Raw genomic sequence first — 72089 nt, 5'->3', positions numbered from 1 at the left:
CTCTTAATGTTTTTTCACTCACACAGTCATGTAAAATATTTATTAAATGCATTTGAATTTTTTTTTTTGCTCTTTAACTCATTTTGAAGAAAATTGTGCTAGTTAATGGCTATGACAAAAAATTAAGAAAATATCTTAACTATTATGTAAGCTCTATATTTGGTAAAACATACATTTCTTCTGATTCTCCTATAAGACAAAATAAGATAACATTTTTATTATACCCAGTCAGGACTAAGACCACTTTAAAATAACTAAACCAGGTTTCTACTGAAACGACTATAATTGATACACATATGTATCTTTCCATTCAACAAATTTTTGTTCCTTTATCAGGTACAATGAGGAATACCCCAGAAGAGATATATGATGTATAGACTGCAAAAGACTTAAAAGCTACTCACACATACACATAACACACATGTATGTGTACATGAGTGTGCAAATGTGAAAATGGTAGGATAAATTCAAATGTTTGCATTTATGTATGTATTAAGGTCTTGGTGTTCACAGTAAATAGAGCAATACACACTAATATATCAAATTCAATAAAGAGTTAGTTCAGAATAGTATAAAAGGTCATTTCTAGGTTTTCACTATGAGATAGGGAAGAAGGAAGCCTTTCTGGAAATCTTGTCTCAAGAAAAAGTATTATTCTTTGAATAGTAATTTTTTAACAGAAAAACTTGATGATTTATTTTAATCAAAAGTAATGCAATAAAACCCAACATTCCACTCTATGCTTTGCTTCATGGTAATGCCCCAGAACAATTGTTTATTTATCATAATAATTGCATTTGTGTTAAAATTTCACAGAAGGTTTTTGGCCTCTAGTGAATTGTTATTGTTCAGTGGCTCAGTTGTGTCTGACTCTTTGCAGCCTCATGGACTGCAGCACGCCAGGCTTCCCTGGCCTTCACCATCTCCTGGAGCATGCTCAAACGCATGTCCATTGAGCCAGTGATACCATTAACTGATTTCACACAGTTATGAAATTCTAGTGAATTAACTGTATGAAACCCTAGGCCTTTACTGTCAGTCCCCAAAATAAACATGTCTTTCTCTCAATAGGATAAAAGGAAATATAAATAAAGCTAGATAGCAAGTTTGTTTTTCTGAATTGCTGGAGAATGATGTTTATGCTTAGTCACTGAAAGTGAAAAGTGAAGTAGCTCAGTCGTGTCCGACTCTTTTGAGACCCCATGGACTGTAACCTACCAGGGTCCTCTGTCCATGGGATTTTCCAAGCAATAGTACTGGAGTGGATTGCCATTTCCTTCTCCAGGGGATCTTCCTGACCCAGGGATTGAACCCAGGTCTCCCGCATTGTAGACAGACACTTTACCATCTGAGCCACCAGGGAAGTCCGCTAAGTCTGGTCTGATTCATGAGATGTTTATGCTTAGGTCAAGTTGAAGCATTTTATGAGAGGAAGAGTGTAGGAGAGAGGAAAGGACACTGAGTAATCGTGAACAAAAGAAACAGTATGAGTTGGCTTTTGTGGATGAGGATACATGGATGGAGTCAAAGAGGGAAAAGATAAAGATGTGTTAAATTTATTCCTGTTCCTTTTCTTCCAAACTGTGTTCTCAACCACCACCCCGCTCCACCCCACTGCTTCACTCTGACAACTAGGATAGAAGCTGAGTTTTCATTGTTAATATCTCAAGGAAGTTTGTTTGGCGTGTAAACAAACATTCCTGGCACATGGGGCTATAGATCAAAAGACAATTCATGATTTGGAAAGCACCTTAGCTAGAGTAGTCTTCAGGAAGCAGGTGGATGTTAAAAGCAGATCAAAAGACAGACTGCAGAGCAAACTAATAAGTAACTGCAGAAGGCAAAATAAGTTAAATGCTATGATGTTTCCTCTAATCAGAACCTGCAGAGGCAGCATCTAATCTCCATGTCTTGTGACTACAATATACAGTTCTAAATTGAATAATTCACAAACACTAACATTAACCCATAATGTATGCCCTCCTTCTCCATTAGTGGGCTGTACATCTGGCTGTATTACAAGAAGCCAATATAGCTGTCCGTGTCATAAGATTACTGATAGCCTTGTCTTGTTTACAGATGGACCATCGATCAGATTCAACCTTTAGGTCCACAGAGTGACTCATATTAGTAAATACCATTTGCCAACACAATGTTTAACAAGGTAAATATACACTTTAAAAGTAAAGGGAAAGTGAGCTAAAAGGCTGACCATTTTAAGAAGGCTTATGAGAAATTTATGTTCCATCAGTATATGAATGTTCTTTGTTGTGTATTTTAGTAACTTCAACATCTGAACTATCAAGAATATCTTGAATTACCTCATGAATCTCAAGCTTTAAATTTTTGTTTACCATATCTTATCTTTAATAATATATTAAAAATATTAATAAGAATCAAACACCCAATAACCAGTGCTTCTAACTTGTGTTGATAAATGACAGGAAAGATAAAGAAAGCATGATGTATAAGTTGGCGTGTTCAGTCTTTTTACTGTTGCTGATAATTATAGTATCTGTCCAATTTAATTGTTTGCTTGCTTATTTTGTTTTGATTTTAAAACAAATTTTTCCATGTCTCACTGTGTTTTAAAATGTTAAGGTTTGTTAATTTCAGACAAATGCAAAAAAACTTAACAAAAAATCAATGTAAAGCTTTTCTCTGTCCACATATATTTGCATTTTTAGTGATATACTTTTTGTATATCACTAATTTGTATGTTACTAATTACTACACTACAAATCTAATTTGATTCTTTGGATTATTCTTTGGATTCTTTTGGATTATTTCAGTCAACATTTGCTATTTTCAATCATAAGGAAAGAAAAGTTTTGAGAGCCTCTGTTACTGTTTTTCATTTGCTAAGTCATGTCTGACTATTTGTGACCCCGTGTACTGCAGCAAACCAGGCTTCCCTGTTCTTCACCATCTTCCAGAGTTTGCTCAAACTCATGTCCATTGAGTCAACGAGGCCATCCAACTATCTCATCCTTTGTCACGCCCTTCTTCTCCTGCTGTCAATCCTTCCCAGCATCAGTCTTTCCAAAAAGTCAGTTATTTGCATCATGTGGTCAAAGTATTGGAGCTTCAGCTTCAGAATCAGTCCTTCCAATGAATATTCTGGGTTGATTTCCTAGAGGACTGACTGATTTAATCTCCTTGCTCTCCAAAGGACTCTCAAGAGTCTTCTCCAGGACCACAATACGAAAGCATCAGTTCTTCAATGATCAGCCTTCTTTATGGTACAACTCTCACATCCTTACATCACTACTGGAAAAACTATACCTTTGACCATACAAACTCTAAATTTTGACATGAAGATGTACACACACACACACACATACACACATACATACACACACACACACTTGTGAAAATATTCTCTCAATAGGATAAAAGAAAACATGAATGAAGCTAGATATCAAGTTTGTTATTTTGAATTGCTGGAGAGTGATGTTAATGCTAAGGTCAACATGAAGCATTTTATGAGAGGAAGAGTGTAAGAGAGAGGAAAATACATTAAGTAATTGAGAATGAAGGATGTGATAGGAGTTGGCTTTTGTGGATAAAGATACAGGGATGGAGTCAAAGGGGAAAAAGATAAATGTGCTACAGATAAAAATGTATGTGTTTGATGAACATAGATGCCGAAATTCAGAACAATATATTAGTAAACAGAATTCCACAATGTAAAAAGGGTCATGAACTACAATCGAGTTGAATTTATTCCAAGGTCACAAGGATAATCTAACATTTGCAAGTCAATTAATGTGAAATACCACATGAACAAAAGGAAAAGGGTAGAAATCACAGAGTTTTCAATAGTCTCAGAAAAAGCCTTTGACAAAATTCAACATCCATCCATGTTAAAAACTTCAGTAAAAGTGTATATGGAAAAAACATATCTCAACATAATAAATCTCATTTATAACAAATCTAGAACCAACACTAATACTTCGTGATGAAAAGCTGAAAGCCTTCCACTAAATTTAGGAAAAAGACAACAATGCTTACTCTTGTCACTTCCATTTAACATAGTACTGGAAGTCTTAGCCACAGCAATCAGACAAAAAAAAAGGCACCCAAATTAGAAGGGAAGAGGTAAAACTGTCACTATTTGGAGATGACATGATAGTTTATATAGAAAACTCTAACATCTCCAGGCCAAAACTATTAGAATTAATAAATGAATTCAATAAAGTTGCTGTATACAAGAATAACAGACAGAAACTTATTTATACACTGTAATAATTAATTATCAAAATGAGAAAGTGAAAAAAAATCATTTAAAATCACATTGAAAAGACTACAATACCTAGGAATAAACTTAACCAAAGAAGTGAAAAAGTTATGCTATGAAAACTATAATACACTGATGTAGGAAACTGAAGATGATGCAAAGAAATGGGATCCAAAGTAATCATGCTATGCAAAGAAATCTATAGATTTAATACAATCCCTATCAGAATATCCATGACATATTCCACAAAACTAGAACCATTAATCCACAAAGACTCTGAATTCCAAAAGCAATCTTGACCATCTCCCCAAAAAACAAAGCTGGTAGTATCACTCTCCCAGACTTCAAACTGTACTACAAAACTACAGTAATCAAAACAGCATGATCCTGATGCAAAATCAGACGCATAGATAAGGGAACAGAATACAGAACCCAAAAATAAACCCATGAATCTATGGAAAATTAGTTTGCAGCAAAGGAGACAAGAATATATAATGGAGAACTGAGAGCCTCTTTAACAAACGGTGCCAGGAAAACTGGACAGCTACATATTAATCAATGAAATTAGAACATTTCCTTATACCATATACAAATAAAATTAAAATGTATCAAAAACCTGTTTGACCTGAGGTCATAAAAATCTTTAGACAAGTTTATAGATGGATCACTCTTGGACATAAACCATAGCTTTTATAAAATTTTTCTCCTAGGACAAAAGATATGAAAACAGAAGTAAGAAAATGAGGCCTATGTAAACTTCCAAGTTTAATTTTACACAGCTAAGGAAGCCATCAGCAAAATGAAAAACATACGGAATGGGAGACAATATTTGTAAATGATGTAATAGATTCATGTCCAAAACATATGGATAGCTCATACTACTATATGATACTAATACCAAAAAATAAACATCCCATTAAAGACCTCAATGTGAGACCAGACACCACAAAACTCCTAGAAGAAAACACAGGCAGAACATACTGTGACATAAATTGCAGCAATATCTTTTTTGATCTATCTCCCAGAATAATGGGAATAATACCAAAATAAACAAATAGGACCTACTTAAACCCGAAAGCCTTCACATAGCAAAGGAAACAAACAAAATGAAAAGACAACCCACAGATTGGGAGAATATATTTGCAAATGACGTGACTGACAAGGGATTAGTTTCCAAAATTCACAAGTAGCTCATGATGTTTAACAGCATCAAACAAACAACACACTCAAAAAATGGGCAGATGGACTCAACAGACATTCTCCAAAGAAGCCATACAGATGGCCAATAGGCACATGGAAAGATGTTCGACAACACTAATTATTATACAAATGAAAATCAAAATTACAATGAGGTAGCACCTCACACTAGCCAGAATGACTATCAACAAAAAATCCACAAAAAATAAATGCTGGACAGGGTGCGGTGAGAAGGGAACCTTCCTACACTGTTGATGGGAGTGTCAATTGGTATAGCGACTATGAGAACAGCATAAGGGTTCCTTACAAAACACCAAATAGAGCTACCTTCTGACCCTGTGGTCCCACTCCTGGGCATATCATCTGGAGAAAAACATGATCCAAAAGACACATGCACCCCAGTCTTCACTGAAGCTCTATTTATAACAGTGAAGACTTGAAAGCAAACTAAATGTCCATTAACAGAGGGACTCAGAGGTAGAGCGTCTGCCTGCAGTGCAGGAGACCTGGGCTCGATCCCTGCGTCAGGAAGATCCCCTGGAGAAGGCAATGGCACCCCACTCCAGTACTCTTGCCTGGAAAAACCCATGGACTGAGAAGCCTGGTAGACTGCAGTCCATGGGATCACAAAGAGTCAGACGTGACTGAGCAACTTCACTTTCACTTTTCAACAGAGGGATAGACAAAGACGTGTGGTACCTATATTCAAGGAAAGATTATTCAGCCATTAAAACGAGTGACATAATGTCATTTGCAGCAACATGGATGAACCTAGAGAGTCTCACACTGAAGGAAATAAGCCACACAAAGGGGAGAAATATTGTATGACATCTCTCACAGGTGGCATCTACAAAGAAATGTTCAGTTCAGTTCAGTTCACTCACTCAGTTATGTCTGACTCTTTGCGACCCCATGAATCGCAGCACGCCAGGCCTCCCTGTCCATCACCAACTCCCGGAGTTCACTCAGACTCACGTCCATCGAGTCAGTGATGCCAGCCACCCATCTCATCCTCTGTCGTCCCCTTTTCCGCCTGCCCCAATCCCTCCCAGCATCAGTCTTTTCCACTGAGTCAGCTCTTTGCACGAGGTGGCCAAAGTACTGGAGTTTCAGCATTAGCATCATTCCTTCCAAAGAACACTCAGGACTGATCTCCTTTAGAATGGGCTGGTTGGATCTCCTTGCAGTCCAAGGGACTCTCAAGAGTCTTCTCCAACACCACAGTTCAAAAGCATCAATTCTTCAGTGCTCAGCCTTCTTCACAGTCCAACTCTTACATCCATGCATGACCACAGGGAAAACCATAGCCTTGACTAGACAAACCTTTTTTGGCAAAGTAATGTCTCTGCTTTTCAATATGCTATCTAGGTTGGTCATAACTTTCCTTCCAAGGAGTAAGCATCTTTTAATTTCATGGCTGCAATCACCATCTGCAGTGATTTTGGAGCCCCAAAAAATAAAGTCTGACACTGTTTCCACTGTTTCCCCATCTATTTCCCATGAAGTGATGGGACCAGATGCCATGATCTTCATTACAAAGAAATGTTACAAATTTACAAAAACAGATTCACAGACTTTGTGAATGAGCTTATAGTTGCTGGTGGGAAGGATGGGGAAGAGGGATAGTTAGGGAGTTTGGGATGGACATGTACACACTGCTGTATTTGAAATGGATAACTGACAGGGACCTGCTGTATAGTACATGGAACTCTGCTCAATGTTTTGTGGCAGTCTGGGTGGGAGGAGTCTGAGGAGAATGGATACATGTATATGTATGGGTAGGTCTCTTTGCTGTTCGTCTGAAACTATCACAACCTTGTTTGTTAATCAGCTATACCTCAATACAAAACAAAAAGTTAAAAAATAAATATCCCAATCAAAAATGGCATAAGACCACATATCAAAATGATATATGCACACTAATGTTCATAGCTACATTATTTGTAATAGCCTATGTATTGAAGCAATTCAATGGTCCATTAACATATAAATAAACAAAGAAGTGGTTTATATATGCAGTGGAATATGAGTCAGCCATAAAGAAAGAATGAAATTCTGAATTTGGAATAGTGTGGATGGATCTAGAGAGTATTATGCTTAGTGAAATAAATCAGAGAAAGAAACTAAATCTAAAAATGTGTAGAGTCCAACAAATAATATGTTTTTGTTGTTTAGTCACTCAGTAATGTTCTACTCTCTGTGGCCCCCATTAACTGCAGCATGCCAGGTTTCTCTGCCCTTCATTGTCTCCCAGAGTTTGCTCAAATCCATGTCCTTTGAGTCAGTGATGCCATTCAACCGTCTCACCCTCTGCTGATCCCTTCCATCCTGCCTTCAATCTTTCCCAGCATCAGGGTCTTTTCCAATGAGTCAGCATTTTCACATCAGAAGGCCAAAATATTGGAGTTTCAACATCAGTCCTTCCAATGAATATTCAGGGTTGATTTCCTTTAGGATTGACTGGCTTGATCTCCTTGTTGTTCAAAGGACTCTCAAGAAGTCTTTTGCAGCACCAAAGCTCAAAAGCATAGTTTAGTCAGCACTCAGCCTTCTTTCTAGTCCAACTCTCACATCCATACATGACTACTGGAAAAACTATAGCTTTGACTATAGGCACTTTTGTCGGCAAAGCGATGTTTCAACTTTTTAATATGCTGCTTGTGTTTGTCATAGCTTTTATTCAGGAGCACGCATCTTTTAATTTCATGGTTGCAGTCACTGCCCACAGTGATTTTTGAGCCCAGGAAAATAAATTCTGTCACTATTTCTACTTTTTACCCATCTATATGCCATGAAGTGATGGGACTGGATGCCATGATCTTAGGTTTTTGAACGTTGAGTTTTAGCCAGTTTTTTCACTCTCCTATTTCACTTTCAACGAGAGGCTCTTTAGTTCCTCCTTGCTTTCCATCACTATGGTGGTGTCATCTGTATATCTGAGATTGTTGATATTTCTCCTGGAAATCTTGATTCCAGTTTGTGATTCATCCATCTGGCATTTCATACAATTTACTCTGCATAGAAGTTAAATAGGCAGAGTGAGAATATATAGTCTTGACCTATTCCTTTCCCAATTTTGAAGCAGTCCATTGTTCCACGACAGGTTCTAACTATCGCTTCTTGACCTGCATACAGGCTTCTCAGAAGGCAGGTAATCTGGTATTCCCATCTCTTTACAAATTTTCCACAGTCTGTTGTGATTCACAGAGTCAAAGGCTTTAGCATAGTCAATGAAGCAGAAGTAAATGTTTTCTCTGGAATTCTATCGCTTTTTCTATGATCTAATGACTGTTGGCAATCTGATCTCTGGTTCTTCTTAATTTAAATGAATATATTTGCAAAGTATAAAAAGACTCACAGATATAGGAAGCAAAACAGTGTTTACCAAAGGAGAAATGGAATGAAGTACAGGCAAATTAGTGCTATGAGAGTAAGAGCTATAAACTACTATGTATAAGTTATATAAGCAACAGAGATACATTGATACATTGCATAACACAGGGAATTGTAGCCAATATCATGCAATAATTTTTATTGAATGGAAAGAATATAGTTTATTATAAACTCTTAACTAAGAAAGTCTGTAAACTATAATACTATAATGAAAAACTACAAATTTTATATGGAAACTTGCATAATTAAGGATTTTGGCTGTAAATACAAGGTTCAGAGATACTGATACTGATACTTTACAGAATAGTTATCTAAATAAAAAGATTTGCAAAGTTTTTTGTTTTAGTGTATTCTATCTATTTTTAATTATAATTATGGTGTATTACAATAGCAAGTTATTATTTATTTTCTTACAGAATAAAAAAAAAGGCATGACATAACTAAGATAAAAGCTCTGCACCTGATTCATTTACAGTTAAGAAAATCAGTGCATATGGTGCACTTAATTTGAAAAATATTAAGCATTAAGTTTTGATAAATTAATATCTGTTTGATTAATTCACAGAGAAAGGACAGATATTTGAGGCAACAAGAACAATATACTTGTTATAACTGCTAACGGAGTATAATCTATAAAATACTGAATCACTATGCTGTATACCTAAAGCTAATACAATACTGCAAATCAACTATACTAAAAATAATTTTTGAATAAGAAAGAAAATTTATTATTTTAATCTTAAGAATTCTGAATAAAAACCACATTATTTAAGAATAAACATGGTACTCCTTCTGTCCGCTTAAATATTTCCTCCTTTAAGGCAGGGGTCTGCAACCTCCCAGGCTGGACTAGCATCTCTTGTCAGATTAGCAGCAGCATTACATTAGAAATGAAGCGCACACTCGATGTAATGCGCTTAAATCATCCTGAAACCACCCCTCCCACCCCAACCTGTGGAAAAATTGCCTTCCATCAAATTCATCCCTGGTGCCAAAATGTTTGGCGATTGCTGGTTTAAGACCTGTATCCTACAAAAGAAAGTACTTGAGATTATACTAGCAATTACAATCTAGCTTTTACTACTGTTTTGTTCTGGAATAGGTAAATGTACCTCCTATCTTCCCTTAAGATGAGTAAAATAATTATTTTGGATAGTAAGAGCTTGATGTGAAAGAGAAAGTAGAGTCGCTCAGTCGTGTCCGACTCTTTGCGACCCGTGGACTGTAGCTCACCAAGCTCCTCCGTCCATGGGATTCTCCAGGCAAGAATACTGGAGTGGGTTGCCATTTCCTTCTCCAGGGGATCTTCCCGACCCAGGGATCAAACCCAGGTCTTCGACATTGCAGGCAGACGCTTTAACCTCTGCACCACCAGGGAAGCCTGATAGCCATTGCCTTTACCTTATTCCAAAACATATTTGAACATGTATAACATGTCAGGCACTGTATCAGGCACTGCATTTACAGTGATAAAAAATAACCAACATTGTCCTTATTCCTTCATATTTAGACACTAGATTCATGACTTTACATTAAACATTCTGAAACAAAACAGAAGTTAACAAAATAAATACTGTGATTTTCCTACATTGTAATCTATTAATAGATTTCTCCATTCATAGCAACTGAAATATTTATAGTTATCACTGTGGTTCTGAGTTCTACTACAAAGAATTATTCCATTTCTTGTAAAACCTTACACTGAAAACAGGAAATGATAAAATGTATCATCAGTTCCTCACGTAAAGCTGGATTTTAATGTATCCTGCTGCTGCTGCTAAGTTGCTTCAGTCGTGTCCGACTCTGCGTGACCCCATAGACGGCAGCCCACCAGGCTCCGCCATCCCTGGGATTCTCCAGGCAAGAACACTGGAGTGGGTTGCCATTTCCTTCTCCAATGCATGAAAGTGAAAAGTGGAAGTGAAGCTGCTCAGTCGTGTCCAACTCTGTGCAACCCCATAGACGGCAGCCCACCAGGCTCCGCCATCCCTGGGATTCTCCAGGCAGGAACACTGGAATGAGTTGCCATTTCCTTCTCCAACTCATGAAAGTGAAAAGTGAAAGGGAAGTCGCTCAGTTTTGTCCGACCCTTAGCGACTGCATGGACTGCAGCCCACCAGGCTCCTCCGTCCATGGGATTTTCCAGGCAAGAGTACTGGAGTGGGGTGCCATTGCCTTCTCTGTTAATGCATCCTATGTTCCTTTTAATCATATAATTAGGAAGTAGGTTTTTCTTAAAAAAAAATACATAAGTTATACAGTCCAGTGACATTTTGCTTGTAATCTAATCTGTTCTAGATTTAAAAAAGCAAACATACATCATACAATGATAAAACCACTCACTCCTTATGCAGATTTATTTTGTGTATTAAACAGGAGAGAAAACAGTCACTTGTAGATATAAGAAGAGTGCTAGAAAGGGCTAATTTTACATACATTGCCAGGAAATTTCTACTTACCAAAACTGAGTTCCTACAAGGGCTAAACATATTAGGAGCTATGGTTTTAGAGCCAGCTGCATAGACTTAAATCCTCTTGAAAATGTTCTGGTGGTAACAAGAGTTCTTCTACAATTTGTTTATACAGGATAAGAAGTATCTCCTCATATTTAAAATATGTAAGACTGATTACTTTTTTTTTTTTTTTTTTTAAGGAGGCTATCAAAGTTATTGGAGTAGGAAATGACGACCCAGTCCAGAATCTTAGCCTGGAAAACTCTATGGACAGAGGAGCCTGGTGGGGGAGCTACAGTCCATAGAGTCTCCACATCCATGGGGACTGAGTTACTGAGCACACAGACACCAAAGTTCAACATTTTCACTTATTCAGTTTAGACAGACATGAAGAATTTTGAAAGAGTACCAAGGAAGAAATGTCTATATAAAAATAAGAAAACTAGGTCCTTATGGTCTTTTGTTATACATTTGGTTAAAACATTAGGAAAACCACTTGAGATAAAGGTGAAATTCACTGTTTTGGCCAGTACAATATTGTAAAGTAAAAAACAATAATAATAAATTCTTAAAAATTAGGAAAACCATTAAAATAAATGTAAAGTCTTTATGAAATTATAAATGTCTCCTCACAGTGCTTCAAGCGCGTAATCTCCCAAGGAGTGAGAAAAGCGCAAAGGACTTCATAACCATTTTTTTCAAATTCTCCTTATTTGCTAAGATGTTTGCAAATTTTAATACAAACACATAAACAATGCAATATCACAATATATTCTTTACAACTTTCCTTCTTTATACTCTACTGATTGAATATTTTCGGTGGGAATGTATATTCCTAGTGGGTTATAAGAATTAGACATATACTTTTGCTATTTTTATAAAAACATCAATATAGTTCAAATTTTAAGTTATTTAATAGTTTTTTTTAAGAACTATCAGGATCATTCTATTTTTTCTGCACTTTTAAAAATAATTCTAATCAACATAAGGACAGAGATGTTTATATAACACAAAGAAGAAGGAGGAGGAGAAGGAAGTAGAAGACAGAAAAGAAGAGAGAAAAAGAAAACAAACACGTGTAGGTGAACTTAGCAAAAGAGCTGCCAAACCTGGATAAGAAAACTATAAAACACTTGAAGAGAGAGGTGAAAAAAATGGAAATGGATTCCAAGGTCTTGTAAGGGAAGAGCAAACAACTTAAAGATGTAACAATGGCAATCTCAGTAAAGATGCCATTGATTGGGTTTGTCCTTTTTTTTAGCTGGACAAGATAATAAACTATCACATTTGAAAAAGCAAAAGTGAAAAGCAAGACTAGCCAGGACAACACTAATGAAATAAGAAGAAGGTAGAGGGAAGTGAGGGCTCAGCTCTGCCATTCAAGGAGTCTGTTATATAAATTATCAGATAAGTTGTCATTAAGAATAGAAAACCTGAAATTTAAAAAATATATTGAAAATTCAGTAATTTGATACATAAGGGTATCATCTTAAGTTGGAAAACATGCTTCATTTTTAATAGAAAGATTGGGGAGGACTAGTCATGAAAAATGAAAGTAGTTATACAAAGCATCACATAAGACATAGTCAAATGTATAAGAAATTTAAACATAAAAAAAGGAAATATACAAGTAGTAGTATTTGAGTAAATAACTATGCTTCAGAACTGACAAAACTTTAACTATGATTACAAATCAGAAAATGATTACAAATGTATGATTACAAATCATTACAAGAAAGTAAATGCTGACAAATTTAACTTCTGACAATATGAAGAATAAGACAAAATCAAACCACTATATACGACAAATCAAACCACCATGAATAAAATGTTTAAACGACTAATTGGGAAAACAACATTCCTGATTTATATTCCCATTTAATACATACATGTCTTCTAAAAATAGAAACTAAGTGAGCCAACAATTCTATTGGAGAATTGGCTAGAGATTTGAAGATAATGGCTCCAAAAGAAAAACAAATAGCTTATAATCATATGAAAACACGTTTAATTTCCTTATAAAATATGAAAAATTAACTATTAATACATTAAAATACCAAGTCTTTGCTATCAGAATGGTAGAATCCAAGAGTTTGATAGCACTCCATTGCCAAGATTATGAAATGTTAAACTGTACAACCCTATAGAAAGAAATCTGCCTGCCAACATTTAGCAAAATCCCATACATATTTTACCCTTTAAGTCAGCAATGATACTTCTAGTAATTTTTACAAAGGTATATTTTGTAAAATATTCACTAAACATTTTTATAATGGCAACATTCTGGAAACATAGACATCTAAATGTCTGCCAGCAGGAAACTGGTTAAATGAGATATAATCTACATAATGGAAATTATTCAGACATAAAAGGAATGAGGAACACTTTATGCAAAGTAGATCACAAGAATACTAAGTGAGAAAGCAGGATGAAGAAAAAAGGTGTATACTATGCCAGTATTTTTATAATATTTTATGCTAACATGAACCTCAGAAAGGGACAATATATAATAGATGTATATACATATTTGCTTTCATTAGGGTAACAGTGGAAAACTGAAGCATGATCAATAAAATTATCATAAGGTTTAGCAGGATATGGATAACAAAGACACTGGAATTTGAAAATTTACTATGACTTTGGTCTCATCTCAATATTTTATACAATTATAAAATAAGATTGCATTTAAAAGCTATCTCTAACAATAGCTAAATGAAGTAAACGACCTTAGCTGTGTCTCAGTGGTAGGTTTACAACACAGAAAACAACTATTCCAAATGGCTTTCAGAGCAGATATTCGTTTGTAAGTTCCCATTGGTATATATCCTAGATGCAACACACAGCATCAATAATGGGGAGACAGAGACAGAGAAACTTAAACTGTTTTCGGTAATCATATTATTGGTGGCCCACTTTCCTCTCTTGAAATTAAAACAGGGTTTGTAATAGAATCATGCTTTTGGTTTATTACATCAAGTGACAAATCCTGGGGCTGCTACATTTTTGTGTCAAAAACAAAGTCACACAAAATGTCCAAGTGAAGTTCATGCTCACAGCAGACAGAAAGCAAATGGAGCAGGACTCCGAAACGCCAAGAACACTGGTATGTCACCAGAAGTTCTAAGTATTCTGTTTGATCACTTCAATTTCACATCCTTAAGCTTCATACCTTAATGTTCCTAAAGTCTGTTTTTACTCATTTTAACATGATGAAATTTACCTTATCTACGTCAATAAATTGTACGAAAATAAATGAGAAAATGCCTCAAAGTTCTTGGAAAATGGTTTGCTTTTAACACATATGATGCCTGTAGTAATGAAATGGATAACAAAGCCAAAAGTGGATAACAGAATGAATGCACGTATCCATATATGTATATGAATTATTCTGTGGCAATTAATTGTTTTCTCAGATGAGAAAGCTAATGTGATATTCTTTCTGGAAACATTTTTTTGGATTTGAACCACAAGATTTAGACCCCATGTAAGTTAAAATACAAAATAGTATTATACAATACTATGACTAATAGAACAATAAATCTGCAGTGCCTCAAGACTCATCCTGATAAACCAGAGATTATATCCTGCGTACAGAATTTTAATAGATTAGTAATTATTTTAAGGGCTAGTCCCTGAATCAGGGCCTCTCTCTCAGCAGGTGTTTACCACTCTCATCTCTGCTAAAGCACTTTTTTATGGACTGTGCTTTGAATATCAAACAGATCATATATAGTTTTATTTCAAATTGGTTTGTTTCAATGTGTGTGTATATATATATATATACACATATATAATTACATGTGCCTGTCTTATTAAGCTACATGTGACTACAACTTTTAAGTTGTCATCTTCTAAGGAGGGTTTTATTTTCTCCTCTTATAAAACTTTCAATATCTAAGCTTTAAAGATTTTTGTTGTGATCTTAAAAAAGTTATCTGTGTGTGTGTGTATATATATATGTATATATACACATATATATATTTCTCTTTACCAAGTACCTTTCTATTGATTTCCATTTAAATATCAGAGTACCATGCTCAGAGCATGGTGAAATATTTTGGATAGTTTTTATTTACATCTTATTCTAAGTGATTCTAATAAGGAGTCAAGCAAGGAATCCCATAGCTAAATTATTGATTCTTAGCACTATGACTCTTGGACTGCAAGGAGAGCCAACCAGTCCATCCTAAAGGAGATCAGTCCTGGGCGTTCATTGGAAGACTGATGCTAAAGCTGAAACCCCAATACTTTGGCCACCTGATGCAAAGAGTTGACTCATTGGAAAAGACCCTGATGCTGGGAGGGATTGGGGGCAGAAGGGGAAGGGGACAACAGAGGATGAGATGGCTGGGTGGCATCACTGACTCGATGGATGTGAGTCTGAGTGAACTCCGGGAGTTGGTGATGGACAGGGTGGCCTGGTGTCCTGTGATTCATGGGGTCACAAAGAGTCGGACATGACTGAGTGACTGAACTGAACTGAACCCTAAGACAGTATAAAATTTTGGCTTGTATCTTTAAGAAAATTTATTTTTTCTATAATGATGAACTACCAGCATTATTTACTTATATCTAAAAAGTAAAATAATTTTCCTTCCATGTGAATTCATACTATATATTTCTGACAGTTTAAATCTTTTCTCAGATATTTATTAATACAACCCATTGTAGCTTTTAAAATAGTATTCATAAAATAACTTTATTTCTTTAAAATTTATAACTTATTGGTGTCAAAAAGTTACATATGTGCATTAGACCATATTATTAAATTGAATACATCTATAGTATTCCTTTTCTTAATAAATTTGCATCATACTTTTTGTGATGTCAAATATACTCATTGAAGTATATCATGTAAAATGAAGATTTACATTTAGAGTTTGATAAGGAATGTATCAGATTAATTTAAAAGTGTGGGGATGATCTTGGATATGAAAATACAAAATGTTATTACCTTAACCAATGAAGTGAAGTGTTAGTCACTCAGCTGTGTCTGACTCTTTATAACCCCATGGACTGTAGCCCACCAACTCTTTTATTCATGGATTTCCCCAATCAAGAATACTGGAGTGGGTTGGCATTCCCTTCTCCAGGGGATCTTCCCAACCCAGAGATCAGACCCCAGTCTCCTGCATTTGCATTGCAGGCAGACTTTTTAGTGACTGAGCCCCCAGAGAAGCACATTAACCCATAATGTGTTAATAAGTAGTAGTTATTGTTACTGTTATAATTTAATCCGTTCTCCTGATAGCAACCCTGGTATCACACAAAGGAACTAGACTTGCAGCTAGAAAAGAACTAGAGTGCATCCTTCCCTTTACTAACTCTGATTTGAGACACATGACAATGTCTCTGAGCCTGATATCTGACATACGAAAAAAGGGACCACAAGAAAATTATGAAATTGAGCATTCCTCACAAACCTCATATAAAGTAACAGTATAAAGGAGACAATATAAATTGATTAATACACATATTCATGTATATACCTGAGTAATCACTGGGCCTCAGTGACATGCAACTCATATGAAGAAGATTAGTTGGCAATGGACAGGGAAGCCTGGCGTGCTGCAGTCCATGGGGTCACAAAGTGTCGGACACGACTGAGTGAGTGAACTGGACTGAAACATGTCTTATGTCAAATAAGTAAGACAAAAGACTCACTCACTGGATTTATGTTACTAACATCATGCAAAGCAGCTGGTCTGATGGAACAATGGAATGACCTATTGAAAATTCAATAGCTGTGCCAGCTAGGAGACAACGCTACAAAGCTGAGGTCTCCTACCTGTTCTACATGCTTTCAACCACTGATCAGTATACAGCGCTCTTTCATCTACAGCCAGAACGTAGGTCCAGGTAACGCCTAAGGGGTATAAAGAGGAATTCTGCTTCTCGTTATTAAACCTAATGTCCTCTGTAAAGCATTCTGACTTCTGTTTTCTTCACTTAGGGCTCTACTGTTTCAGAGAAACACTTCTTCCAGGAAATGTAGCAACGGTTATATGGAAAATCAACACTACCCCTTTGCTGTTCCCAGTGATAAAGGTAATAGAAATCTACAGAAATCTAGAGGAAGAGCACTAAGAGCTGAGATCCCAAATAATCTTATTTAATAGATGAAGGCTACAGATATAATTAAGGTTATTTATCAGCTGACTCCGAGATGGGGAGAGTTATCCCAGATTATCTAGTTGGGCCCAATGTAACCAGGAGGGTTCTTGTAAGTGGAAGAATGAGGCTAAAGAGCCAGAGTCAAAGACAAAGACGCTGCGCTGCTAGAATCGCAGGAGGAGGAAGCGGTCTTGAGTCAAGGAAAGCAGGTGGTCTCTAGGAGCTGAAAAACGCAAGGAAATTGATTATTTTCTACACCTTCTACAGAAGGAGCCCAATCCTTCTGACATTTGCTTTTAGCCAGTGAGATCCATTTCAGATTTCTGACCTCCAAAGAGGTAAGATAATGATTTTTTTTAATGTTTTAAGTCACTAAATTTTTGATAACTTGTCAGCAGCAACAAAATCTAATAAATGCATAAAATTATTGCTTTTCAGCCAATGGCTGATAAGCAAATTAATGCAGTTCAAGCTATAGATGACAACTGATTTTCAAAAATCCATTAAGAGACAGTTACTTGTGCATCTGTTCCCATTTTATCTTTATGAATTTAACTTGCCTCTCATTTTTTATGTAACCACAATTGTAATATCGGGCAACTGTGTGATTTACTGATGCTTGATATTTGACAGTCGGTCAAAAATGTAGACCTAAGTAAGTATTTCCAAGGTAAGGTGAATGATACAGGGGAAGGCTGATTTTCTCAAAACATTGATCCCCACTCCTATTATTTTCAGTGATATGAGGTCTTATGGTATTAAGTAGAAGATTTTAAATAGTACTTAAAATTGCAATCAGAGTGAAATCTTGCCTTTTTCCCCCTGAAAACCTTATTATGTCCACCAAAGAGCTAGGATCAGGGATGTATAGTCTTAGCTCCCATAATGTCTTATTAGACATCATAACATCAAAGGAATTTTATAAATGCCTAGAGACTTTTCTAAATTTTCTAAATGCGAAGAGAATCTTCTAAAAGCCTCCTAGCCAGGCTGGTTTCTGATTTCTTTCAAAGTATTCCCATGATCTCCAAGGGCCACAGACTCTGAAATGTATATCCAGAAGCATAGAGCTACATTTTAAGAAGGCTTTGATGTGTTTATGTGTAGTCAATACTCAGGTCATTTAAATCAACCTTTACTTGCACAAAGTCAGGAGGACTTTTGGACTGCAGTTATAATATTTCTGCATTGCTATTTTAATTAACCAGCTTATACTATGAAAAAAATTTTTTTAATATTTTTTAATTACAAGGGTATGTGGCTTTTGCATTTTTCTAAATTTTCAAATAGATACATCTAAAGAAAAACTAAGACTTCCAAGACATATATATATATATATATGTGGAAAGAAAAACAGCAGAAGGGAAGAATATTTCAAGTATTTTGAGCATAATTCTGGCCATTTCTGCTATGGGACTTTAATTTCTTTAAGTGTGTAAACACAGTTTTCCTGTTAGCTCTTAAACACAAGAATATGGGAACAATACTCCTCCTCCTTCCAAAAACAAAAACAAAAAACAATCGTATGAACTCATCACAATACACTACTCAAAATGTTCTTAGTACTCAGTATCTCAAGAGGAAGGGGTTTGTATGAGTTAAAATAGCTTGTTTGTAAAGTACGTGCGCATGCGGTCCCTCAGCTGTGTGTGACACTTGGTGACTCCATGGACTGTAGCCCACCAGGTTCCTCTGTCCATGGGACTCCCCAGGCAAGAATACTGCAGTGGGTTACTGTATCCTCCTCCATGGGATCTTCTGACCAAGGGATCAAACCCACATATCTGATGTCTCCTACACTGGGCAGGAAGATTCTTTACCATTGCACCACCTGAGAAGGCTCATTTAGAAGTACATTGGTATTAAAAACTCTAAATAGTGTAGGCCATGAAAACACCTGATCATTAATTAGGTCAATTAACTGATTTTATGAAAGAATTATATTCTACTAAAAGAAAAGCTACATAATGTTTATTCTTGATTAGAAATAACTCCTTGATATTCCTTGATATATTTAACTCCAAGTAATAATCATCAGATATGCAGATGACACCACCCTTATGGCAGAAAGTGAAGAGGAACTAAAAAGCCTCTGATGAAAGTGAAAGTGGAGAGTGAAAAAGTTGGCTTAAAGCTCAACATTCAGAAAACGAAGATCATGGCATCTGGTCCCATCACTTCATGGCAAATAGATGGGGAAACAGTGGAAACAGTGTCAGACTTTATTTTTGGGGGGCTCCAAAATCACTACAGATGGTGACTGTAGCCATGAAATTAAACGACACTTACTCCTTGGAAGAAAAGTTATGACCAACCTAGATAGCATATTCAAAAGCAGAAACATTACTTTGCCAACAAAGTTCTGTCTAGTCAAGGCTATGGTTTTTCCAGTAGTCATGTATGGAAGTGAGAGTTGGACTGTGAAGAAGGCTGAGGGCTGAAGAATTGATGCTTTTGAACTGTGGTGTTGAAGAAGACTCTTGAGAGTCCCTTGGACTTCAAGGAGATCCAAACAGTCCATTCTGAAGGAGATCAGCCCTGGGTGTTCTTTGGAAGGAATGATGCTAAAGCTGAAACTCCAGTACTTTGGCCATCTCATGCGAAGAGTTGACTCATTGGAAAAGACTCTGATGCTGGGAGGTATTGGGGGCAGGAGGTAAAGGGGACGACCGAGGGTGAGAGGGCTGGATGGCATCACTGACTCGATGGACATGAGTCTGGGTGAACTCCGGGAGTTGGTGATGGACAAGGAGGCCTGGCGTGCTGCGATTCATGGGGTTGCAAAGAGTTGGACACGACTGAGCGACTGAACTGAACTGAACTAAATAATAATCAAATTATCAAATTAATCAAATTATCAAATAATCATTGTGGCAAACTTTAGATTTCCATCTGTTTTCTACCACACTGGCCAATCAAAAAATAAACTACATTTTCTTATTACTTTCATTTGCCACCTATGATCGGCATATTTTTGAACTTAAATGATTCATCTGTACTTTTTATATTATACTGATCCATGTATTCTTTAAGAAGCTCTATAATATTTAATATTGTCAGTTAACCCTTTAATGCTGCTTCTGCTGCAAAATCACTTCAGTCATGTCCGACTCTGTGACCCCATAGATGGCAGCCCACCAGGCTTCCCCATCCCTGGGATTCTCCAGGGAAGAACACTGGAGTGGGTTGCCATTTCCTTAATACTCATGTCTTATTTGACATTTAGAATTTAAGCAATTTGAAGGTTTCGTATACACCGAGTATCAAATAGACACTGGCAAATTCTGTTGCCCTGTTCATATCCTCTACACACTCAACGTCTTTACAGTTAAGGCAGTCCCGGTAGAATGTCTCAGCTGTCTTAGGGAGGGAATTTTTGGGATTTCTTTTCTTTCTGTAAGAGGGCACTTACTTTCAATCAGAACAATTTTAAAGTGTCAGAGGGATAGTGCCCTTAGAAGTAGTGCTTAGATAATGAATGATGAGAGTGAGTGGCTGACTACAGTAGTTTGTTTTACCCTAATTGATAGAGATGCATTTTCAACATCCCAGAGCTCCCCAGCTGGTTAAACTCTAACTGTCCCCTGCATTGCTTTCTTTCTCTGATCATTCTTCACCACTGCCTTACTGATGTTTCCTGGAATGGCTTATCAGAGAAAATATTTTACTCAAATTCTATCTTAAGGTCTGCTTCTGGGTAGCCTAGACTAAGACATTATTTACTGAAAAATCAAAGAAAAAATAAATGAGGGAAAAATGAGATAAAGTGTTGTACTATAGAGACATTGGAAAACTTGCTGTGCATAGTCATCTTTGGAAGCCCCACTGGGATAGGAAAACAAAAATGTCTAGAGAAGTTGCAAAAAGTAACAAAAGAAAAAATGAAAACCTTCAACAACAGGCATTATATTTCTATAGCTCAAGGATAGGTTAAACTAGAGCTAGGTGATCTTTTTATAATAAAAGACATTGCTACAGATTTTTACAAAGTGGAAAAATAATAAATCCATTTCTAGTGATCAAAGAGTCATATGTAATTCTAAACTCAATATGAAGTAACTTGGCCATTCCCTTGCAAATTATTGAAGATGGGAAGAAAATACACTGTGGTTGATCCCCAGAGACAGTGCCATGCCACCCCATACCTTTCACTAGCACTGCGACATAAGCCCACATGTTTTGTAGCTTTCCAAGATGACTGGAGAGGATAGCGTTGAAACATGTATATTGCCGTGTGTGAAACAGATCACCAGTCCAAGTTCAATGCATGAAGCAGGGCACTCAATGCCAGTGCACTGGAACAACCCAGAGGATTCGGATGGGGAGGGATGGGGAGGGAGGAGGGAGGGGGGAACATGTACACCCATGGCTGAGGATTGGGATGGGGAGGGAGGAGGGGGGGGATTCAGGAGGGGGACCCATGTACACCCATGGCTGATTCATGTTGATGCATGGCGAAAACCACCTCAGTATTGTAAAGTAATTGGCCTCCAATTAAAATAAATAAATTATTTTTTTAAAGGGAGAAACTAAAAAAAAAGAAATAACATTTTTGTTGTCCCATTTTGTTTGAAACACTGGGAATATTGACTACATATTCCCTCGAATCCCTTCAGAAAAAATTAGCTTGTATTTGATAACAAAATATGGCTATAACTCAAACTATTGCTCTTAAGGAATGAGAGCATCTTATGATGCAAGAGATAAAGAAATGGTTTTATGATGAGCAATAAAGGCCTCATCTGCTTAGTATCTTATGGGGATATTCACTGCTTCACTGCTAAGTATTAAAATAAGGCAGTCACTAAACTATACTTTGAACAAATGTTATTATTGCTATGTAGTCTTCAATGTCAATATACAAATATTTAAAAATAATTATTATTAGACAAAGCAAAATTAATTACATGTCTAAAGCCATGCTGCAATGAACTCAGATTTGCTGAAAGGCATTTCAAAGCACTAAAAGTGATTCATGGAGGAAATATGAGCTTGGAAGCAAAGACAGAGATTTAATTGAAGGTAAACAGCTACCAGGGAAAGTGTGTAGGATAAGCAGAAGCACTGCAGTGGGGAATCTTGAATAGATGGAATCAACCAGAACTTAAAGATAGGAAGAATTAACCTGGCTTTCTTCCCCTTTTACTAGAAAAATACACCTGGATTTTCACACTCTGTATATGCTATGGAGTAAAATTTGAGAAGCGGTAGAAATAATTAACTGTTATCAAGAACCATGCCATTCAAAGTATCATGCTGGACCATAATTCCTTAAAGTTATAAAATATTTGGAAATAGACTTCATAATCTGAATATTAGATCTCATGAAGCTAACTTTTCTATAAGTAAATTCATTTGTCCTAGGTAACCCTGCCAAACTACAGCAGAGTCAGGATTCCAAATCAGAATCATACAATAACACAAACCAAATATTTCCACTAATTTAACTTGTCATCTAGTGGAATGACCACTTGTCATTCACTGGTCAAGATATTACAGACAAATTTATTTGAGTAACTAGTCAGTGAAAATGTCCATGTCTATGGAGAGATACAAGGAAATAGGAAAGTCATAGTCCACATCATGAAATATCTTGTATATTTGTATATCAAATAACAACTTGATAAACACTTTAGCATTTTTCAGATTCTTCAAAATTAACCAAATTATTCATATTTTCTTTTCTTACAGACGAAATATCAGGCAAAAATTACCTCTCCTTGTCTTGTGGTCCATGTGACTCTGAAGCCCTCTTTTTTTTTACACTTTCATTAGTTGACTTTTGAAATAAGCATGAATCTGTTTTAAAAAGTAGAGAGAAAACTAAAAAGAAAGGGCTATGCTAAGAACATATTATGAAAGAAAATCACATAACATATAAAAATATTAAGATGGAAAGCTGGTACAATGTGGTATTTGCTCAATAAATTACTTTAACAGGTTTCAGAAATACTATTTGAAAGATCTGGAGGCCTTTATTGTAGCTTCATCTTACTCTGTTTAATTACTGTCTAGCTCAGTAATATTGATTCAGTTCTGTAACTGCAGTAGAGAAACCCCTGATTTAGTAAAGGAAAAAGCATGGTGGCCTACTTAAATGTCTTTGAGAAATTAGCAAATAGCAACACTTTCTTTAAAAAAAATGAACAGGATGAATTAGAATTTCAACACAGTTCATTACAATTAAAACTTCAAAATATATCTACAGCAAAAGTATAGCTACAGGATCATACAACAGGATCAAAATGTAAGAACCACATTTACTACCAATCAGCCTACATAATAAGTGTATATTTAGTTAAAATAAATCCTCTGTCCATGGGATTTCCCAGGCAAGAATACTAGAGTGGTTGCCATTCCCTTCTCCAGAGGATTTTCCTGATCCAGGGATTGAGCCGTGGTCTCCCACATTTCAGGTGGATTCTTTACTGCCTGAACCACCAGGGAGACCTATAAATGTATATTTACTTAAAAATAAAGCGGACACATACAATACATATAGCTATGTATCATATATACTTTCATGATCTAGAAATTTAATATATAGGAATAAAACTATTAATAATGTTTCAACAATTTTTCACAACTGAATGCTTCTCACTTTTTATTTTGAATGTGGACATATAAAAGCATACTAAAGATGTCAAGTAGAATTTTCACATAGATATGACATAAGTTTTATCTTTTTCTTAATGACTGTTAAAATAGATTTAAACATGCATCTATCTTTATGGAATAAAAACATTTAATTCAAGCACATTAACGCTAAAGTTAAATGAATTTCTTCCTGACATTTTCATATGGTCTTCTAATAAATTCCCCAAAATGATATAAATTCATTTTGTGTATTTTCTTTTATTCTCCCTGGGAATATAATTATGAGTAAGAGACAGCTGCATAATCAGCACTGCTGTTTTCCTATCCATGAGGAGATTTACCCTTGCTCTTGTTATTGGCTATAAAGTACTTGTACTATTACATGTTTTAAACAGTACTTAACAGTGTTTCTATTATTTTTATTATTGCCAAGAATAAAATCGGCATTCTTTAAAATAATTATTCAATCAGAAGGGATAAACTGGCATATTATAGAGTCTGATATACTACAGCAGGTCATTAAATCAAAAAGGCTAATATCTTCATCTTAGGCTAATATAATACACTAGAGAAGGGCTGTGCCACTCTGAGTTATATACAATGGACATTAATTAAGCACTTTGCCTGATTTAGTGGTATCACTTACTTTTCTGTTAGCTGCATAGAAAGTTTCTAAGAGAGAGCAAGAGGATGGCCTTAGCCAATATTAGACATCCTCATCTCCAAGAAAACAGAGGGATTCATCTTCTTTAAGTCTCCATTATGCTTTCTCTTTCATTTAAAAGTCACTTCAGTGTTTCTATTAAAAAAAAAAAAATGAGGCTTCTGGTCTCAGGAAATGTGAGAAGCTGAAAAGAGCATCTTTCCCACTGGAAAAACTTCAGATTCATGGTTTCCACTTGAAACCACCAGAAATCTGAAGTCATGGGGTAACCAAGGAACCTGAAATCTGGAGAGAGACGGGAGACTGCAGGGAGAAGTCAGTTCCAACCATTCGCTTCCTGGAGACAAATGATGCCAGATGCCATATAAACTGATGGAGTCCAGAGAATGGATACAGTCTCCCCTCCAAAACCACCAAAAAGTGGGAAAAGTTCATGATGCTAAAGTAAGCAAGATACTGTATACCAGGCAACAAAATGATCCCTGAAAGATGAGGAAATGGTGTAACAATACAATTTAGACTCAGTGTATGGACTTGGCCTACAATGCAGGAGAACCTAGTTTGATCCCTGGGTTGGGACGATCCCCTGGAGAAGGGAAAGGGTACCCACTCCAGTATTCTGGCCTGGAGAATTCCACGGACTGTATAGTGTTTCTATTGATTTTATTATTGTGAAGAATAAAATTGGCATTCATTAAAATAATTATTCAGTTAGAAGGAATAAAGGGAGGGTCACAAAGAGCTGGACATGGGGTCACGAAAGAGTTAGACACGACTGGACGACTTTCACTTTCATTTTTATGAAGTTTCCAGATGCAGTGCAGGCAAGGGAACCCAGCTGGAATCCAGCAGATGCCCTGAGTTGAACTGGGAATCCAAGGAAAGTAAGGGAGCCAGAGTTCTTGGCCCAGACTGTTAGACAGAGCAGAGCCATACAGAGAATGAGCCTGAGAAGTCTGCAGAGAGGCCCACTTATGTATTTATTAATAAGTGCTGATCAGGGCATGCCTATGAAGAAACCACTAGGGTCTGGAGAAAAAATCTTCCAGAAGGATGAGAGGTAACAGTATCCAGTGTTCACAGAGGGGCTTGGACAGTGCCTGATCCACCAGCTAGACTCAAAAATTTCAAAAGCCATGGACTGTATCATCAGTAGGTGCTGCTGCTGCTGCTGCTAAGTCGCTTCAGTCATGTCCGACTCTGTGCGACTCCACAGACAGCAGCCCACCAGGCTCTCCCATCCCTGGGATTCTCCAGGCAAGAACACTGGAGTGGGTTGCCATTTCCTTCTCTAATGCAGGAAAGTGAAAAGTGAAGGTGAAGTTGCTCAGTCATGTCCGACTCCTAGCCCCTAAATGATGCTAAATTAATGCATCAATAGACTGTATCTATTAGATACTGTATCAATTGATGCTAAAATGAATGCAAAGGACGCATTTGATGAGAAAAAGTATATCTATCATCTAATCTTAAAATATCTCCCCTTTAATACAAAGGGAAACAATAATAAAGTACAGTTCGAAAAACCTGCCCACATGACCTTAAGCAAGTGATCAAAATTAACACTACCATAAAAGGACAAATCAAAATTATGTGTCTCCAGATATTATTTGCTGAGGAAACATTGCTTTTCTGATATCCTTGTGAAAAAAAGGTCAAATAATGAAATACCAGAGAAACACTAGATGAGATATTCTTCAGAATAACTACCCTGTTCTCTAAACAAATCCTTGGTATGTACAATTGATAGTTCTACTGTTCTTATGCATGAAATGTTTTTTTTTTTAATAGGAAAAATGCGCTGAAATATTTAAATCTTATGTTGAACACTTACTCTGAAATGGGTCATAACATACGCACAAACACACACAGGGAGGAAATGATATACAAGATGTTGTAAAATATTAACATTTAGGGAAGCTGGTTTGCTTTAGTTGCTAAGTCACGTCCTACTCTTTTGCGACATTATGGACTGTAGCCCACCAGGCTCCTCTGTTTACAGGATTCTGCAGGCAAGAATACTGGAGTGGGTTGCCATTTCCTTCTCCAGGGGATCTTCCTAACATAGGAACTGAACTCTCATCTCTTTTGCCTCCTGCATTGGCAGGCAGATTCTTTACCACTAAGTCAGCAAGAAAGCATATCCTGACATTCAAAGTTAGATTTTCTAGCACTTCTAGCATTTTCCCATTGTTTTCCCAGTGTTGGGAAGTTTTAACTTACATTGAGATTATAGCGGCAGAAAGAAATATCTATTAAGGTGAAAATATTCACCATGCACTGTCATCCAGTAACCAGCTCCTATGCCATTCTCCTCGTGTATACATCTTCAGCACTAATGACCTACTAGGCAGACACTATTTTACCAAGAGTGTTATATGTCAGGGTCCTTGAACTTTTGCCTTTAGGAATCTTTCCTTTGGAGCATTTCCAAGGTTTACTCCAGGCTTTGGGTTTCATCAGCTCTCTGCCCAAATGCCATGTTCTTAGGGAGGTTTTCACTGACCACTCTGTGTAAAATATCGTCTTTTTTGAATCACTCTCCATAAATCAGTCTTATTTCCCTTTGTAGAAAGTGAAGCACATTATATGTTTACCCATTATCCCTTCACGAACCCACAGGGTACAGGACAGGTAGAAGCAAATGAATCAAATGTTCGAAATTAATTTCAAATCCAATACCTCTGTTACTCACTTCAAGGCACATTTTTATAACAATTAACTGAATGTTGTGCCAACAGTTATTCAGGCATTGGTTTTATTATTTCCCAAAGCTAATAATGAAATACAATGAAGCTAATATATTTTTCCTGGTTTTATGCCTATATCTGGCTTTTTACGTGAAGATGATGTTCTGAGCCATGAGACTATGGCAAACACTCAGACTTCTGGGAAGAAGGCAATGGTGAGCAAGAAAGAAACGAATTTGTGGGCCACAGACTAGGACTCAGAGCCACACACAGAGTTATGCTCAGGAGACTCTTGGTCTGCTTATTTCAGGTGACGCTTGGGATCTGGGTGTGTCTCTGACTCCTAAAGGAGTCATGTCAAACCTCCAGTTTTAAGAATATATTCACTTTATCATTTATAAATAATATAAAAGAAAAAATTCAGTAAGTGCATTAAATTGAGCTTTTAAAAGATATGCACACATGCTAATGTTAATTTTGGAAAAAATTATTTTAACTGTGCCAAAAGAGAAATCCTTCAAAAGTACAAGCAAACACATACACACACACACACACACACACACACACACAAATACTGATTTGGGAAGAAAACTTTTAACTAAAAAAAAAAATTCTGTAACTGTTTACAAAGTAAAATATATTTGGAAAGTGAAAATATTTGCCACACAGTTTAGGCAGGTATACAATATATTAGGAACTAAAACTTAGACCATCCCAAGGATCTTATATTATAAAATGTAAGTTGTTCCTGGCTGGTTTTGCAGTTGAAATTCTGCCTTGCACACTTCCGCCAAATTTCAAATTCATCTTAGAATGTCTCATTTGTTTCTCTGGAGTACTTGGAAATCTATTTGAATCAAATGGGAAATTAAAATAAGATAAAACTTTTAGTGATTTGGCCCTCTTTCTCTCCTCCTCTCTCAAAGACTTCACTGGCCTGCTCTCTCATTTTGCCTGCATACAATCCATTCGGTTCAGCTCTATTTAATTTGTTGATGGAATTGGAATCTGCTTTGTTCTGTTTCTATTGAATTAAAACAGGAAGAAAAATGGACTCTGTTCACAAGCTCTGGGCTTTGCTTAGAATAGGACCACCTCAGTGGGAGCTCTGCCATACCTGGTTGCTTTGTCTCAGCCCTGCTGGATTGTGAATTGGCTTGGCAATGTGTTTCTGCTTATCCAGCTTGTTTTGCTTGGTTGTTTTATGAATAAGCATCTGATTCTCTATTTCTTTGCTACATTGAAAATCCCTCCACCACTTTTGGTTTTGGCAGCCAGCAGAGTGAAAGAGCATACTGAAAGCAAAGTCTGGGAGCAAATTTGATGGCTTTAGGGAATAGAGAGTGAGGCATTTATTTCAAATGATTCATGCCTACTTTGAACTCCTAAGTAAGTGGGGAAAAATTAATGTTTGTTTTGTCAGACAATATGGTTTATGAGTTTGTCTATATTTCAATGTCTGGGAAATGTGCACATCAGTCTACTCAAGTTATTACTCTCAGTATAGGAATATGAATTGCAAAAGTATAAACCCATTAACTTATGGCAGAAAGTGAAAAAGAACTAAAGAGCCTCTTGATGAAAGTGAAAGAGGAGAGTGAAAAAGTTGGCTTAAAACTCAACATTCAGAAAACTAAGATCATGGCATACAGTCCCATCACGTCATGGCAAATAGATGGAAAAACAGTGGAAACAGTGACAGACTTTATTTTGTTGGGCTCCAAAATCACTGTAGATGGTGACTGCAGTCATGAAATTAAAAGACGCTTACTCCTTGGAAGAAAAGTTATGACCAACCTAGACAGCATATAAAAAAGCAGAGACATCACTTTGTCAGCAAAGGTCCATCTAGTCAAAGCTATGGTTTTTCTAGTAGTCTTGAATGGATGTGAGAGTTGGACTATAAAGAAACCTGAGTGCCGAAGAATTGATGCTTTTGAACTGTGGTGTTGGAGAAGACTCTTGAGAGTCCCTTAGACTGCAAGTGGATCCAATCAGTCCATCCTAAAGGAAATCAGTCCTGAATATTCATTGGAAGGACTGATGCTGAAGCTGAAACTCCAATACTTTCGCCACCTGATGTGAAGAGCTGACTCATTTTAAAAGACCCTGCTGCTAGGAAATATTGAAGGTGGGAGGAGAAGGGAACAACTGAGGATGAGATGGTTGGATGGCATCACCGACTCTGTGGACATGAGCTTGAGTAAACTCCAGGAATTGGTGATGGACAGGGAGGCCTGGCATGCTGCAGTCCATGGGGTCACAAAGAGTTGGACATGACTGAGCAACTGAACTGAACTGAAACCCATTAACTAATGCCTTGATTATTTTACCCATCTTAAAGGGCAGTCTGCTGCAACATGAACAGAGAGATTTTTTTTTTTAATTTTATTTTTACTTTATTTTACTTTACAATACTGTATTGGTTTTGCCATACATTGACATGAATCCACCATGGGTGTATACAAGCTCCCAATCCTGAATCCCCCTCCCACCTCCCACCCCATATCATCTCTCTGGATCATCCCCATGCACCAGCCCCAAGCATGCTGTATCCTGTATCGAACATAGACTGGCACTTCGTTTCTTACATGATACTATGTATGTTTCAATGCCATTCTCCCAAATCATCCCACCCTCTCCCTCTCCCTCAGAGTCCAAAAGTCTGTTCTATACATCTGTGTCTCTTTTGCTGTCTTGCATACAGGGTCATCATTACCCTCTTTCTAAATTCCGTGTATATGTGTCAGTATACTGTATTGGCGTTTTTCTTTCTGGCTTACTCCACTCTGTATAATCGGCTCCAGTTTCATCCATCTCATTAGAACTGATTCAAATGTATTCTTTTTAATGGTTGAGTAATAATCCATTGCGTATATGTACCACAGTTTTCTTATCCATTCATCTGTTGATGGATATCTAGGTTGTTTCCATGTCTTGGCTATTATAAATAGTGCTGCGATGAACATTGGGGTACATGTGTCTCTTTCAATTCTGGTTTCCTCAGTGTGTATGCCCAGCAGTGGGACTGCTGGGTCATAAGGCAGCTCTGTTTGCAATTTTTTAAGGAATCTCCACACTGTTCTCCATAGTGGCTGTACTAGTTTGCATTCCCACCAACAGTGTAAGAGGGTTCCCTTTTCTCCGCATCCTCTCCAGCATTTATTGCTTGTAGACTTTTGGATTGCAGCCATTTTGACTGGTGTGAAATGGTACCTCATTGTGGTCTTGATTTGCATTTCTCTGATAATGAGTGATGTTGAGCATCTTTTCATGTGTTTGTTAGCCATCCGTATGTCTTCTTTGGAGAAATGTCTATTTAGTTCTTTGGTCCATTTTTTGATCGGGTCGTTTATTTTTCTGGAGTTGAGCTGCATAAGTTGCTTGTATATTTTTGAGATTAGTTGTTTGTCAGTTGCTTCATTTGCTATTGTCTTCTCCCATTCAGAAGGCTGTCTTTTCACCTTGCTTATAGTTTTCTTTGTTGTGCAGAAGCTTTTAAGTTTTTTTTTTTTTTAAGTACCAGTACTATTGGGCCATATCCTTTCTTTTATGACACTTAAGACTAGAACATGTAGCCGTACTATTCTTGAATTCTTCATGTGTGAGATGAGCAACCAATTGAGTACCTGCTTAGGACAAATACACATTTTTCTCAAAAGTTTTTGATCTTTTTAACTATATTCTTTCAGCTTCTTACATTTATTTTCTAAATATCTCTACCCCATGTCCTTTCTAACTCCATACCTAATAAACCAAGGCACCTTGTGTTTTTAGATCTTTTCCAAGACCCCCATTTGTCAAAAATAACAAAAGAACAGTCTCATTAGCTTAAGGTTTCAAAGGCACTAAAGTTATTTTAGTAAGAAGAAAACATTACCTGAAAGCTTAGGAATATATTTTTACATGTCAGGATTCCCCTTTTTATGTTGAGCAGATTTCTGACATCCTAAGAAATCTAAAAGAAAACAGCTATTAATCTGATCTGTAGCAACTTGAGAGGTTTTATAAATTTGGGGCAAGTGGTCACATACAGAAGACTGAAAAATGTCCCACCACACACAATGTTCAAAAGTATGTATCGCTGTTCCTGGCTTATACCTTTTTCCAAAGAACTTATATACAATACTTAAAAACCTTAGTTCATTTCTGGCTTTCTTCCAAGCAATACCAGAAGTAGCCAATCAGGATAAACTGGATAAATCAGTCTGAAAATACACAAATCTTATTTTGGGAGCTCTGTTCCTAATCTTATTGTGAATGTTTGACATTATCACATCCCTCCTCCCTGGCAAGACTAACCTTTTTGAAATGTCATAGAACTTGTACCATTCTGATATCCAGAGGAGTAGCTTAGCATGGAACCTCTGCATTCAACCTAGGAGGAATGGTCAAAAGCCCGATGAAGTAGTAAGAGAACACACATTATTAAGCCATGATTCTTTCCAAACATACATGAAAGGAAAGCACCTATAACTTTATCTTAAGGGGAAATGGCAGAAAGGAAATGAAGCTGTGGTACCCAGAATACTAAAACGACCCTGGTGACCCTTGCTTTTATAATCTCTCCCCCTTAAGTGGTGGTGAAATTTACAACTATAAACAGGTATCACTTATTATATGGCAAAAGAGATTTTACAGAAGTAATTAAGGGAAGGGTACTTATTTCTCAACTTTAGGCCAATCAAAAGAGAGATGGTCTAAATAGGACTAACCTAATCCCTTGAGCCCTTTAAATCTGAATACAGAGGTTGCTGCTGCTGCTGCTGCTAAGTCGCTTCAGTCCTGTCCGACTCTGTGTGACCCCATGGACTGCAGCCTACCAGGCTCCTCCATCCATGGGATTGTCCAGGCAAGAGTACTGGAGTGGGGTGCCATTGCCTTCTCTGATACAGAGGTTAAGAGACAAAGAAAATCTAAACTCTAAAACAATCAGTAACTCTTCGAAATCTGTGTTGGGATTTACTGTCTCAAATGTGCTGTCTACTGACCTCTCACTCATTGTCCAGAATATTTCTCACTTAAAACCAATCTTTTCTTCTATTTGGAATAGTTACATTTTCTTCTCTAAGGATAAATACAATATCTTATAGTTCAGTGACCTGTTTTAAGAAACTAGCTCCATAACTATTGCTGTTAAAGGTGTTACAATCTTTTTTTCAACTCCAGTGTTCTCCTGGAGGGCTTTTTACAATGGCTTCTGATTAGACAAAAGAAAGTTCAGATAATCCAGCTCTATAGTAAGCAATTTCAGTATAGGATTAGTCAGTAATCCAATTGTTCCTTGATCTTCAGCCTTGAAGCAAATCCAATGGTATAAATGATACAGAATCTGATTAAGTTGGTGAATTAGAAACAGGATGGATTAGAGTGAGACACATATATATCAGACATATTCTATAAAAATTCAGGTGCCATTGAATCTCTAAGGGAGCTGGGTGCTGGGTATTGTCAGAGTGTCACCCTTTAAAGTACAAAACACATTTTTGCATTGATTGTTGGATCTGCTTGGATTTCAGAGTCAGTATATTCTACATGCCCACTATTTACTCTGACTCATTTATCAGGGAACCCACCATGTTGCTAGGTATGAAAGGGGCCCAGGATGAGGGAAGGCTTTGAAGTAACTCCAGGCTGTTCCACAAAAATATCAGAACACTCAGGTTAGACATGACTGAGCAACTGAACTGAACAGAACTGACAGGTCTTAGGAACCAGTAGATCTAATCGTGCTTAAAATGGTTGTGGTAAATAAATGTGTTTGCAATTTCTGAAAGAAAACAGTTTCAGAGATCCCTAGGGTTTCAGATAAATGTCATACCTTCAGCTACTAGCCAGTACCTTACAGCTAATCAGCCCTGGTAGAAAATTAATGCTTGACTGAGTGGTGCCTAAATGATGTGAACTGAACTGCCTGTCACAATTATTTGATGTCACCTGACATACCAAGATATACTACTGTGCGTATTTAGGAAAAAAATAATTTTATAAAATGGAAACATTTGAAAAAACATTAGATTCAAACTTGTGTAGAGGGCACTAGGAAGTTGCATGAGCCTGAGACTCCTGCACAAGCAAACACATCCTGCTTCCTAGGCTCCCTGGTTAGCTGACTTCACTGTTTCCTGGCTGTGGGAGACAGGGGCAGGAACCCAGAAGGCAGAAGTAGGGAGAAGTCGCTGTCTCCCCTTCCTCTCTGCTTCCAATGCCATCTCAATTACAGCCCTTCCTCTAGCTAGACAGGCTGGTGCATTGCTGGTCTCCAGCAGGTGATTCTAAATCCAAGCTTAGCCACACTTCTGCAGCCCTCTGTTCCTGCACCAGCTTCCTGCTGGGTCCTCCCATTTTCTGGTATGACTTACAGTCCCTTGCTCGGCTTCTCAGTAGTCCTATTACCCGTCTAATCAATACCTTCTATGAAATTCCTTCCATTTAAATATTTGCAGTGATTTCTGTTTTCTTGGTTGAGCCCTGAATATAGCATAGATAAAACTGAATTACAAATTACATAATATTCTACTTAAGTTACATGACTATTCATCATGGGTTACCAATTATGTTGCCAATAAAATGGATGATAGCATCGTTAGATGGCTGAGTGGATCAGAGGAACGTCTGAGATGCCTCCTGTTTAAGAGAATCACACAGAGATTAGAATGTCACTTGGGAGGCCAAAAGTGAGTGTATAAATGTTTTTTAGTATTTTAGTCTGAAAATTATCTCTGTATGATCTATATTCTCTTCTGTGTTATACCATATGTCTTTCTTTTTATCTAACATAGTTTATTATCCCTAGAACAGTGTTCTGTTTCAGTTACTCTGGATTCAAACATTAACAACTACATTTCAATGCATACGTTTAAAAAGAATAGACAGTTTTAAATAATATCTGTATCTCCTCAAAACATATTAAATTATGATTCAAGGCAAATTTTATTTTAATTGTAATAAAAACCAATAGGCTCTCTATCTGGCTAAGAATGAAGCTGATGTTAATCCCAGGAGTCAAATGTAGGATAAACTTCACTTTCTAATTTGGTAGTTCTTTATTGTCATCTAAACCATTTCTTTGTTTGACTATTCAGATTTTAGTGAATTCCCTTCATCTTCATTTGTACGAATTAAAAAAAAATGAAGAACCTATTGCAAAATATGCACATGCAAAAATATCCAATATCATTGTTTTGTTTTTTTTTTTTCTGGTTCATTACACTTTTTATTTTTTTATTTTTATTTATTTATTTATTTATTATTTATTTTTATTTTTTAAATTTTAAAATCTTTAATTCTTACATGTGTTCCCAAACATGAACCCCCCTCCCACCTCCCTCCCCACAGCATCTCTCTGGGTCATCCCCATGCACCAGCCCCAAGCATGCTGCACTCTGCGTCAGACATAGACTGGCGATTCAATTCTTACATGATAGTATACATGTTAGAATGCCATTCTCCCAAATCATCCCACCCTCTCCCTCTCCCTCTGAGTCCAAAAGTCTGTTATACACATCTGTGTCCTTTTTCCTGTCTTGCATACAGGGTCGTCATTGCCATCTTCCTAAATTCCATATATATGTGTCAGTATACTGTATTGGTGTTTTTCTTTCTGGCTTACTTCACTCTGTATAATTGGCTCCAGTTTCATCCATCTCATCAGAACTGATTCAAATGAATTCTTTTTAACGGCTGAGTAATACTCCATTGTGTATATGCACCACAGCTTTCTTATCCATTCATCTGCTGATGGACATCTAGGTTGTTTCCATGTCCTGGCTATTATAAACAGTGCTGCGATGAACATTGGGGTACATGTGTCTCTTTCAATTCTGGTTTCCTCGGTGTGTATGCCCAGCAGTGGGATTGCTGGGTTATAAGGTAGTCAACCACTTGTAAAAGAATGAAACTAGATCACTTTCTAACATCATACACAAAAATTAACTCAAAATGGATTAAAGATCTAAATGTAAGATCAGAAACTATGAAACTCCTAGAGGAGAACATAGGCAAAACACTCTCAGACATAAATCACAGCAGGATCCTCTATGATCCACCTCCCAGAATTCTGGAAATAAAAGCAAAAATAAACAAATGGGATCCAATATCATTGTTTAAACTTCTCTCTCTCAGGGACACACATAAATTCATCTAGGCTAGAATTTTGCCATTACTGCTGTCAGAAATTAGCAGTGACTTTTGGATCAGAACAGATGGTTGGTTGGTAGGAAAGTTTCCATGTTTCCATTTTACTGAGATTTTTTAACAAGAACCCTTGTCCAAAAATATATTTAATTCAACTAAAAATCATTTAGACAATTTGAATGAAACTGCACCAGAACATTTGAAAATATAATAAGAAAAGTCAGCTCCAGAGAGCTTGGACTAAGCAATGGAAGAGTACAATCTGATAAGCTTGATAAGTTTTTTTTTTTAATAATCCATTTTCATTCTTACTTTCCTTTATTCAAAATGTCACCCTTTACAGTTCAGTTGGCATTTGGAATGAAAAGAAATCACTTTTTCTCCAAGTGTGCACCGGGTTGATTATTTCTTTGAATGAACTATCACTTTATCTAAGCAACAGTAACATCTTAAATACCCTTTTTTCCCCATTGACCTACATCTCTGTTCCAGATTATTAAGTGTAAAACCAGAAATTCAATCATTTTTTATCCTTGATAACATGGTCTTATCTAATATTTGCCTTGTGAATATAATTTGAAAGGGAGAATTTCATTAACATTTAAGCTCAGTGAACACATAAGGAAAATGCAATTTGTTTTTGATAAATATTCTAATATGAGTAAATGTCCTATCTTACTTTCTCTGCAGATTTCTATCTATGGGAACATATATTACTGCTTATGTTACAAATTAACAACATGATACAGGTTTTAGTTATTCTAAATGCAACATTTCTTCTTAGTAGTTGCTAATGCGGTTAAATGAGTTTAAATTCCCTTCATACCTTATGGCTAGTTAGATAAATAAAATGTTTTAGGATTTTCCAAAAGTTTTGAGGATATAGTGACCACTTTTTAAATTAGGCCAAAATGGTAAACCTATATTATAAAGCAGAGTCAAGAGATCTATTTAAACAAATATCTAAGTATTTTTATATAATCAATAAAAATTAAACTTTGAAATATCTTTAAAATTTTCTCAGCTCTAAAAGCATATAATAGATCTGTCCTTGTTACAGACACAGACACATCCACATCAATGATTTAAAAATGAAAACATAGGGTCCATTTCACTAATCACAAGTGTGCCAGAATGTCTCCATCAGCCCCTAAAAAAAGACTGTACCTGAAATATAATTAGAAAATTCCCCTTCATGGAAAAAAAATAGAATCTGTTATTATTAAATATTTACAATAAAACCCAGTGAAACAAGCAAGCAACGGAGAGGGAAAAGATGAAAGAGGATGAAAAGGGTCACATAATTGAAAAGATGTCAAACTCAATATTAATCATCGAAATATAAACTAAAATAATAAAGTATGATTATTCTCTCTCAGATATCCTATTAACCGCAAACCTGGGTTCCTGCCACTTGCTTTTAACTGTCTATTAAAGCCACACTTCTATTCATTAATTCTCTCATATATTATTTGATAAGCAAAGTTCATAATATAAAACCAAAGCCACAACCTGAAAATAACCCATATCTAACATCTATCTGAATATTTGGTGCCCTGAGTTCCCACATCATACAAAGAAACCCATGTCAGGAATCCTGTGGTCAGCTCACCCTCATTTATTTCAAAATACATTTCTTAAGTTTAAGGATGTTATTGCTTTTAACTTTATAAAAAGGGCAGAATCCTTCATGTAACAGTTTTTTTTTGTTGTTTTTTGCTTCATAGTGTGTCACTAAGACACTCATCTATGCTATCTACATGAATGTATTTTGTGAATCTCTTGTAAGTGTGACAAATACTACAGTTTATTCTTTCACTCCCCAGTGTTATATTTTGGCTATTTCAAGAAAAAAATAAATGTTCTATCTAACCAAATAGCAAGAGTCTAAGTTGCCTAAAAGTACTCAGGTTGCAAAAACAAATTTATTTTGGTATAAATATAAATTCTCTTGACGAAATTGAAAGAGGAGAGTGGAAAAGTTGGCTCAAAGCTTCAGAAAACTAAGATCATAGCATCTGGTCCCAACACTTCATGGCAAATGGATGCAGAAACAGTGGAAACAGTGGCAGAATTTGTTTTCTTGGGCTCCAGAAACACTGCAGATGGTGATTTCAGCCATGAAATTAAAAGACTCTTACTCCTTGGAAGGAAAGTTATGACCAACCTAGACAGCATATTAAAAAGCAGAGACATTCCTTTATTGACAAAGGTCCATCTAGTCAAGGCTATGGTTTTTCCAGCAGTCATGTATGGATGTGAGAGTTGGACCATAAAGAAGGCTAAGCACTGAAGAATTGATGCTTTTGAACTGTGGTGTTGGAGAAGACTCTTGAGAGTCCCTTGGACTGCAAGGAGATCCAACCAGTTCCTTCTAAAGGAAATCAGTCCTGAATATTCATTGGAAGGACTGATGCTGAAGCTGAAACTCCAGTACTTTGGCCACCTGATGCAAAGATCTGACTCATTTGAAAAGACCCTGATGCTGGGAAAGATTGAGGACAGGAGGAGAAGGGGACGACTGAGGATGAGATGGTTATGGCATCACTGACTCGATGGACATTAGTTAGAATCAACTCCAGGAGTTGATGATGGACAGGGAGGCCTGGCATGTTGTAGTCCATGGGGTCTCAAAGAGTCGGATAAGACTGAGTGACTGAACGGAACTGGTGCCTCAGTGGTAAAGAATCTGCCAACCAATGCAGAAGATACAAGGTTTGATTCCTATCAGGAAGATCTTCTGAGAAGGAAATGGCAACCCACTCCAGTCTTCTTGCCTGGGAAATCTCATGGACAGAAGAGCCTGGCAGGTTACAGTCCATGGGGTCGCAAAGGAGTTGGACATGACTTAGTGACTAAACAACAACATATTAATGAGAAAATCCTGCTCATATGTATGTTAAGATATAATATGTATGTATTAAAATATGCAAAAAGATAAAACTCTAAAGTATTGCACAATTCTGACACCTTTTGTTATATAATTTTAAAAATAGAGCTTGTTTTTTCATATGTGCCATATATTTATTCCACTGTTTTGTATTTTTGTTTTCCTAATCCTACAAATTATAAGCACTATTTGTCTGTGAATTTACAAACACAAAATAGCTATTTAAGTTAATGAATAATACACTGCAAGGAAATAGCACCTAAAATCCTACTACTCAGAGTAGAAAATGCACAATTAGGTATCATTCTTTAGAATACAACTGCACACACAAACACGCCGAATTCCACATATACTTCATTCTATAACATACACTATTTTGTATTTCAGCTATCTTTCTGTTATTCAGCTTATTGAAGTTATTTGTAATGCTTTTTTTTAAATTTAAACTAAATAAGTTTTGGCCTGATGACTATGACTAGCTCAATTTATTCTTAGGAAATGACAGAACAAGTGTGCATGACATGTACCGCAGGCATTGTTATTGCTCCGAGGTTTCTAATACACTTGAAATCAACCAACATAGACAACCGCTTAAGAAAATTAGAATACGAGGCATCTATAGGAAATCAACCCTGAATATCCATCAGAAGGACTGATGCTGAAGCTGAAGCTCCAGTACTATGGCCCCCTGAGGCGAAGAGCTGACTCATTGGAAAAGACCCTGATGATGGGAAAGATTGAGAGCTGGAGGAGAAAGGGGAGACAGATGATGAGAATCCACCTGCCAGTGCAGAAGACATGGGTTTAATCCCTGGTCCCAGAATATTCCGCATGCTGCTGTGCAGCTAAGCCTGTGCACCACAACTTCTGAAACCCACATGCTCTGGAGCCCATGCTCTAACCAGAGTGGCCAGTGCAATGAGAAGCCTGTGCACGCTAAAGAAGAGTAGCCCCTGCTCTCCACAACTAGGGAAAGCCCTTTTGCAGCAACAAAGATCCAGAGCAGTCAAAAAAAAAAAAAAAATTAATCCCACTCACGGCATCCTCTGTGTTTAACAGAACTGGACAGGTTTAAAGCGATAGGCTAAGTTACCCTTCACTGAATTTCAGTAGAATTCCATGAATAAACTACCCTCAAGCATTTGGACTAGCTTGAAATCGAGGAGCAAAGAACATCTATGATAAACCAGGCATATAAGAGCGAGAGCTGACCTAATCCTCGAAATAGGCTTTTAATATAGTTATTGTGATTTCCATTTCTGACATACTAAATTTTATGCTCCAAGATTTTAAACAACTGCTCCCTGGTCACATACTTTGCAAGTATCAGAGCCAGGATCTTAAAATATATTATTGTGTGTGTGTACGTAAGTATCTCTGTGTGTCTCTATAATAAGACTCCCTTCAGGTAAAATATTAGAATGACGTGAATATTTTTAAAGTAATCTAGTTTCTATATCACAAATGTACATGACCTATTACCTGAATAGGTATCAATCACCAATTCATATTATGGAATAAGAAGGATGTGAGTGAGTAGTACTTCCTACAGAAGACACCCCCGTGTAATCAACTTCTCATATTTCAACTCCAAAAAACAATCATATGCCCCTCAACTTTTACATAAAAGTCTCCTTCAGAAAAAATTCAATTAAGAAAACAAACTACAGGAACTCTCTTATAATAAGTGATACATGGAAAAATCAAGCATATCCCAAACTGCTGACCATGTCTAGGTTTGGGTGAGTTTCTTCACTGGTAACATATTCTAGCTCTTTGTACTGGACAGGTCAGTTTGTGCTCAATTGAGACTTAATAGGATGTATCGCTTCAGTGACTTCTACAAGGAACACCTGTGTGCTGAATCTCACTGCAGATTCTAATTTATAGCATGGTAGCATGGTAGCATGGTACAGTAACTCTTTGGTAGGACCCAGAAATCTAAATTTGAACAATCATACACATACTTTTGATAATAAGGAAACTAGGGAAACAAAATCCATGTAAGACAAGGAAACTAAAATATGTATTAAGTGCTAGGAACTGTCTTAATCATATATAAATTAACCCTCATACAAATACTGTAAGTTAGGTGACTCCATTTTGAAAGGGGAGAAACTGAATTTTAGAGTGATTAAATATCTTGCCCATACTAAATAAACAGGAAATCATTTTGCATATAAAGTATATGCTTTTTTTCCCTTAACTTCATTATTGTGCCTCCTTCAGGTTGGGGACCAAATTTAAGCATCTGTCAATCACTACCATAACTTCGGAATTCAATGCAATAATGAGAATTTAATTCACTGAAGTTTCAACCTTAAAGTCACACGGTTCTGGGGAAAGTGGTGAACTGGAGATGACTTCTTCAGGGATACCAGTTTGAATCAAACGTGAATACATCTTTTCAAATTTACAATCTGTCAAAGCTACATTTCAGACTGTACAACAATAAGGGATACTTTACTTGCTTGCACTTCTAAGGTTTTAGTATTGCTAAATATTATTAGATAACAGAATTACAATGTAAACTATGTGAAAAGAAACAAGGTTTTCATTCCAGCATAGAAGAAGCTAGGAGTGGCCACTTTCTCTTAGCAACAAGTAAACTCCGAACAAAGTAAAAACCAACAACTTCTTAGATCCACAAGAGAAGTCATAGAGCAACCTGCAGTCCCCAAAACTGAAGAGAGTAACAGGCAAATACAAAGGAAAACAATCACAACTTACCGGAGAAGAAACGCCTCGGAAACCAGCTCCCCTGTAGAGAAAGCCGATCTGTGACTGAAGACCTGCGGGAGGCTCAGTGGGATATTTAAAACCTCGGGGAGATCCAGTCACTACTGAGCCGCTCACACTCTCATGCGCTCCACCTGCTAGAGTTCTAGCAGGTTCTCACAGGGATTGTTGGAGAAAAGTCCCCTTGTGCCTCTGGCAGGGCAGGGAGAGAATCGTTTTGACACATTCCAGAGCATTCTGTTTTTGCAAATAAAGTCTGCCCTCCAGAGAAGCTATGTGACTAAAGCCTGAACTCCAGAGGTTTCACTGACATCTGACTGGCATGGGGGAAGAGCAACATCCACCCCTGTTAATTCTAGCTTAGAGAAGGGGAAGCACCCAACATAGCTGGTCTTTTTTTTTTTTTTTTTTCAATTTTTTGGCTGCATTGCTTGGCATGTAGGATGCCGGGGATGGATCCCATACCCCCAGAGATTGGAAGGGGGATGGATCCCATACCCCCTGCATTGGAAGGGATGCATCCCATACCCTCTGCATTGGAAGCATGGAATCTTCCACCAGGGATGGATCCCATACCCCTGCATTGGAAGCATGGAATCTTAACCACTCAGCCACCAAGGAAGTCCCAGCTGGTTTTATCCTTCCATGTGGAGAAGGGAAAATACTCAAATCTAGCTAAATCTAGCCATCCTGGAAAACCTAAAAGAGGTGGGGAGGACTGAGAAGCACATACAAAGTTCACATTTTAGAGGCACAGAGGCGCTAAAAGACAGAGGCCTAATCATTTAACTATAGAGCACTTCTCTCCCTACAACTTACTATCATGTTACTAAAGGCTTGATTACAATAGTTCCTTTTTACCCAGTACATCATTCCTGGCTATCACACACACAGAGACACACACACAGACACACACTTACTGAAAGGCAAAAACACGTTTTGAAGAGACAGAGCATGTGTGTGCTCGGTCGTGAATCTGACTCTCTGTGACCCCAGGGACTGCAGCCCACGAGGCTCCTCTGTCTGTGGGATTTCCCAGGCAAGAATCCTGGAGCAGGTTGCCACTTCCTATTGAGGGGACCTTCCTGACCCAGGGATTGATCCTGTGTCTCTTGCTTCTCCTGCATTGGCAGGCTGTTTCTTTACCACTGCACCACGTGGGAAGCAGCCTTGTAGAGTCAGAGCAAGCATCAAAACCAGTCTCAGATATGGCAGGGATGTTGAAATTATCAACCCAGCAGTTTAAACAGAACAACGATGAACATGCTAAGGGCTCCAATGACTAAAGTAGACAGCATGCAAAAACAGAGAGGTAATGTAAGTGACCTTGGACATCTAAGAAAGAACCAGGGAGAAATTCCAGACATCAGAAACCTTGCAACAAAAAATGGAGAATGCCTTTAAGAATGCCTAAAGGATAGACTTATGAGACTAGGCATGACTGAGAACAGAATCTCTGAGCTAGAGAATTCCACCAAAACTGAAAGGCACACAGGAAAAGACTGAAAAAGAAGCATAACAGAATATCTGGGAACTATGGCGCATCTACAAAAGGTATAACATACACAGAATGGGAACACCGGATGGAGAAAAGCAAGAAGAAATATTTGAAACAATAATGACTGACAATTTCTCTAAATTCATGTCAAACAGCAAGCCATAGGTCCAGGAAACACTGAGAATACCAATCAGTGTATCATAACAGCTAGCAATATCATATTCTAGATACAGATTATCAAATGTAAATTAAAAAGAAACCAGGGGCGGCGGTGGGGGGTGGGCAGTCAACTTACCTATTGAAGAACAAACGTAAGGATGATATTCGACTGCCTCTCAGAAACCATGCAAACAGAAAAGAGTGGCTTGAAGTATTTAAACTGTTGAGAGAAAATAAAAACACAATCTAGGATTCTGGTCCATGCAAAATTATCTTTGAAAAGTGGAGGAGAAGTAGACTGTTTCAGCAAAAGAAAAATTGAAGAGAGTTGTTGCCTATAGAGTTACCCTGTCAGAAATAATAAAAGTTCGTTAGAGAGAAGGGAAGTAATGTATGTCAGAAACTGTGATCTACCTAAAAGGGGAAAAAAATTAGGTGAAATAATAAGTGAAGATTAAAGAAAATTGTGTTTTCTTATCCTTAATTGATCTAACAATGTAGTATAAGTGACTGACGCTGATTTTGATTGCTAAGGCATTTTTACCTCAAAAGACATCCATCTCAAATAAATACACTGCTATTAATAATTGTATGACCCAGCTCCTAACAAAACAGCCACATAAGTAACCAGGCCCTCACACTCAGGAAATTTCCCTTTATGAAGACCACAGGCAAGCCTGGGCAACCAGTTCGGTGACCCTACTTCTTCCACTGTCTCAAGTCCCAGATCCCACTCTTACGCTGCAAACTGGCCAACAGTGAGTGATCCAGTGGAATCCAGATAACCTACCTCACACTGCAACAAAAGGAGAGCCTAAATCCAGGCTTTCTCACTCTCTCGTCTCTCCCTTCGCCCACCACTCTTTTCCCTTACAACCTCACTTGCGGCCCTGGGGCATGCCATGGACACTCTAGGACCTGTGAGTAATAAGTCTTCTTCCAAAAAGGTCTCTGGTGGTTTTTGCTGAAATGCATCCTGTGACATAGACACATCATAACAGAAAACAGAACAGGTGGCCCCAGCCATAGCACTGGCCCCAGTGGGGGGAAATGTGCGTGGTGTTCCTTCTAAGTAACATGGACCCAGGGAAGTGACTCAGGAATTCCTAGCTGATGGCTTCACCATCAACAGGCTGGGCCTGACATAGCAGAAAGAGTTTGTTAAAATAAGAGTAGCAGAATCATATTTGATATATATGCTTAGGCATGATTATGCAGAGGAGAAATGTATGACAATGATATAAGGAAAAAGAGGGAGGAATTAGGATTATGATAATATTATCTATGAAGCAATGTAAGTGTTATTTAAAAGTAGAACTGGATTAGTTGTAAATATATATTGCAAACTCTAGGGCAATCACTAAAAAAAAGAAGTAAAGAAAGAAATTATTTAAGGTATAAAGAATAATATAACTATAACTGTTTAGCTAAGAACAGATAAAAATTGTTCTTCAGTCACCAAGTTGTGTCTGACTCCTTGTGACTCCATCAACTGCAGCACACCAGGCTTCCCTGTCCTTCACACTCTCCTGGAGTTTGCTCAAATTTGTGCCCTTTGAGTTGGTGATGCCATCCAACCATCTCATCCTCTGTTGTCCCCTTCTCCTTCTGCCGTCAATCTTTCCCAGCATTAGTGTCTTTACCAATCAGACAGCTCTTCACATCAGTTGGCCGAAGTCTTGGAGCTTCAGCATCAGTCCTTCCAGGGAATAGTCAGTGTTGATTTCCTGGTGGCTCAGACAGTAAAGAATATGCCTGCAATGCAAGAGACCTGGCTTCAATCCCTGGATCAGGAATATTCCCTGTAGAAGGAAATGGCAATCCATTTCAGTATTCTTGCCTGAAAAATCCCAAGAACAAAGGAGCCTGGCGGGCTATAGTCCAAAGCATTGCAAAGAATAGGACACAATTGAGTGACTATACATCTATCAACAAGAAGACAGAAAAATGGAATAATAGAAAAATGCCCAATTAAAGCCACAAAAGGCAGAGACAGAGCGGAAGGCAAAAATAAAAACAAACAAGGGCAACACATAGAAAACTGTAACAGTGGATATTAATCCAACTATATCAAGAATCATTGAATGACGATGATCTAAATGCAACAATTAAAAAGATAGAGGTTATCAGAGTGAATCAAACAACAGACACAACCATATGTTATCTGCTATAGACCTATTAAAATATAAAGACAAATGCAGATTAAAAGAAATGGATAAAGGAAAATATGTTAACGCTAAGCAAAAGAAATGGGAGTAAATATATTAATTTCAAACAAGGCAGAATTCAAAGTAAAGGAAGGTATCAGAGGTATTACATAAGAAGGGGCATACAGAATGATAAAGGGGAAATTTCTCCGAGATGACGGAGCAATTCTTAGTATGTCTGCACCTAACAATAGAGCATCAGCACAATTACAAATTTACAAAAAGGGATTGTCAAAAATAACAGTATATACATAACATAGAAGGAATTAAAATGTTGTGAGTACTTTATAAGACAAAATTTCCACGGTAATCATCACATCTTATTAAAATATCTTGAATGTATCTCCCCAAATGAATGTATAATAATAAAATAAAACTATATTGTGCATACATTCTAATTATTTGTGTGCTTTACAAGGTTTAGGCATTTATTTTCAGTGTACTATAGAGCTGCAATGCTTCAGTATACACAAACATACAACGTGTCAGTGAATTTACACAAAATCATACATATGTAACAGGTTATCAAAGCAAATGTGAAATTTATAGAACCTCATGATATGTATTATTTTCCATCAAATATCACATGTATTTATATCTTCAGGTTACTAAATCCTCAAAACATACTTTGAGGTGCACCAGAAATTTATTAATGAAGGAATGGGTTCAAAAGTATTGATTTTCTCAAGGTAACACAGTTATTAATCTGCCTTCTGGATTTGAACAGAAGTTTACTGATTCCAGTTCAAGATATTTTAAAATTTATATTAACTTCCTTATGCACACTACAAAATACTTTGGCAGCTGCAGATCTGAATTAATACACTGAATATCAATGCCATGTGTACTAGAAGATAGACTGAAATGAAGAGTTGATGGGTTGGTAAAAGTAGATTTAAAAAATAATTTTAGAACGCATGAGTTTCAAAAGCTCTTCTTCCTTAGGGATGCTTGGGTATAATTTCATAAGAGGAACACCGCCCTAGCAATTATATTTACTATAATCTCCTGGTGTGAATATAAGCAATTATCAGTGCATTCCATCAAAATCATAAGGGAAAGAACTATAAAACATGAATCTTAAGAAGTCATTTAAATTGCTTTGAGTTGAAACTATGCAGAAAAATTGTATACAAAGAGGAGTTCTGCAACACAAATTCTGCACGTAAGTCTCACAGTACCAAAATTTTAGAATGTTTTAAAATTAAATCTAAAACTCCCATTTTCTTTTTGTTTGTTTTTTTTTCTCTTTTTAAAAATCTATTTAGTTTAATTGGAGGCTAATTACAATATTGTAATGGTTTTTTCCATACATTGACATGAGTCAGTCATGGGTATACACTTGAACCCCCCTTCTCCCTCCCTCCCCAACCCATCCCTCAGAGTCATCCCAGTGCACCAGCCCTGAGCACCCTGTCTCATGCATCGAACCTGGACTGGTGAGCTGTTTCACATATGATAATATACTTGTTTCAATGCTATTCTCAAATCATCCCACCCTCGCCTTCTCCCGCAGAGTCCAAAAGACTGTTCTAAACATCTGTGTCTCTTTTGCTGTCTCGCAAATAGGGTCATCGTCACTATCTTCTTGCCTGGAGAATCCCAGGGATGGCGGAGCCTGGTGTGCTGCCATCTATGGGGTCACACAGGGTCGGACACGACTGAAGTGACTTGCAGCAGCAGCAGCAGCAGCAGCAGCAGCAGCATACTGTTACTTAATCAATATTTATTGAATATTTGTGATATGCCAACTATGCTTAGCTCTGGGATTTATAATCTCTGTTTCCATGAAGCAGAGTAGGAAGACTGAAATAAATTCCTCAAATAGATTCCTTTTTTCACTTAAAATACAATGAAATAAGTGAAGATGTGAAAGAGCATTATAAAAACATAGAGGTTAAAGGGATGAGGGGAAAGAGTAAAAGAGTCATGATCGTTTTCTCAATCTAGAATCAATTTAAATAGGCATAAAGGAGTTCACCAGGTGACAAGGTGAATAGAAAGACATCTCAGGGATCACGCATCCAAAAAGCCAGTGCGAGATAATATAAATGCACAGAACATCATGAATATTAACATAAAACATAAGTGACAGCAAAGTTAGAGCATCAGAGAGACAAGGAAACTTATTACCATTTTGATTAAAGTATAAGGCATGATTTTTATAGAGTCTAAGTTGTAAGATGAATGGAATATTTAGATTCATATCTTAAGTAGGTCACTGTGATTTTAATCTTTATACCACTTAAAACAATAGTTAACTATCAAGCATTTCATCATACATTTTCAGTGGTCATTTTACTTAAATTAATCTGAAATTAATATGCTGTCTTAAGAAAAATACAAAGAAATTTTACATACCCTTTATCCAGTCTCCCAGATGGGCAATATTTTTTAAAACTTGTATAATATCATACTAGGATACTGACATTGATACAGCCTATCGATCTTATTTACACTTCTTCAGTTTCACTTCTGCTTATTTCCCCGTGTCTGTGTGTGCACACATGCACATGTTCAGTCGTATACGTTTCTGTCACCTGTGTAGTCTCCTGAATCAACTCCTATAAGCCAGATACTAAATAGTTCCCTGACCACAAGGATATCTGCTGCCTTTTTTCTAAAATTAATCTATGTATTTTAATTGGAGGCTAATTACTTTACAATATTGTGGTGGTTTTTGCCATTTTAACCATATCTTCTTGCCCTTCCTTTACCGTCGCTAAATCTAGGCAGCCGATAATACATTCACCATTTCTTAAGTGTGTTTCAAAACTCACATAAATAGAATCATACATTATATAACTTTTGAGAGTGGCTTTCATGCAACATAATTCTTTGGAGATTCATCCAAGTCATTGTGTCCATTAATGGTGCATGCCCGGTTATTGCAGAATAATATTTCATGGTATGTATTTATTACAGTCGTTTTGTTATTTGATTGTTGAAGGATATCTGGGCTGTTTCCAGTTTGAGGCTATTAAGAATAAGGTTTGGCTATTATGAATATTCATGTACAGATTTTGTGTGAACACAAGTTTTCTTCTCTCTGGAATAAACAGCGAGTAAAGCAATTGGTAGGTTGAATTGTAATTACAGCTCTAGTTTCATAGAAAACTGCCAAAGTACTTTCTAGAGTGACTGTGCCATGTCACATTATCACCATCAATGGAAATGCTATACAGGTTCTCCACATCCTTTCCATTATTTCATATTTGCACTCTATTCTAGCCATTTGGATGGCTGTGTAGCAGTATCTCATTATGACTTTAATTCGTCTAATGGCGTTGAGTGTTTTTGCATGTGCTTATCTGCCATCTGCATATCCTCACCACTGAAATGTCCAGTGATGACACTTGCCCATTTTCTAACTGGAGTTTTAAAAATATTCCATGTTCAGAGATTTTCCTGATGTCCATTTTATTTTTTTCTCATTTTATTTTCTTTAAATCTTTATTTTTAATTTATTTTGCTTTACAATACTGTATTGGTTTTGCCATACATTGACAATCTGATGTCCATTTTAATTTGAGTCCTTCGAGAGCAGAGAAGACACTCTGTATGTTTTAAACTCTTTAAATTTGCTAAATTGTGTTTTATGATAAAAGTTATGGACTATTTTGGTAAATATCTCATTTTTAGAGAAACGTTTATTTTGCTATTATTGGCTGTGGTTCAATATGTAACAGTAATCTTGCTGGTTGACTTGTGTTATCCCGTGTATCTTTGATTTCTTCACTGACCTACTGAACAGTTGGTCAGTAGCATGTTTTCCAGTCTCCAAGTATTTGTGATTTTTCCAGCTTTCTTCTTGCATTTGATTTCTAGTTTCATATCATTGTGATTGAAAAAGGTGCTTATTTTGATTTCAATCTTAAATTTGTTCAGACTTTGTTTTGTGTCTTAATGTATGGTCTATGCTTGATCAGTTTCATGGGCAGTTAAAAAAATTGTATACTCTCCTTTATTTGGATGTGATATTCTATGCAAATCTATCAAGTCCATCTGGTTAAATATTTTATTTAAGTCTGTTCTTATTGACTTTCACTCTGGATGATCTATCCATTAATGTAAGTGATGTATTAAAGTCCTTTACTTTTAAAATGGACAAGTGGCATGACTGGACATTTCACTGATGAGGATATACAGATAGCATATAAGCACATTATTTTGTTCCTGTCAATTTCTCCATTTAGGTCTATTAATAATTATTTTATATATGTTGGTACTCCTAGGTACTCCGAGGTAGGTTCATATATATTAATAATTGTTATGTCTTACTTTTTGCTATGCATTCTGATGAATTGTCCCCTTTATCATTATATACTGTCCATCTTTGTCTCTTGTTACTTCTTTTAGCTTGAAGTTTATCTTGCCTGATATGAGTATAGCTATACCCACTTTCTTTTGGTGCCGTCGGCTTGGAGTATCATTTTCCATCCCCTCACTTTGAAACTATTTTTATCTTTTTAGCTGAGTTGAGTCTCCCAGAGGCAGCATATAATTTGGCTTTATTTTTTAATCAATCCAGCTACTCTACCTTTTGATTGGTAAACTCAATTTACAGTTAGGGCAACTATTAGCAGATGAGGACCTAGTACCCTGCCATTTCATCTGTTGCTTTCTGATAGTCTCTATCTCCATTGTTTCTTTTTTTTTTTTCCCCTTTGTTTCTGTCTGTCATTTTATTTCGGTGGTTTTCTATCACGTTTTTCTGTTTCCCCTTTTTTATGCTTTGTGTCTCTGCTCTGGATTTATTACTTGCTATTACCACAATGTTTGTATAAAACATCTCACAGATAAAATGGTCCTTCTTCTGATGATAGACTCGTTAATATCTTCATTTATCTATACAAGTTCTATCTTTTCCCTCTTTCCCTTTTGTGTTTTTGTTCTCCCAAATTATCCTTTTTATATTTGGAATTTGTTACCAAATTGAAGTAGCTGTAGCGATTTTTTCCCCCTTTTTCTACCTTTAACCTTTAAATTATAATGTGTTTAAACACCTGTTCTGATTAGCAGTTGTAAGTTTCTGATTCTGACTATCTTACTCAAAATTTACCGTACTTTCCCCCTTATGTTTCTGGTAGAAAAACACCTTTCAACATTTGTTATAAAGGTCTAGTGTTTATGAAATCCCTCAGCTTCTGGAATACCAGACCACCTTACTTGCCTCCTGAGAAACCTGTATGCAGGTCAAAGAAGCAACAGTTAGAACCAGACATGGAACAATGGGCTGGTTCAAAATCGGGAAAGGAGTATGTCATGGCTGTATATTGTAACCCTGCTTATCTAACTTAGAGGCAGAGTACATCACACAAAATGCCAGGCTGGATAAAGCATAAGCTGGAATCAAGACTTTCGGGAGAGATGTTAATAAACTCAGATACACAGATGACAACACCCTATGGCAAAAAATGAAGAGGAACTAAAGAGCCTCTTGATGAAAGTGAAAGAGGAGAGTGAAAAAGCTGGCTTAAAACTCAACTTTCATTTCATCTGGTCCCATCACTTCATGCAAATAGATGGGAAAAAAAAAAAACAGAAATAGTGACATACTTCATTTTCTTTGGCTCCAAAATCACTGTGGACTGTGACTGCAGGCATGAAATTAAAAGATACTTACTCCTTGAAAGATAAGCTATGACAAACCTAGCTAGTGTATGAAAAAGCAGAGACATTACTTTACCAAGAAGGTCCATAAAGTCAAAGCTATAGTTTTCCAGTAGTCATGTATGGATGTGAGAATTGGACCATAAAGAAGGCTGAGCACCAAAGAATTGATGTTTTTGAACTGTGGTGTTGGAGAAGACTCTTGAGAGTCCCTTGGACTGCAAGGAGATCCAACCATTCCATCCTAAAGGAAATCAGTCCTGAATATTCATTGGAAGGACTGATGCTAAACTGAAGCTCCCAATACTTTGGACACCTGAGGGGAAGAGCTGACTCCTTGTAAAAGACCCTGATGCTGCAAAGACTGGAAGCAAGAGGAGAAGGGGACGACAGATGGTTGGATGGCATTCCTATCTCAATGGACATGAGTTTGAGCAAGCTCCAGGTGATGGTGAAGGACAGGGAAGCCTGGCTTGCTGCAGTCCGTGGGGTCTCAAAGAGTCAGACATGACTGAATGATTGAACAAGAACAGCTTATATTTGTCTGAGAAAGTACTGCTCCTCTGTATCTGAATGATAATTTCTCCAGACACTGTAATCTTGTGTGACAGTTTTTAGTCTTCCAGCATTTTGAGAATGTCATTCTACTCTCTTTTAGCTTGCAGAGTTTCCACTGAGAAATCTGTTGATATTCTAATGGCAGTTTCTTTGTAAATTACCACTTTTTTTTTTTCCTTCAGTTCAGTTCAGTTCAGTCTCTCAGTTGTGTCCAACTCTTTGTGACCCCATGAATCGCAGCACGCCAGGCCTCCCTGTCCATCACAGTCTCCTGGAGTTCACTCAGACTCACGTCCATCGATTCCGTAATGCCATCCAGCCATCTCATCCTCAGTCATCCCCTTCTCCTCCTGCCCCTAATCCCTCCCAGCATCAGAGTCTTTTCCAATGAGTCAACTCTTCGCATGAGGTGTTAGCTATCTTTAAATTTCTTTCTTTGTCTTTGATTTTTGACAATTTTAATGTAATGTGCCTTCAAGAAGGTCCTTTTGTGTTGACGTAATTGTGTGTTCTCTTAGTTTCATGGATTTGTATATCCAGTTCCTTCCCTAGTTTGAGGAAGTTTTCAACAATTATTTCTTTAAATAAACCCTCTGCTCATCCTCCTCCTCTCCTGGGATACCCTTTACCTTTATATTTCCCTTTCTAAAATGGCTGAATAAATTATGCAATTTCTTCAATATTTTTTCACTTCTCTTTCCTCTTCTCCTTGTATTATTTCTAGATTTCCATCATAGATCTTACTAATTCCCTCTTCCATATGGTCTGCTCTATTTCTGATGCTTTTTAATGCATTTTTCATCTCATTTATTGTGCCCTTCAGCTCCAGAATTTACTTGATTCTTTTTCAAACTTTCAATCTCTTTGGCGAAGTACTTATTCTGTTCATTAATTTTATTCTGAGCTCAACGAACTGCCTGCGTGTTCTTGCAGTTCACTGAGTTCCTTCATGACAGCTATTTTGAGTTCTCAACATTCCATGATGCAACATTCCACAGCATTGAGTTTGGTTTCTAGAGAGTTGTCGTTTTCTTTCTGTGGCACAGTGTGATTCTTCACGGTGAATCTTACTGTGATTCTTCCTGGCGTTCGACAAATTGTTCCTCTGCTGGCCGATCTGAAGTAACGATGCCTTTCTACCTGATTCTCATGACGCCATAGGTTAGAAATTGGAGGCCTTTCTTGTTCTCCAGTAGGTGGTGCTCTCAAAGAGGTTTTGAGTTCTCTTACCCAAGCTGCCTCTGGTGGGAGGCATTTTATGTGAGAGTCATGTAAGGCATTTTCCATGAGGGGCATTTTCCATGAGAGTCAGCATTTCACAGCATCTCTGGAAGAGGCGTTGGGTCACGGCCACATTATCGCCTCTTGTGCCTTCAGGGTCTTAGTGTCTTTCTGCTGCCAATGGCACTGGCCTCACTGCCTGGGCCCTGGAACGGTGGGCTTTTGCACTGCATGTGGGATACCTTGACTCACAAGCTCCACCTCCACAGGGTATATGGGAGCTGGAATCGCCTGGGTCCTTCTGCCATGTCTGACTTCTTTAAGGGTCACAGGCTCTCCCAGTGCGGGTGAAGGGGCAAGGCTCCGGAGTCATGAACACCTCAGTGACCGCAGGGATGGAGTCTCAGGCCCCACTGCCATTGTTGCCCAATTACCTGTGGCCACAGGCACTGCTGCGGCCGGGAGTCAGGCTCTCTGGGGGGGCAGGCGCTGCTTCTGTGAGTAGAGGCTGGGGTTAAGGCACTACCTCTTTTATTCCCTATGGCATAGGGAATTCCTCTGTGTTTTCTAGTCACCCAGCTTTAGGTGTGGGCTTCCCTGGTGGCTCAGTGGTAAAGGATACATCTGCCAGTGTAGGAGACACAGGCTTGGTCCCTTGGTTGGGAAGATCTCCTGGAGAAGGAGATGGCAACCTACTCTAGTATTCATGCCTGGAAAATCGCATGGACAGAAGAGCCTAGCAGGCTACAATCCATGGGGTCACAATAGAGTCAGAATGGCTTAGCAAATAAACAACAAAAATCTTTAGGCAACAAATGTATAGAATTCTCTGGTGTCCTGGTTCATGGGGCAGAGGCACCGCTGCTGAGTGGTGGATGTTTATTAGTTGCAGATTGAGGAGAGAGACAAAGGGAAGCTTGGCATCTGCCATCCTGCTGACTTTGCTTCTGTATCAATTCTTCTGTGTTGTATTGTCTTAAAATTCAAATCTAATACAGGAATCAGTTCATTTCAGTTCAGTTCAGTTGCTCAGTTGTGTCCAACTCTTTGAGACCCCATGAATTACAGCATGTGAAGCCCCCCTGTCCATCACCAGCTCCCGGGGTTCACTCAGGCTCACGTCCATCGAGTCGGTGATGCCGTCCAGCCCTCTCATCCTCTGTCGTCCCCTTCTCCTCCTGCCCCAATCCCTCCCAGCATCAGAGTCTATTCCAATGAGTAAACTCTTCGCATGAGGTGGCCAAAGTACTGGAGTTTCAGCTTTAACGTCATTCCTTCCAAAAAACACCCAGGGCTGATCTCCTTCAGAATGGACTGGTTGGATCTCCTTGCAGTCCAAGGGACTCTCAAGAGTCTTCTCCAACACCACAGTTCAAAAGCATCAATTCTTCGGTGCTCAGCTTTCTTCACAGTCCAACTCTCACATCCATACATGATCACAGGAAAAACCATAGCCTTCACTAGAGGGACTTTGTTGGCAAAGTAATGTCGCTGCCTTTGAATATGCTGTCTAGATTGGTCATAACTTTCCTTCCAAGGAGTAAGTGTCTTTTAATTTCATGGCTGCAATCACCATCTGCAGTGATTTTGCAGCCCCCCAAAAATAAAGTCTGACACTGTTTCCACTGTTTCTCCATCTATTTGCCATGGAGTGATGGGACCAGATGCCACGATCTTAGTTTTCTGAATGTTGAGTTTTAAGCCAACTTTTTCACTCTTCTCTTTCACTTTCATCAAGAGGCTTTTTAGTTCCTCTTCACTTTCTGCCATAAGGGTGGTGTCATCTGCATATCTGAGGTTATTGATATTTCTCCTGGCAATCTTGATTCCATCTTGTTCTTCTTCCAGTCCAGCGTTTCTCATGATATACTCTGCATAGAAGTTAAATAAGCAGGTAACGATACACAGCCTTGACGTACTCCTTGTCCTATTTGGAACCAGTCTGTTGTTCCATGTCCAGTTCTAATTGCTGCTTCCTGACCTGCATATAGGTTTCTCAAGAGGCAGGTCAGGTGATCTGGTATTCCCATCTCTTTCAGGATTTTCCACTGTTTATTGTGATCCACACAGTCAAAGGCTTTGGCATAGTCAATAAAGCAGAAATAGATGTTTTTCTGGAACTCTCTTGGTTTTTCCATGATCCAGCAGGTGTTGGCAATTTGATCTCTCGTTCCTCTGCCTTTTCTAAAACCAGGTTGAACATCTGGAAGTCCATGGTTCTTATATTACTGAAGCCTGGCTTGGAGAATTTTGAGCATTACTTTACTAGCATGTGAGGTGAGTCCAATTGTGTGGTAGTTTGAGCATTCTTTAGCATTGCCTTTCTTTGGGATTGGAATGAAAATGGACCTTTTCCAGTCCTGTGGCCACTGTTGAGTTTTCCAAATTTGCTGGCATATTGAGTGCAGCACTTTCATAGCATCATCTTTCAGGATTTGAAATAGCTCCGCTGGAATTCCATCACCTCCACTAGCTTTGTTTGTAGTGATGCTTTCTAAGGCCAACTTGACTTCACGTTCCAGGATGTCTGGCTCTAGGTGACTGATCACACCATCGTGATTATCTGGTTTGTGAAGATCTTTCTTGTATAGTTCTTTTGTGTATTCTTGCCATCTCTTCTTAATATCTTCTGCTTCTGTTAGGTTCATACCATTTCTGTCCTTTATCGAGCCCCTCTTTGCATGAAATGTTCCCTTGGTATCTCTAATTTTCTTGAAGAGATCTCTAGTCTTTTCCATTCTGTTGTTTTCCTCTATTTCTTTGCACTTATCACTGAGGAAGGCTTTCTTATCTCTTCTTGCTATTCTTTGGAACTCTGCATTCAGATGCTTATATCTTTCCTTTTCTCCTTTGCTTTTTGCTTCTCTTCTTTTCATAGCTATTTGTAAGTCCTCCCAGACAGTCCTTTTGCTTTTTTACATTTCTTTTCCATGGGGATGGTCTTGATCCTTGTCTCCTGTACAGTGTCACGAACCTCAGTCCGTAGTTCATTGACCACAGCCTTGTCTAACTAAATATCTAACTCAGACTTCCCTGTCCATCCCCACTCCCAGAGCTTACTCAAACTCATGTCCATTGAGTCAGTCATGCCATCCAGCCATCTCATCCTCTGTCATCCCCTTCTCCTCCTGCCCCCAATCCCTCCTAGCATCAGGGTCTTTTCCAATGAGTCAACTCTTTGCATGAGGTGGCCAAAGTATTGGAGCTTCACCTTCAACATCAGTCCTACCAATGAACATTCAGGACTGATCTCCTCTAGGATGGACTGGTTGGATCTCCTTGCAGTCCAAGGGACTCTTGAGTCTTCTCCAACACCCCAGTTCACAAGCATCCATTCCTCGGTGCTCAGCTTTCTTCATAGTCCAACTCTCACATCCATCCATGACTACAGGAAAGATCACAGCTTTGACTAAACGGACCTTTGTTCGTAACACCTTTAAGCGAGAATACCTTTAAACAAATTACCATTACTACAAAAATTTTTATACCTCCAATTCCTTCAGTTACTTAAGCTCTCATATTTCAAACTATAAAATACAGCATGCTCAGGTATTTCAATTTAACCAATACAATTGAAAAGGAGCTTTTTTTTTTTTTTTTTCCTGGCTAGACCTGTTCCTTTGGTGATCTAACTATTAATAGAGATAAAAACGTCCCAATGTATTCTCACTGGAGATAATAAATTCTGAAAGTTCTTTCTGATGACACTTAACACCACTAAAGTTTCTGAATAATTATTACCTAAATGTGTTTGCACATTTATTAAAAAAAAAAAAAGAATACTCTTTCTTTGTTATTTCTTAGTAAACATAAAACTGCTTATCACAATACGTTAAAACTTGAGTGCCTGTATGGCGGGGTTCCCTGGTGGCTCAGTGGTACAGAATGGAGACATGAGTTGGTACAGATGTGAGAGTTGGACCATAAAGAAGGCTGAGTGCCACAGAACTGATGCTTTCAAATTGTGGTGCTAGAGAAGACGCTTGAGAGTTCCTTTGATATCATGGATATCAAACCAGTCAATACAAAAGGATATCAGCCCTGAATTTTCATTGGAAGGACTGAAGCTAAACTAAAGCTCCCAATTTGTCCACTTGATGGGAAGAGCCGACTCATTAGAACAAACCCTGATGCTGGGAACCCTTCCCTGGGTTGGGAAGATTCCCCTAGAGGGAATGGTCTTTCCCACTCCAATATTTTTGCCTGACAATCCCATGGATAGAGGAGCCTGGTGGGCTGTAGCTCAAACACAACTGAGCAACTAAGCACACATGCCTGTATACTGAATTATTTGTTATTGTTTAGTCACTTGGTTATGTCCAGCTCTTTGTGACCCCATGGCCAGCAGGACACCAGGCCTCCCTGTCCTGTACTGCCCCATGGAGTTTGCTCAAACTCATGTCCATTGAGTCGGTATTGCCATCCAACCATTTCATTCTCTGTTGCCCCCTTCTCCTCCTGCCCTCAATCTTTCCCAGCATCAGGGCTTGTTCTAATGAGTCGGCTCTTCCCATCAAGTGGACAAATTGGGAGCTTTAGTTTAGCTTCAGTCCTTCCAATGAAAATTCAGGTTTGATATCCTTTAGTATTAACTGGTTTGATATCCATGACATCAAAGGAACTCTCAGCAGTCTTCTCTAGTACCGCAGTTTGAAAGCATCAGTTCTGTGGCACTCAGCCTTCTTTACGGTCCAACTCTTACATCTGTACATTACTACTGTTAAAACAATAGCTTTGACTAGATAGACCTTTATCAGCAAAGTGATGTTTCTGCCTTTTTTTTTTTGTCTTCTACAGCATAGATTTATTTATTTATTTATCTATTTTTAATATAAATTTATCTATTTTAATTGGAGGTTAATTACTTTACAATATTTTATTGGTTTTGCCATACATAAACATGAATCCACCAGAGGTATACATGTGTGTCTCTGCTTTTTAACACATTGTCTAGGTTTGTCATAGCTTTTCTTCCAAGGAGCAAGCATTTTTTAATTTCATGGCTGCAGTCATTGTCCACAGTGATTTTGGCACCCAAGGAAATAAATTCTGTCACTGTTTCCATTTTTTCCCATCTACTTGCCATGAAGTGATGGGACTGGATGCCACAATTTTAGTTGAGTTTTTGAATGCTGTATTTTAAGCCAGTGTCTTCAAACTCCTTTTTCACCTTCATCAAGAGGCTCTTTAGGTCCTCTTTGCTTTCTGCCATTAGAGTGGTGTCATCTAAGTACTAACAATGGCAGGTCATTTATAGCTAACTGAATTTTTGCATTTCATAATTAGAGATAGTCCATCTAATCATTTCATTATGCAGTTATTTGGACAATAGAAAATACAGATTCAACATCATTACTTAATATTTGTAACCATGAAGATCACAAAAGAGTACCCAGTACTAAATTAATCAATTTTAGTCACTGAAAGTAACTATTTCAGAAAATAAGTCCATCCACTTGGACATTTTGGAAACACACAAGTGAGAATTAACAAAATTATAACTAATTGCCCAATTCAAAATGTAATATCAGAATTAAAGAGAACAGAATACAAGACCAATGTTTAATTATATAATTTACTCATACTTTTAAGTCTCTCCCTTTAATTTTTCTAAGCATTTGTCTCAGGTAGATTGCAACCCACTTTTCTCTGATATGCTCTTTAATTCATATCATTCTCTCAAGTGCAAAAGCTTACTACCCTCTCATGATTTACACACTTAGCCTCTTGGAAGATGAAAACCATTGAAGTGATTTGTTGGTTTCCTGATTGATTTTGTAATGCCAAACTACTTCACAGTTGCTGTTCCTAGGTCAGAATATCCACACTTCCCATTAAGCTCTTGAGTCAATATGATTGATGTAATAGTAGAAAGAGACATAATCCAAAGCAGAAATAAATTAAAACAGAAATCTCCCCAAAGAAAACGATATGCACTTAAAGTGAATAATCAAATCAAATTATAAAAAACAATGCACACTCCTTGCAAAAAAAAAAAAAAAGATTAAAGTTTTCTCAAGGAAGCACAATAGTTAATCCTATAAAACTATGCAAATACATTCATATGGTGTATTACAAAGTCTGTTCATAAAAATGTAGTACAAGTCAATCTTGAGTAAATATAGAAATAATCTGAGAGGAGCAGTGAATCAATAAAGAAAAAGGCAGTTAACAATAGAATGATTATGAAAGGGTTTCATGCTTCAAAAGATAGCATACAAAAACTATTCAATTTGATCACTGGTATAAAATTCCCATTTCCATCACTGAAATCCAATCTTTATGTGAATACTACTACTTAGAATGACCATTTTTTTTATGAGCAGTAACATAGCTTTTCATGTCATTTGCAGTTATATAATTTTGTATATAGTTACTTTGATCAAGGATTTCCAACTGTTAACTGTGTTTAAATAACCAAAATTCATGGGGAGATATCACCTCCATTAAGTTAGACCGGTTGGGCTATTTTGTGTGTTCTTTGGAGGACATTATCCCTACAATTGAAATTATACTTTGGGTTCATATGTTGGTCAGAAAGATCAATGTAGCATAGAATAGTCAGGACCCACAGGAATCCTGTCCCTTGAAGAGCCATAATAATACTTACTTCCAGGTGGTTGTGGCTTTTGAGTAATGATTGAGTAGCTGTCACAGACAACACTAGGGTTTACTGGTTACATGACACTGCTTGACAAGCTTTCTGCAGCTATACTCCTACATGTTTCAACTATGTATTTATGTATAAGTGTATGTGTGTGTGTGTGTGCACTTCCCAAGTGCAAAACACCTGGATGTGATTTTATAGGAATTCAGTGAATATTTTAGTAACCAAATTTTTCAAAAAATAGGTGTTCCCTGGTGGCTCAGATGGTAAAGCGTCTGCCTACAGTGCAGGAGACCCGGGTACTATCCCTGGGTGGGGAAGATCTCCTGGAGAAGGGAATGGCAAGCCACACCAGTATTCTTCAGTTCAGTTCAGTTCAGTCGCTCAGTCGTGTCTGACTCTTTGTGACCCCATAAATCGCAGCACGCCAGGCCTCCCTGTCCATCACCAACTCCCAGAGTTCACTCAGACTCACGTCCATCGAGTCAGTGATGCCATCCAGCCATCCCATCCTTTGTTGTTCCCTTCTCCTCATGCCCCCAATCCCTCCCAGCATCAGAGTCTTTTCCAATGAGTCAACTCTTCACATGAGGTGGCCAAAGTACTGGAGTTTCAGCTTTAGCATCATTCCTTCCAAAGAAATCCCAGGGCTGATCTCCTTCAGAATGGACTGGTTGGATCTCCTTGCAGTCTAAGTATTCTTGCCCCCTCCAAAGAAAATGGGGGCTCAAAGAAATATTTGTGGAGTTCCCTAGTGGCTCAGAGATTAAAGCATCTGCCTGCAATGTGGGAGACCTGGGTTCGATCCCTGGGTTGAGAAGATCCCCTGGAGAAGGAAATGGCAACCCACTCCAGTATTCTTGCCTGGAGAATCCCATGGACAGAGGAGCCTGGCGGGCTAGAGTCCACAGAGTAGCAAAGAGTCAGAGACGACTGAGTGACTTCACTTCACTGTAGAAAAGCTTAGAGTCAATATATGAAAATATACAAATCAATACATAAAAACAAATCTTTTCATCAGTCAGAGAAACAGAACCAATCAGATGTGTTTTATACATTCTATTTAGCTGATTAGATGAAGCCTGCTCACATTTTGAAGGGCAATCTGCTGTACTCTACCAATTAAAATGTTAATCTCAGTTAACCTCGTCCAAAAATATCTTCACAGAAGCACCCAGTATAATGTTTGGTCAAATATCTTAGCACCAGTGGCCCAGTCAAGTTGATGCATAAAATCAACCATCACAATAGAAAAAACAGAGATATATATTGTAAAGTAATTAGCCTCCAATTAAAATAAATCATTTAATTGATAACAAAAGATGTACTATTTCCCAGACTTGTCTGACCAAAGAAAGCTTTCTTTAGAGAAGTATATCATGATATATCTGTTTGCAAAAATGCAGATATTTGTTTGATAGAGTTATCTGGTTTAATTAGACTATATAGGCTAAATATAATCCCCTAGGCCTGCTGTAACAAAGTTATCACAAACTGTTGGCTTAAAACTCCAGATATTTATTTTCTTACACTTCTAAAGTCCAAAGTCAAGGTGTCAGCTGATCCACATTCCCTCTGAGACTCTTATTCCTTGCCTCTTCTGAGCTATTAATAGTGACCATTGATTCTTGTTATTCTGTAGTTGGAGTTGTATCACCTCTCCACCTCCGTCATTAACCACTGAAAGTAAAAAAAATAAAAGTAATTTGGAGATACAGTCCTCACTTGTTATCTGAGAGGGATCGGTTCTGGGATCCATCATCATGCATAACAACATCCACAGATGCTTAAGTCCTTTGTATAAAATGGTGGAGGATACAGAGTGCAGACTGTATTTTAAAAATATGTCTATATATGTACATTGAAATCCCCTGGAAAAAGTGTGAAGCTGGTCAGTTATTCAGTGTACAACATGAGTACCTACCATATACAAATAACTGTGCTAGACATTTTCTCTATAAAAAAATAATTTGACCTATTCACTTCTTGTTAGGAGCTCTAATTCTAGTGAAGGAGATAGATAAAATAAAAACTATAATGTGAATCCCATCATTATGCAATGTGATTCAAATCACACTGGTCTCCAAAGATACGGCACAGAGAAGACAATACCTGGAGGAGCCACTAGTGTGGTTGTGACGGTGAGCAGGAGCAGGAGAAAGAAGTGTATTTGGCAGGGGATTGTTAGTGGCAACAAGGATAGTGATGCACGATGGAGGTGTTTGTACATGCTTGTTTCCGGTAGCATTCTGAAAACTGAGTCACAGAATTTGAGTGGGTCAGTTGAAAACAAAACAAAACAAAACCTGACAGCTTTTTACTCAGAGTTGTCCCCATCAGAAAGTAAAGGTCAATTTGTTCATGAAAATAAGGACTGAATCTTATTTTGTGCTATTGGATAAAAATAAATGGGCAATTATGAAACAGTGAAAGAGGTAATGAGCATATCACAACTTGCATAAAAATTTTAAAAAGTGATATCAGTAAATATAGAAAGTAATGAAGTAGCAAAACCTGCACAGAACTGTGATACTTTCCTATTCCATTCAACTAAAGAAGAACAAAGAGTTGCTAGATGCCCATTATGCCTGATTACAAACAGCCAGGAGTTATAACTAAAAGATTTTCATACCGCAAATGAAATTTTATGACAAATTGAAATACTTTACAAAGCTTGCAAGAAACCATTATGAATACTCAACATCTATAAAATCAAATGAATTAAAACAATTACAAATTTAAAATAGCACACAATACAATTAATGGAAAATACAGTACTAATTCTGGAATCAGGTGATAAGACCAAATGCCTACATCATGGATTTTAAGCACTGTAGACCAATGTCAATGAAGAAATGGATGAAGAGGGCTCAATCAGATGGTGATTTAAACCAGACTCTGATGTGAAGCTGGAAACTTTGAGCTTACACCATCAGTGGAAAGGTAGTCTAGATAAATTTCTCCTGCCAGCAAGTGTAGCCTATAGATTACCATATTTATCTGCTTTAGACCCAGAAGGAAAACTTACTCTTTAAGAAACACTTAGGAACTGCTGGGCTTCTATGGTGGCTTAGATGTTAAAGAATTCACCTGCAGTGAAGGAGACCTGGATTCGATTCCTGACTCAGGAAAATCCCCTGGAGAAGGGAATGTTTATCCACTCCAGAATTCTTACCTGGGAAATTCCACGGAGCGAGGAGCCTATCGGGCTACTGTCCATGGGGTTGCAGAGTCAGACACCACCGAGTGACTAACACACATACTTACGCTTACTGCTACATGATATACAACTGTTCTGGGTGTTCTTTAGATATATTACTGGCCTCCTGCAAAAGATTAAGTTTCTGCTGCTACGTTGGGGAGATTTTGAAATAGGGAGAAAAGATAATGAACCTGGATTCTTCTCTTTGGGATTCAGGCACTCTTTTTCCCAGGAGTGTTGCCTGTGACCTGTTAACAGTTGGAGACTTTTCTAGAAAGTGCCCTCAATCAAATAGAATTGGCCAAGACATAGCTTTCCCCCCTAGAGTGGACTGAATCCAATGACAGATATTGTGGGAGCATAAAAGTTCCATTTCCTTGCCTCAAATGGAAAATATTCCAAAAGACCAACTCAGCCTCATATCTCATGAAATCAGCTGAAGGCTTTATTTAAACTGCATCAAAATCAACGTTCTGTTTCTCCTCAATCCTGCTTTTCTCTTTCCTTTATATATATACATTGTTGTTTCCCTATAAACTTACAGCCCCCAAATCTCCACCTCAAAGCTTTTATCTGGGAGAGTAGATCTAAGACTTCTGGTGACAAGATGGATAAATAGAGCTGACTCCAAATTAAATTTTGCAATTTGATCAACCTGCCAGCCAAATGGCAAAGGTAAATCCTTTTATGATGGTCTGTAAACTTGTGAGACACATACATTTATATACTACTAGATTAATTGTCATCCAAATATGACTATGGAATGTATACAATTCTATTTTAAAAACTATACAGAAATAAAATATTGGGAGGAAATATAAAATAGTACTGGTTTTATTTAATTGAAGAAACAAAATTTTCCTTTCTCATTCATGTCTCATCATTTTTAACAGAAAAATATATAGACTAAAGTAATAAATTAAACTAGGTAGTAAGAGTCAAGTTTCTTTATACTTGAATTTATTATCACTATTGTCAACATTTTCAGCATGTAAGGTTTCAGCTAGTCAATTCCCATAGAATATCACTCACCTTTAAGTATAGCTTTAGTTAAGACATCTTCAATTTTATTAAGCATTAAAATGTAATGCTAATACCAAAGCTATGGATTTTGTACAATTGTTAAGACATTTTTATATTTTATAATCATGTGATATGTCCAATCATAAAGAGCTGTACTGGTATCATGAAAGCAGCTATTATATAGAATTTCTGATTTAAATGACTGACCCCCCTTCATGTTTTCCTGTTAATTTCCCCCAAGCCATCTACAATTTTGTGTGATATTGGCTGGCTATATCAGTGGCTAAGTGAAACAACTACAGATCAATAATCTCTTTTCATACCTGCCACTTCATGCCACCTCAATCTTTTTATAACATACAATCAAATTTTCTGCATTAAAGATTATCAATAAACTCCTGATTGATCTTTTATATATATATATATATATATATATATATATATATATATATATATATCTTTAGATTACTTGACAGACTATTTAACTTTGATGATCCTTCATTCTTTTTTTTTTCCCTAGTTTGTCTCTTTTGTGATCTAACAGCCTTGTATATATTGTCTTCTAAAATCAAATGCAACTCTCAAAGCCAGTTGTAATTAATTCTTCCTCTACATCTTTAGCTAATGTGTTCTTTCCTCTTTATTTCTATTGCCAGTACTCAAGAAAAGCACGCTCATCTTTCCACAGACCAATTCAGGATCTTTTGATTATGTTTCTTTTCTGTCCTGCCTTCCACACAGCCAATATTTATCAACACTGCTGAAAGACTACCATTTCAAAAGTACAATTCTTTTTACATCAGCCCATTTGTCAAATCATTCCCTAACTTATACACTTAACTTATGCAGTACTTCACTGTATGGCCCATTTACTTCATATTTCTGTTAAACATAAGAGTATTCATCTATTGGTAACTGCTCCCCACCCCCAGAAGATTTCAGGAACCCACATGAGTTTGCCTCACTTCTTCTAAAAGTGAAGGGCATATTCATGCTTATGTAGGTGAACTTCTTAAAGATCTTGTTTTCTTGATTATCTCTGGACACCCATCATTCACATCAATCATTATTTCTGTTCATTCATTCCCACTAAGATCTTTATAATTCCTAACTTCCCTGAATGCATTTATATTCTGTAAATAATTGTATGGCTGGATTCTCCTTGGTCTTCATGTCTTAACTCAGATGTCTCATCAGAGATGTCTTCCTTAACCTAGTATAATTTTCGTAACACTTCACAATGTCTAAATTTCCCTCTGTGTTGTATTTATTAACCTTTTTATTTTTTACTATCTCATGTACTCATTATAAACTCTATGGAAGCAGGATTTTTTTTAGGCAATTATCTTATAGCAGTGCTAGGTTCACAGCAAAAACAAGAAGGTATATATAACTTCTGCCCTCATGCATGCATAGTCTTGTCCATCAACCTCCTCCACCAGAGTCATACATTTTTTACATCTGGTGAACCTTCACTGACAAATCACAGCCATCTGAAGTCCACAGTTTGCATTACAGTCACTCTTGATATTTCACATTCTGTGGCTGGACAAAATACAGTGACACATCCATCTCTATGGTAACACACACAGTATTTTAAATGCCTTGAAATTTCTTTGTGGTCCATTCATCCTTTTCTTCTCACAATCATGGTAATCAGTTCTTTTGACTGACTCTATAGTTTTGCCTTTTGCAGAATGTCAGGCGGTTGGAATCATCCAGTACGTACCCTTTTCAGGTTTGCTCTCTTGACTCAGCAATGTGAGTTTAAGTTTTCTCCATCTGTTTTCATGGCTTGGAAGCTCATTTCTTTTTAGTGCTGTGGAGCATTTTGTTGTTTGTATGTATCACACTTTATTTCTCTAAACATATTCTGAAGGACATGAAGTGAAGTGAAAGTCGCTCAGTCACATCTGACTCTTTGCAGCTGCATGGACTATACAGTCCATGGAATTCTTCAGGACAGAATACTGGAGTGGGTAGCCATTTCCTTCACCAGGGGCTCTTCCCAACCCAGGGATCAAACCCAGATCTACTGCATTGCAGGCAGATTCTTTATCAGCTGAGCTACAAGGGAAGTCCAAGAATACTGGAGTGGGTAGCCTATCCCTGCACCAGAGATCTTCCCAACCCAGGAATTGAACTGGGGTCTCCTGCATTGTTAGCAGATTCTTTACCAACTAAGTTATCAGGGAAGCCCAAAGGATATTTTGGTTTGCTTCCAAATTTTGGCAATTATGAATGAAGTTGCCATAAATATCCATGTGCAGGTTTTATATATGGACATAAGTTTTCAAATTTTGGGGGAAAAATACCAAGGAGCACAATTGTTGGATTGTACACGTAAAGTATGTTTGGCTTTTTCTGTTTAAGGCTAAGGGATTTCCACAACATCAGCTAGGTATTGCATGGGTCTTAAGAAACGAAATCACAAAATTAAGTAAATTTTGTTTCATACTATTATCAGCATTGTTTTCTTCAATTTACACATCAACCAAACCAAATGGTATAAAAATCACACGCAGAAATAAGAGGCTTATATAGACATAATCACAGAATGGGCTTTCCAGGTGGTGCTAATGGTAAAGAGCCTGCCTGCCAGTGTAGAAGATACAAGAGACACGGGTTCCATCCTGAGGTTGAGAAAATCCCCTGGAGGAAAAATGGCAATTCACTCCAGTATTCTTGCCTCACAGACAAGAATCCCATGGACAGAGAAGACTGATGGGCTACAGTCCTTGGAGTGACAAAGAGCCAGACATGACTGAAGCTACTTAGCATGTATGTAATCATAGCATATAAAATCAACCATAATAATAGAATAAAGCAATCCTCTCCCTCTTTTTTAGTCATTTTAGATAAGTTCCATTCATATTTTAAACTCTTTGGGGGACATTTTAAATATAACTACTTATTGAGTTACTATTGCCAAAGTTTCAAAAAAGGCAAACCAGATATAAATTAATCCCATTCTGTGTAATTCTGAAATTCTTATTTACCATTAAAAAATAAAACATATTTTATATACTTTGTAGTGAGGAACAGTTACTGTATAGTTGCAGAGGGTACTTTTTCCACTGTGATTTTATATGTAACTCTATTAATAAAGAAACTTTATTTTAGAACACATAAATTTAACTGTAAGAAGGAAAACTTTCTGATGCACATTTACAAATTGTTCTCAATGCCATTCTCCCAAATCATCCCACCCTCTCCCTCTCCCACAGAGTCCAAAAGACTGTTCTATACATCTGTGTCTCTTTTGCTGTCTCGCATACAGGGTTATAGTTACCTTCTTTCTAAATTCCATATATATGCGTTAGTATACTGTATTGGTGTTTTTCTTTCTGGCTTACTTCACTCTGTATAAGAGGCTCCAGTTTCATCTACCTCATTAGAACTGATTCAAATGAATTCTTTTTAATGGCTGAGTAATACTCCATTGTGTATATGTACCACAGCTTTCTTATCCATTCATCTGCTGATGGACATCTAGGTTGCTTCCATGTCCTGGCTATTATAAACAATGCTGTAATGAACATTGGGGTACACGTGTCTCTTTCAGTTCTGGTTTCCTCGGTGTGTATGCCCAGAAGTGGGATTGATGGGTCATAAGGCAGTTCTATTTCCAGTTGTTTAAGGAATCTCCACACTGTTCTCCATAGTGGCTGTACTAGTTTGCATTCCCACCAACAGTGTAAGAGGGTTCCCTTTTCTCCACACCCTCTTCAGCATTTATTGCTTGTAGACTTTTGGATCACAGCCATTCTGACTGGCATGAAATGGTCATATACGAAACGAATCACCAGTCCAGGTTCAATGCATGACACTGGATGCTTGGGGCTGGTGCACTGGGATGACCCAGAGGGATGGTATGGGAAGGGAGGAGGGAGGGGGTTTCAGGATGGGGAACACGTCTATAGCTGTGGTGGATTCATGTTGATGTATGGCAAAACCAATACAATATTGTAAAATAATTAACCTCCAATTAAAATAAATAAATTCATATTTAAAAAAACAAATGGTTCTCAATAATTCAAAGAGAGCTTTTTAGTGATGAGATCTTGGAACTGCTATCTTTTAATCAAGTTCTGTTTTAAAGTCTGAAATATTAATACTATTTCATTTAAGTCTAATCACCTTTTATTACTAGGAAAAGTTTCAACAGAATTTAATGGAAACTCCTGAATTGTTATAATCCATCTCCTGTTAATGAACACCAAAACTTCAGTGGAGAATTAGAAATTCAGAGGAAATATGTATATTCCCATAGAAAATAGCAACACTCAAAAATAAGTCTAAGCTTTAGTTAATATTACACTCTATTATCAATGTTTAAATTCAAGGATATGATAAAAATTACTGGATGTTTTGCTTGTATAATGCCTGTCTTTCTAGTTCAGCATTTGCACTTCCAATAAACTCAAAAATAAAACCCAGAAATTCCAAGTCCACTTCTAGATATTGTTCTCCTTCCCACTGAAAGTAAAATATATAGCAACACTTAAAGAAAAACACCCTTCATGGATTAACACTAAATGGCACCATGGTCTTCTTTCTTGGAGAGACAAACTCTTAAAATAATTGAGTTCTACCAAAGATGTCCAGAAGTTTCTCTAAATATACTAGAGTGGACCATCCTGACACAATAACATAGGCCACAAGCTGCCAAAGGCTGTAAAATGTGCCACCAGTATAAACTGTTTTAAAAACAGAGTTGGGCAAGTATTTGGGGAAAAGAAATATTGAAGGGCAGACCTGCTAAATCAAAAGGAAGCTACGGGCAATAAACGCCAAGCTACTGAGTTCTTTCAAGATTTACAGCAAATTCTTCCTGGGCAGTAGCCTCATTTCTTTTTCTTGTGAGAAAAATGAAGTTATTATAGGATATCATGCCAAATCTCATGAAATGTCATGACAAAGCACTAAAAAATGGCCACTTTCTGCATGAAGCTTTTGAAGATGGTTCTATGGCATTAAAATCCCCTGTGAACTACAGTTATTTTTAGGGGTCAAAGAAATTGTGTTCATTTTATTTAACTTCTTAATGTAGGACATGTTTTATTATTTTATGGTTTTAGATTAACATTTATTTGGAAGACTTCCAATAATGTCACTATTCATGGAAACTAACCTGTTCTTTTTTAATAAGGAAAAAGTTACTGACTCCTTCTCAGATAAGGTGCGTATTCAGCTTTTTTATTTCTAGTAAACAAGAGGCATTTCAGTTTTAGTAACTTTCCTTGACCCATATATTACTAAATACACTTATTTATACAACTGAGACTTCTTTAACAAATTAAACTAACTGGCATATGCAGAGATGCGGCCTATAATATTTACCTACAAATATTGGGTTAAATTCAGTATTCTTGCCTGGAGAATTCCAGGGACAGAGGAGCCTGGTGGGCTACAGTCCATGCAGGCCCAAAGAGTAGGATATGCCTGAGCGCTCACACACACATATTCAGGGGTTTCCTTGACTTCAGTGTGCTGTTTCAGCCAAAGTCAGGCCACTGGGAGTGTGGGCCCACATTCGATGATTAATTGTGTAGGGAATCTAGAAACACACTTCTTTTTAGCCCAAAGCAGGATATCTCTGAACAGGAATTTCAATCTCAGGATCTGCCTTGGGTCTGTTAAGACAGTTTGGACTATATCACAGCTGGATGTCTCTCTCTGCCCATCCTTCTTCTGTCTCCTTTCTAAGGTATTGATACCATCAGGATCCCATATAAACACCTTGAATGCTAAGCTGTCTCAGTGTCTGTGAGAAAACCTACTTGCTATCCTCACATACATTATCCCTTAAATATTTTCAGCTGTACCTCTAATTATATCAAAAATGCATCTAGGCACTTCCCTGGTGGCCCAATACCTAAGACTCCATCCACTCTTCCTATGCAGGGCGCTCAGGTTCCATCCCTGCTCAGGGAACTAGATTCCATAGGCAGCAACGATGAGTGCGCTTGGTGCAATGAAAGATCTTGAAAGCCACAACAATGATCCAAGATCCTATGTGCCTCAACTAAGACCCAGTGTGTCTGAATATTAAATAAATATTTTTCTAATTCATTTAGTTTTATCATCTTTTTTGAGTCAGGCTCATTATAGTCTATCATTGTTACGTGAGGTCAAAGAGAGACCTCCTAACTGAGGTCATATTTTCTAGTCCTGTACCTTTCAGTTACATACCTCACAAAACTAGAAAGAGTGTCAGTTCAAAACAGATTGCCTTTATCCCCTTAGTGATCACCCAAATAAGGTTTATCTCCCTGACAGTTGCATATTGAGTTTTCTCTTTTTAAGCTGCAGCATACTTTTTCAAACTCAGCACCTTTTATTCAATCTTGTACACACTGGACTTTGGCCTTGTTAATTGTTTTCCTAAATGTCTGCTTCCCCTCATCCTTGTATGTTTGCATTGGTTTCTCTGTGACAGATTTTATTATCCTGGGCTTGAAAATCACTGCAGAAGGTAACTGTAGCCATGAAATTAAGACACTTGCTCCTTGGAAGAAAAGCTATAACAAAACTAGATAGCATATTAAAAAGCAGAGACATCACTTTACTGACAAAAGTGTATCTAGCCAAAGATATAGTTTTCTCAGTAGTCAGGTACAGATGTGAGAGTTGGATCATAACGAAGGCTGAGAGCCAAAGAATGGATGCTTTTGAACTATGGTGCGGGAGAAGACTCTTGAAAGTCCCCTGGACTGCAAGGAGATCAAACCAGTCAGTTCCAAGGAAATCAACCCTGAATATTCATTGGAAGGACTGATGCTGAACCTTAAGCTCCAATACTATGGCTACCTGATGCCAACAGCTGACTCAATGGAAAAGACCTTGATGCTGAGAAAGAATGTAGGCAGAAGAAGGGGGCAGCAGAAGATGAAATAATTAGATAGCATCACTGATACAATGGACATGATTTTGAGCAAATTCCAGGAGATAGTGGAGGACAGAGGCAGTTCATGGAGTCACAAAGATTCAGACACGACTTAGCGACTGAACAACAACTATTCCTGAAACATTATTCATTGTCTTCTAAGATTTTCTTCCCAGATTCAGCTAAAACCACACTTTCTCTTCTGATACCTTTTTTAAATAAGTCCCTTCTAACTTCCAAACACATTAAGTACTTTAAACTTCTCAGTTAAAAATAATTATAGTTAGTAGAGAAATATGATATATTTTTACATTCATCTGAAAAACTAATTCTGAGGGGCCTTATACGTGGATAATTTTCTAAATAGGATTTTTATCTTTCAAGTATTGACTAACATGATTTAAAATTACTGCTTAAGTCCTTTTATAAACATTTGGTATTAATATTAAAGAAAATAAAGTTTGTAAACAAAGATATTCCTTCCTGTCTAAAATATGAACTAATTTAGCCAAGAGGCTTTAAAATGACCTACACTGTGTACCTGATAAGTGTGGGTTGTTTGCATGTTTACATTTATTATATGTATACAATTTAAAGAGATGAATCAATGATGACCCTGTATGCAAGACAGCAAAAAAGACATAGATGTTTATAGCGGACTTTTGGACTCAGAGGGAGAGGGAGAGGGTGGGATGATTTGGGAGAATGGCATTGAAACATGTATACTATCATGTAAGAATCGAATCACCAGTCTATGTCCGATGCAGGATACAGCATGCTTGGGGCTGGTGCACGGGGATGACCCAGAGGGATGTTGTGGGGAGGGAGGTGGGAAGGGGGTTCATGTTTGGGATCACATGTACACCTGTGGTGGATTCATGTCAATTATACGGCAAAACCAATATAGTATTGTAAAGTAAAATGAAGTAAAAATAAAAATTTAAAAAAAAATAAAAATAAAAAATAAAGAGATGAATCATGCTTATTTTGATATTATATATATTATATAGCACTATATATATTATTTATATATATATTATAGCACTATATATATTATATAATATATAATACAGCTTTAAGTTCAGAAAGGACAAATAAAGGCCAAACCACATTTTCTCTGGTTCATCCTATTTTTTCAAGCTCTTTTTTCCCCTATCTGTCTTATCTTTAAATTAACTTGTAGGGTCTAAATCAATATCCTTCCAGGGCTTTTGTTACCTTATCTTGATGTGGTGTTTCTGAACTAATGATGAAAATGCAGCTTATGTTTAGGCTTAGATCTTCAATTTGAATCTACTGAAGGGCACACATATTTCTTCAACCTCTTACAATATTTTGATTAAGGATAATTATTTTCTATTTTAATACAATAGCGATATATTTACTATTCTTCATCTCCTCCTTGACCCCTCTCCTCCTCTTCTTACTGTTAAACTTTTAGCTAATTCTTTCCATAGCTATTACTCTTCTTTGTAGAGTTTCCCTGCAGGAAATTTAAACATTCAAAAATAATTTCCCCAAAACTACTGAGAGATCCACAGATCTCATTCAGCATGATTTCCTGTGATTATTTGCATCAGACTCCCTGAGAATAAGTCTGTGGGATTCCTTCTGTTCATTGAAAGTCACACATTCTTTGCAAAAGGAAACATAATTTTCTTTAAAGAACACAATTCTGCCTTTAGAAAATAATTATTATAATAAGAACAATAACAGATTTGTCTTCATTGGAAAAAGAGACATTTAGATTTCAGAGAATTTGTGTTCCATTTAACAATGTTTTTAGACTAAATATTCATCTTGTTTTAATGGTGCTTCATGCATTATTTAATCTAGATCCTACCTTCTCTGAGTCACATTAACCGTTCACATTCATTTTTACTTAGGTGACACTAAAAGGGGGCATGCAGAACTGAACGCTACTGTTCCAGCAGGCTGACAGGCCAGCGCTGCAGTGAAACTTCCGTAATGTAGGTAACTGAAATCACTTTAGGTTTTG

Source organism: Capra hircus, chromosome 7 (assembly GCF_001704415.2).
Source record: "Capra hircus breed San Clemente chromosome 7, ASM170441v1, whole genome shotgun sequence".
NCBI classification, from domain to species: Eukaryota; Metazoa; Chordata; class Mammalia; order Artiodactyla; family Bovidae; genus Capra; species Capra hircus.
This window is presented reverse-complemented; position numbering follows the sequence as displayed.